The sequence below is a fragment of the Arachis hypogaea genome, chromosome 17 (genome assembly GCF_003086295.3).
Source record: "Arachis hypogaea cultivar Tifrunner chromosome 17, arahy.Tifrunner.gnm2.J5K5, whole genome shotgun sequence".
Lineage (NCBI taxonomy): Eukaryota > Viridiplantae > Streptophyta > Magnoliopsida > Fabales > Fabaceae > Arachis > Arachis hypogaea.
Window position 1 is genome coordinate 7,035,113 of NC_092052.1, and position 70,624 is coordinate 7,105,736.

A 70,624-nucleotide genomic window follows, 5' to 3' on the forward strand; every position below is an offset into this window, starting at 1 on the left:
TTGAAAAATTATAATAGACTTAAATATGATGATAAATTTTGATATTTATTAATATTTGATATCATGTTAAATTTTTTTTAATTTTGACAAATATAAATTAATTTTAAAAGATATATCTTTAAATGTTTTAATATCATCTTTAACTTTTAAAAATTATGAATATAAATATATAATTTTTTTAAATTTATCAAACATAAAACAAAATATTTAGGGCAAATAACCCATATAAATTATGGTATGGAAAAATTTACATGATTCCACCAAAAAAAGAATAATTGACCATTTGTACCTATGAGAGTTCAGAACGCTGACATTTGTACCCATCGTAGATGGAAACTGACTTTGTAACCATGAGAGATTGGCTCCGTGTGACAAAAATAGTCTGGCTTGGGTTGGCACTTGCTTCGGGTTTGTAGCGTCCTACGTGGCTCTCCAAACCTCCCAAAGCCCAATCCACGTGGAATTAAACAATTTTTTTTAGTAAGGGATAGGAGATTGAAGAGAATTTCATGGGACTTTGCTGATGTCCTAGCAGAGATCGTCGTTTTGTTTCCAAGTCGGAGAAGACTTCTGGAACACTCCCAAGCCATCACCCTGAAGCTACGGCTTTCAACGCTGTCATTCCCAAGTCGGAAAAGGCATTCGGAGCAGAACAGAGCCATCAGAACGAGAACGTGGAAGAGGAACTTGCAAGGAATAGGTAGCAGAGCTCCAACCCAGGAATTTCGTCGTCGACGTTGTAGAGGTCACTCCCTTTGGTCGGCAGAGAGTTGAGGTATGTCGTTGCCAATGTTGATTAATTTCAAATGTCATTGAGACTAGTTAGACAGATTACATTATCATATCAAATCGTGCTTGAGAATTGCTAAATTAGTTGATTAGTTGATTTAGGGTTTGTGTTAGGTGCTTAATTAATTGATTTATGGTTTGTGTTAGATGTAGTAACATGTATTGTTTTCTTAGAATGTGTTGGTTTATTTCACTTTTAGGAATGACCACCATCCATATAACACTGTGTATTAATCATAGAGGACGGTTTGAGAGAGGGCCGTGTGGGAAGCTTAGTTACGTTGGTGGTGAAGTCACAGAGATAGAGAGGGTTAATGTTGATACCTTAAATGATTTTTTTGTATCTGATTTGTTGAAGGACATAGGATATACGTCTGTTACTATTTTTTTTTTGGCTAGAACCTGGGAAGGAGCTTGATGATGGGTTGAGGGACCTCAGGGTTGACATGGATATAGTTAGGATGTATGAGGCAGCTGTGAAGAACAGTAAGAGAATAAATGTATATACAGAGCATCCGGTGGATGAGCCCGTGTTAGTTGAGGAGAACAATATGACTCCATCAAAGATGAGAGTAAAGCGTTGTGCTAAAAGGGTTCCAACTCCAAAAAAGAGTCTAAAAAGAAGATTGATAGTAGTGGAAGATGAGGATGATGCTGAAATTGTACGTAATGTGCAAGTTGGGATGGAGGACCAAAAAAGGAGTGAGGCCCAGAGCAGGGAAGAGGCCTGTGAAGCACATAAACAGGCTGGTTTTGAGGCCCAAAAAGAGGACAATATCAATATGGCCCAGGAGACAGCAGACCCACAACTTTCAGTTTCTGATGAGGTAGGACAGGTTTTTCAGCCTCCCCCAACACCTGTCATACCAGATAAACCACTATCAGCTCAGTCCCAACCTTCCCAGCCACCTATTCAACAACATCAGCAACCAACACACACTACTTGTTCAGACTCAGTCCCTTCTTCTGAACCCAATGTCTCTATACCTCTTGAGTCAGAACAACTAACCCAATACACCCCACATCCATATGGGAATCCACTCTCACAATCAATCCATCAGACAGTCCCACCCTCTGAGACCAATAGGACTCCTCAGAATGATCAGAGCAATCCTTCAGATGAGGTTCAGGGAAGGCCAAAGGTGAACAGGAGGAGATCAACTAAGAGGCCCCCCTACAGGCCAGTCTTTCATCCCAAATCCCGATCCGGACAAGCCTCCAACCTTCTACGTCCCTGTTGATGAGGATGATTTCTTTGATAAAAATCCTGGACATCATTGCTATGAATTAGAGGAATTGCATAACATAGCAAGTGACGAGGATACTGACCAGACGCCAGTTTTTCCTCAGAGCATGCTGATGCCCCAGTGAGCCAGGTGCGGTTGGAGGTTGGGATGGAGTTTGAAACTCTAAGCCACTTCAGGAAGGCTGTCCGAAAGTTTAATATCAATATTGGAAGGAGCATATTCTTTGCTCGTTGTGATTCTACAAGATCGAAGGCCATATGCTATGATGAGGACTGTCCTTGGCAAATATACTGTGCCAAGAGAACATTTCCAGCAAGTTATCAGGTAAAGACATTCGTGAATGAACATACCTGCAACAGGGACAATCACTGTAAGTCAGCAGATGAAAAATGGGCCATAAATGAGTTAGAGGAGAGGATACGAGTGTAGCCAAACCTGACAGTGAGGGAGGCTGACCAATACTTCAGATCCGAGTATGATGTACTAATCAATGAAAGGAAAATTTATAGATCTATGAAGAAAGCAAAGGAGATGATTGAGGGTTCTGAGATTGCACAGTATGCACGACTTCGTGATTATGCTAACGAGATATTGAAGACTAATTCAGGATCGACAGTAAGGATCCACACGAATCCCATGCCTGATTCGAATCCTATTTTTTTGAGGATCTATGTTTGCTTTGATGCGTGCAAGAAGGGGTTTGTGGGTGGATGTAGACCTTTTATAGGGTTGGATGGGACATTCATAAGAGGATATTATGGGGGCAGTTACTGACAGCAATAGGACAGGACGCAAATAATCATATCTATCCTATTGCCTACGCAGTTGTAGAATCAGAGAACAAAGAGAGTTGGAAGTGGTTTTTGGAGATACTCCAGGAGGATGTGGGAGATTTTCAAGCTAATGGGTTTAACTTCATGTCAGATATGCAGAAGGTACTTGTGCATATTTAGTTGTTAAGTCTATTAGGGCAAGTTTATGCCTTTTTTCTCTCATTTAAGCATGTTATATTGATGTATGTCTGATTCATGTGTTTAGGGACTTTGAGGTTAGGTCTTAATTTGGTTAAGATTTTGGGTTGTCTTGAGATATCATGTATGGACTTGTTTAGGTCTATTTTTAGAATTTCATTGAAAGCTCATAACCTAATCATTACTGGCTTAATATTGAATTCTGTTTCTGGTTGCAAGTAGTTCCCAGTCTACAGTATGAATTCTGTTTTGGAATGATATTGAATTCTGTTTTGGAATGAGAATGATACTTTATTGTTGGGAATCTGGTTTAGCTATAGTTAAGTATGTTTTGGAATGAAGCTGATCCTTTATTATTGGAAACTGGTTTAGCTAAATACGCAATTCTGTTTTGCAATGGGACTGAAATTGGAACGTTGGAATCTGGTTTAGCTAAATATTGAATTCTGTTTTTGGATTGTTGGATTTTTGATAGCTGTTTACTTACATGCATGTCTACAGGGGCTAATACCGGCCGTACAAGAAATTTACCCGAATGCCAACCACAGATTCTGTACAATGCATATATGGCAAAATTTTCGCAAGAAATGGAATGACTTGCAGCTGAAAATGTGCATGTGGTATTGTGCCAAGGCTACCACAACACAAGATTTCAATGCTGCCATGGAGAGACTAAAAAGGATCAACGCTGGGACTTGGGAGTACCTGGATAAGATAAGCCCTAAACAATGGAGCAGAGCTCATTTTAGTGAATACCCTAAGTTAGACAACTACACCAACAACAACTGCGAAGTGTTTAATGCCAAGGTGAAGAAGATGAGGAGTAAGCCGATAATTACGATGTTGGAGGAAGTGAGGTGCTACGTAATGAGGATTATGGCTAGAAACAAAAAGGTTTTAGTTGGGTACAGCGGAAGGTTAGCTCCAACCCAACAGAGTAGATTAGAAAGGGAGAAGCGAGAGAACAATAAATGGAGGCCTCTGCCTACTGAAGATGACGCAGGAAATGTGACAAGAAAGGAATGGTGTCTTTTTTTTTCCAATATTACATTCATATAGAATGTATTTTGAGTAGGCTAAAAGTAAGTCAAATAAACTCATGAACCAAATTGAACTTGATTAGTTAGCAGGTTAATAAGCTGAGCTTATGAGCCACGCAAATTTAAATTTGAATTTGAATTCAAGTATTAAATAAAGAGTAAAGTATCGTTTTTGTCCTGACGTTTGGGGTAAATCCTATTTGTGTCCCTAACGTTTAAATCGTCTTATTTGTATCCCTAACGTTTGTAAAAGTGATTCAATGTTATCCTTCCGTCAATTACACATCATGAACGCTTTAGTTTTAGTTTTAAAAACCTCTTCTTGAAGTTAGAATATAAATGTTTGGGATAGAATCGATGATCTACTCCAAAAAATAGCTCATCAAATGTTAAAACTAATTCCTATAACATTTACATAATTTACTTTTCTAATAACATAATTGAATCTAAACCCAAATAGTAGGTATAATATTAAAATCGACCACATCCAAGTGAGACCTAATTGAGAATGAATACATCCAAGTGAGAATAATTGAAAAATATAATATGATTTGTTAGTATAATTGATAGTAGGATAACATTGAATCACTTTTATAAACGTTAAGGATACAAATAGGACAATTTAAACGTTAGAGACACAAACAGGACTTACCCCAAACGTTGAGGACAAAAATGATACTTTACTCTTAAATAAATTAAGCTTGAACTCAGACAATATTAATTTATTAGCTCGTGAACGAATTATATATATAATTTATTATAATTATTTGTATTAATATATATTTTATACACATATATACATATATAATTTTTATATATTATTAATTTATTATGACAAACGATATAAATTATAATCGATAGAAATATAAGTTTTTATTTGAATATAATTATAAAATGTGTTCATGTTACTTAAGTTTGTTCCTAAGTTTTTAGGGAGTTAAGTTTAAACTTTGGGTTAATACTCAAATTCGTTTCTGAAAGATTACTCATTCTTTAAATTAGTCTTTAAATAATTTTTTTTAGTTATATTAGTCTCTGAAAGATAAAATATAAGTTAAATTAGTCATTCCGTCAGTTGGATGATGACTGTAAACCCCGGTTAAATTAGTAAATAATTAGTCAATAAATTAGTTTTTAATAAGGAGGATTAGAAATGTGAATATTATATTAAATTAGGATAGAGCTCGTCGAAACGAGAATTTTGACACCAATTTCAAAAAAATCGGTCAAAAATTAGACCGAACGGGCCGAACCGGTTGAACCGGGCCCAAACCGGGCCCATGGGCCCAACCGGCCCAGCATTTAATGAATCCAAGTCTCTCTTCTTCCCCATTCAGCAGAGGCAGCGTGAAACACATTTAGGGGAAGAGAGAAACGAAGAACGTTTCCAACCCTCACGGTAAATTTAATTTGCCGTAACTCCTCCGTCCGAGCTCCGATCGCCGCACCGTTTGTGGCCACGCGTCCATCGCGTCGAGCTCTACATTTCTACCGGAACAATTTGATAGGTAAATCATTCTTTTATTCTCAGCCTCTTCTTCCCCAATTTTTGGGAAATTAAGTGGAGGTATTAAATTTCTTTACTCTTTGATGTTTTAGGATCCAATTAGCTTGAGAAAAACGTTCACTCTTACTTATGTGAAGCTTGGGTAAGGTGAGAAAATCATAATTCCATTTTAATTTCATTTAATTTGAGCTTTGAGTATTAAATTGGGTATATATGTGTTATAAATGTGTATTAGGTTGTAAATAAATAATTGGAGCTTGAAATTGTGAATACTGGAGCTTGGAGGAAGCGGATTAGTTGAGGTTTTGAGGGCTGTGTTCTTTTAGAAAAATTGTCTTGGAATAATTCTTGGGAATCGGCTAAGGTATGGTTTAGGTTTCTTGCATTTAATATATAATGTTCTGTGAAAACTTAGGCTAGATGACCATAGGATAAGTTGGAATGCAGGTGTATATTTAATGTTTAGTAATGGGTTGATGAATATGCTTGGTTTGGTTTGGTGATTTGTTTGTAAGATGATATTGGTTGCTAGTTGGATCTTTGAAAGGATATGTGATTGAATTGTTGATTAAATGGCTATATTTTAGTTTGGTTGAATGATGATTGATGAAAAGATATGGAGCTTGTTGAGGATTATTGTTAGCAATTTGGATTGGTGGTAATAGGTTTGAAAATAATTGGAATGGAAATTTTGAATGAAAAATGAGGTATTTTGTGTTAAAATCCTAGGATTTGTGAACTATGATTTTTAGTTGAATTTTGGTTGTTGGATTTGAATATTGTATGAGTATAATTATTGATCTGAGGTAGATTTATTGTGGTGATTGTTATGATGATGAGGAAGGGTATGTTGAATTGAAAAGAATACAGGTTTGGACCCGAAAAGGGTGGCAAAGTCCGAGTTTTAGAAGAGATGCTGCCGAAATTTTATAAAAATTAGAGATTTTGTTTAGATGATTATTTAAAAAGATTTAGATTCAAAGGTTATATGGTTTGATTTTGAGTTATTAAGAAAATGAGCATGTTTTAAGTTTGATTCATTTAGAAAAGAATGAATTATGTTTTGAATTGAAACTATTGATGGACGGAATGGGAGGTGTGATAATGAAAGATAAGGATTGAATATGATTGATGTATGATGATGAATGAGATGTGATTGAGAATGATGTGGATGTTGATGAATTATAATTGAATTATTTATATGGCTTGAATAATTTAATGATCTGAGATACGAGGTTCCCTGGATTAAGTGCCGTGGCTTGCCACCACGTGTACCAGGTTGAAAACTCGATACTCTGTTGACCCTACGACGTAAGTGTGACCGGGCACTATATAAATTCCCGGGAATGTTACCCCCATTGAGTAATATTGATTATTTGAGATAAAGCTATGCATAGACTCTTGGGATGCACGTCGGGGGACAGTCTAAGGACAATTCAGACTTGTCGGGTTGGCTGGATAACCGACAGATGAGCCTCATCAGCCATAGGAGAGGCATGCATCATCTACATATTACTTGAATTACTTGCTTGTGCTTTAATTGGGTGTGCCTATATGTACTTGCCATGTTAAATGTGTATTTGTTACCTGCAGTATTTGTAACCTTCTTGTGTTTACCTTTATCTGTCTATTTGTCTGTGAAAATGCATGATGGAGTTGGAGGTATGGAGGAATGGCAGTATGAGACCTAGATTTAAGATTAAGTTAAGTTAGGTTTAAATATTCTTAGAAACCACATTTTATGGCTTCTGTTTAATACTTTAAACTCTATAATCTGAGTGTCGACGTTCTAGGATTGCCTCTGGCATTCCCAGGACCTTATATATTATGTGTGTGGCACCTTTACCATACTGAGAACCTCCGGTTCTCATTCCATACTATGTCGTTGTTTTTCAGATGCAGGTCGAGAGGCATCTCGTTAGGCGTCTGGACTCTTGAAGCGGAGTGGTTACTGGGTTATTTTGTTATGCTATGATGTATATATATGTACTTAGCTTTCTCTCCACATAACTTATTCTTTTTTATCCTCCTAGAGGTGTATGGAGAGGTAGGATTTATTTTATGTACATTTGGGTTTTGGATATGTATATATATGTATATATGTGTGTATATTCTCCGGCCAGTCTTGACTTCGCAGGCTGAGTCAGGAGCTCGTTATTGTATCTTTGACTCTCTGTTCCTGTTTTGGGTTACTTTACACTTGACAGCGGTAGCTTTCTTAGCACGCAAGTTAACTCGTTTTTCGAGCGTTGCGCTTTTATTTCACGATTTCTATTTCCTCTATTCTTCAAGGCTCCTAGCATATTATAATTCTTCTGCTATTATATATATACATTTTATTTTAGAGATCGTAATACCACACCACCTCTGTTTTACGACTTAAGCGTAAAGCTCTGAGTGGTAGGGTGTTACATTATGGTATCAGAGCAGTTCGTTCCTATAGAGCCTGAAAGATGGACTGATTGTGCTTCTGTACATTCTCTGTATATGTGTCTATATGCTATTAGGATATCTGACTGATATATATAGCATAAACGTTTGTGAGCATGCATTTGGAACTTAAAGCATTAGACCTGTGATATTAAGACTGATCAACTTAATATCACTTGTTTAGTGTGTATAAGGACCAGATGTCGACTCGCAGACGCGGTCGCGAGCGAGGTAGAGGTAGGATAGGCATCGTTACTCCTAGCCCGGTAGGGAATGATCCAGTAGACTTTATGGCTACTCTGGGAAATATGGCTGTAGCTATGCAGGCAATAGCCGAGGCACTGGATAATAAGATAAATCAGGGTAATTACGGGAATAATAATGATGAGGATGTTCCTATGACACTTGCTTTATTTCTGAAAGTTCACCCTCCGACTTTCAGGAGAACCTCAAATCCCACTAACGCAGATAATTGGATTCAAGCTATGGAACGGTTGTTGCAGGCCCAACAGGTTCCTGAGGAGCAATGGGTTGGATTTGGAACTTATCAACTGCAAGGTGAGGCTCAGTATTGGTGACAGGGGACACGATGTATCCTGCAGGCAGGTGACGCTGTGATAGTCGGGAGATTGGTTATTTAAGAACCATGTTTTGCTTGATTGTTCTGAGAAGTCAGTACAGTTTATGCTGGAAGGGTCAAAAGCACCTGTTGTGGTGAATAATTACTATTTAGACTCTATGATAGTAAACTGTTCTGGAACTGAATGTCAGGGTATTATGTTATTAACTACGGGAGTATTATATGATGATCAGAGTTTAGAGTAGATTCCGGTTGTATGCGAATTTACAGATGTGTTTTCGGATAATATTAATGAATTTCCACCTAATCGGGATGTTGAATTTGCAATTGAGTTGGTGCCTGGAGCCGGTCCGATTTCGATTACTTCTTACAGGATGTCACCTTTAGAAATGGCTGAACTGAAAGCTCAGTTGGAAGATCTGTTGGGTAAGCATTTTATTCGATCAAGTGTTTATCCGTGGGGAGCATCAGTGTTGCTGGTAAAGAAGAAGGATGGGAGTATGCGGTTATGTGTCGATTATCGGCAATTGAATGAGATCACTGTGAAGAATAAATATCTGTTGCTTAGAATCGATGATCTAATAGATCAGCTACAGGGTGCCGGTGTGTTTTCTAAGATTGATCTGCGATCTAGGTATCATCAAATAAGGATTAGAGACGAGGATATTCTGAAAACTGCTTTCAGAACGCGTTATGGTCATTATGAGTATATAGTGATGTCTTTTGGGTTAACTAATGCCCCGGCAGTATTTATGGATTATATGAACAGGATTTTCCGACCGTATCTGGACAAGTTTGTTATTGTCTTCATTGGTGATATTCTTGTTTATTCTAAGTTTGAGGAGGAACATGCTAATCACTTATGAACTGTGCTGCAAATTATGAGAGATAGGAAGTTATATGCTAAGTTATTTAAATGCGAGTTTTGGAAGAGTGAGGTAAAGTTTCTCGGTCACGTGGTGAGTAAGCAGGGAATAGCCATGGATCCTGCTAAGGTAGAAGCAGTGATGAAATGGGAGTGATTAACTTCAGTAATAGAGATTAGAAGTTTTCTAAGTTTGGCGGGATAGTATCGGAAATTCATTAAGGAACTTTCATAGCTCGCCTTACCTTTAACTAAGTTGACTAGGAAGGATACGCTTTTTATTTGGACCCAGAGTGTGAAGAGAGTTTTTGAGCATTAAAGCACAGATTGACTACTGCACTCGTGTTAGTATTGTCTGAACCAAGTGAGCCGTTTGAAGTGTACTGTGATGCATCGCTGAAGGGCTTGGGGTGCGTTCTGATGCAGCACCAGAATGTTGTAGCACACGCCTCACGGCAATTAAAGCCGTATGAGATGAACTATTCGACACACGATTTAAAACTTGCTGCTATTGTGTTTGCTTTAAAGATCTGGAGGCACTACCTCTATGGTGTTAAGTTTCATGTTTTCTCAGACCATAAGAGTTTGAAGTATCTTTTTGAGCAGGAAGAGTTGAATATGTGTCAGAGGAGGTGGATGGAGCTTCTGAAAGATTATGATTTTGAATTGAATTATCATCTAGGAAAAGCGAACGTTGTGGCGGAGGCTTTGAGTCAGAACTCTTTATATGCAGCTTGGATGATGCTACGGGAAGAAGAATTACTAAGGGTATTTCAAGGTTTGAATTTGGGAATCAGAGAAGAATCTGGAATTTTGTGTTTGAGTCAGTTGCAGATTTCAAGTGATTTTAAATTATAACTTCTGAAGGCTCATCGAGACAGTGAAGCGTTACGTAAGGTATTACCAGCAGTTGAACAGGAAAAACAGTGGAGAGTGTCAGAAGGACAGGATGGTTTGTGGAGGTTTAAGAACCAGATTATTGTGCCAGATATTAGGGACCTGCGACAGAGTATTTTGAAGGAAGCTCATAAGAGTGGATTCTCAATTCATCCAGGGAGTACTAAAATGTATCAGGATCTGAAAGCGATGTTCTGGTGGCCAGGTATGAAGAATGATGTGGCATTGCACGTATCTAAATGTTTAACATGTCAGAAGGTTAAGATTGAGCATCAGAGACCATCAGGGACCCTTCAGCCTTTAGAGATTCTACAATAGAAATGAGAGAGTATCGCAATGGATTTTGTGATAGGTTTGCCTAAAACCCGATCTGGTTGTGATGCTATTTGGGTGGTTGTGGATCGATTGACGAAATCAGCTCACCTTCTTCCTATCTGAATAAGTTGCACAATGGAGGAATTGGCTCAAATGTATATCAAAGAGATTGTCAGGTTACATGGCGTGCCTTCTACCATTATATCTGACAGGGATCCTCGTTTTACATCAAGGTTCTGGGGAGCTTTTCAGCATGCATTTGGGACTCAGTTAAGCTTGAGTACTGTGTATCACCCTCAGACAGAGGGTCAGTCAGATAGAACTATTCAGACCTTGGAGGATATGCTAAGGGCTTGTATTTTGGACCAGCCAGCGAGCTAGGATCGGTATATGCCATTGATAGAATTTTATTATAATAATAGCTATCATGCGAGCATCAGAATGGCTCCATATGAGGCTCTGTATGGCAAGAAATGTCAATCTCCATTATGTTGGTATGAAATTAGAGAAAGGAGTTTATTAGGGCCTGAGATGATAGCTGAAAACGACTGAACAGATAAAGAAAATTCGTAGTCGAATGCTTATAGCCCAAAGCCGCCAAAAGAGCTATGCTGTTCAGAGGCGAAAGCCTTTGGAGTTCAAAGAAGGAGAACATGTCTTTCTGAAAGTTACACCAACCATTGGAGTGGGAAGAGCTTTTAAGACTAAGAAACTAAATCCCCGTTATATTGGACCGTTTGAGATCTTGAAGAGAATTGGACTAGTGGCTTATAGAATTGCCTTACCGCCGTATTTTTCGAATTTGCACGATGTGTTTCATGTGTCACAGCTTCAGAAGTATACTCCTGACGCAAGTCATGTTCTAGAATCGGAACCAGCCCAAGTAAGAGAAGATCTAACACTTCGAGTAATTCCAGTGAGAATTGATGATACTAATATTAAACGATTATGCGGGAAGGAAGTATCATTGGTAAAAATAATTTGGAGTCGAGCTGGTATCGAGGAACATACCTGGGAACTCGAATCAGATATGCGAAAGGACTACCCACATCTCTTTTCAGGTAATTGAATTTGAATTTTGAGGGCAAAATTCTTTATTAGGTGGGTAGAATGTAAACCCCGGTTAAATTAGTAAATAATTAGTCAATAAATTAGTTTTTAATAAGGAGGATTAGAAATGTGAATATTATATTAAATTAGGATAGAGCTCGTCGAAACGAGAATTTTGACACCAATTTTAAAAAAATCGGTCAAAAATTAGACCGAACGGGCCGAACCGGTTGAACCGGGCCCAAACCGGGCCCGTGGGCCCAACCGGCCCAGCATTTAATGAATCCAAGTCTCTCTTCTTCCCCATTCAGCAGAGGCAGCGTGAAACACATTTAGGGGAAGAGAGAAACGAAGAACGTTTCCAACCCTCACGGTAAATTTAATTTGCCGTAACTCCTCCGTCCGAGCTCCGATCGCCGCACTGTTTGTGGCCACGCGTCCATCGCGTCGAGCTCTACATTTCTACCGGAACAATTTCATAGGTAAATCATTCTTTTATTCTCAGCCTCTTCTTCCCCAATTTTTGGGAAATTAAGTGGAGGTATTAAATTTCTTTACTCTTTGATGTTTTAGGATCCAATTAGCTTGAGAAAAACGTTCACTCTTACTTATGTGAAGCTTGGGTAAGGTGAGAAAATCATAATTCCATTTTAATTTCATTTAATTTGAGCTTTGAGTATTAAATTGGGTATATATGTGTTATAAATGTGTATTAGGTTGTAAATAAATAATTGGAGCTTGAAATTGTGAATACTGGAGCTTGGAGGAAGCGGATTAGTTGAGGTTTTGAGGGCTGTGTTCTTTTAGAAAAATTGTCTTGGAATAATTCTTGGGAATCGGCTAAGGTATGGTTTAGGTTTCTTGCATTTAATATATAATGTTCTGTGAAAACTTAGGCTAGATGACCATAGGATAAGTTGGAATGCAGGTGTATATTTAATGTTTAGTAATGGGTTGATGAATATGCTTGGTTTGGTTTGGTGATTTGTTTGTAAGATGATATTGGTTGCTAGTTGGATCTTTGAAAGGATATGTGATTAAATTGTTGATTAAATGGCTATATTTTAGTTTGGTTGAATGATGATTGATGAAAAGATATGGAGCTTGTTGAGGATTATTGTTAGCAATTTGGATTGGTGGTAATAGGTTTGAAAATAATTGGAATGGAAATTTTGAATGAAAAATGAGGTATTTTGTGTTAAAATCCTAGGATTTGTGAACTATGATTTTTAGTTGAATTTTGGTTGTTGGATTTGAATATTGTATGAGTATAATTATTGATCTGAGGTAGATTTATTGTGGTGATTGTTATGATGATGAGGAAGGGTATGTTGAATTGAAAAGAATACAGGTTTGGACCCGAAAAGGGTGGCAAAGTCCGAGTTTTAGAAGAGATGCTGCCGAAATTTTATAAAAATTAGAGATTTTGTTTAGATGATTATTTAAAAAGATTTAGATTCAAAGGTTATATGGTTTGATTTTGAGTTATTAAGAAAATGAGCATGTTTTAAGTTTGATTCATTTAGAAAAGAATGAATTATGTTTTGAATTGAAACTATTGATGGACGGAATGGGAGGTGTGATAATGAAAGATAAGGATTGAATATGATTGATGTATGATGATGAATGAGATGCGATTGAGAATGATGTGGATGTTGATGAATTATAATTGAATTATTTATATGGCTTGAATAATTTAATGATCTGAGATACGAGGTTCCCTGGATTAAGTGCCGTGGCTTGCCACCACGTGTACCAGGTTGAAAACTCGATACTCTGTTGACCCTACGACGTAAGTGTGACCGGGCACTATATAAATTCCCGGGAATGTTACCCCCATTGAGTAATATTGATTATTTGAGATAAAGCTATGCATAGACTCTTGGGATGCACGTCGGGGGACAGTCTAAGGACAATTCAGACTTGTCGGGTTGGCTGGATAACCGACAGATGAGCCTCATCAGCCATAGGAGAGGCATGCATCATCTACATATTACTTGAATTACTTGCTTGTGCTTTAATTGGGTGTGCCTATATGTACTTGCCATGTTAAATGTGTATTTGTTACCTGCAGTATTTGTAACCTTCTTGTGCTTGCCTTTATCTGTCTATTTGTCTGTGAAAATGCATGATGGAGTTGGAGGTATGGAGGAATGGCAGTATGAGACCTAGATTTAAGATTAAGTTAAGTTAGGTTTAAATATTCTTAGAAACCACATTTTATGGCTTCTGTTTAATACTTTAAACTCTATAATCTGAGTGTCGACGTTCTAGGATTGCCTCTGGCATTCCCAGGACCTTATATATTATGTGTGTGGCACCTTTACCATACTGAGAACCTCCGGTTCTCATTCCATACTATGTCGTTGTTTTTCAGATGCAGGTCGAGAGGCATCTCGTTAGGCGTCTGGACTCTTGAAGCGGAGTGGTTACTGGGTTATTTTGTTATGCTATGATGTATATATATGTACTTAGCTTTCTCTCCACATAACTTATTCTTTTTTATCCTCCTAGAGGTGTATGGAGAGGTATGATTTATTTTATGTACATTTGGGTTTTGGATATGTATATATATGTATATATGTGTGTATATTCTCCGGCCAGTCTTGACTTCGCAGGCTGAGTCAGGAGCTCGTTATTGTATCTTTGACTCTCTGTTCCTGTTTTGGGTTACTTTACACTTGACAGCGGTAGCTTTCTTAGCACGCAAGTTAACTCGTTTTTCGAGCGTTGCGCTTTTATTTCACGATTTCTATTTCCTCTATTCTTCAAGGCTCCTAGCATATTATAATTCTTCTGCTATTATATATATACATTTTATTTTAGAGATCGTAATACCACACCACCTCTGTTTTACGACTTAAGCGTAAAGCTCTGAGTGGTAGGGTGTTACAATGACGTGTCACGTTAAGTGCTACGTGTCACATTAAGTGCCACGTGTCACAAGATGATTGGTTGATGTGTCAGGTTAGTGACACGTGGTACGCCACATGGCAGGCCAATGACACGTGTCACTTGACATGTATGAAAGTTTTTTATAATCAAAATAGTCCTGAAAGTCCAGACGTAAGTCATTTTCATCTCTAAAATTTTAAAAATTAATCAAACTAGTCTTTATATAATTTTTTTTATTTTTTTCTTCATAATATTAAATTTGAAAAATATTTTTTTATACTACTAATTTTAATAGAAATATAATTGACAAACAAAAAATAAGTAATTGTATCTTTTCTTCTTAAAAATTTTTTCAATAAAATTATTTCTCTCCTTTAATTCTTCTCAAAATCTCTCTTATTCTTTTCTATTCTAAAACCTTTTTATCACATTATTACATTTTGATGGAATATATATATATATATACTCAAAATTAAAATATATGTATTTGTTAACTTAAACAAAGTTATATGTTCAAAATCAAAATTTATGTATGTTAACCTAAACAAAGTTATACCACTATTTTTTTCTACTACATTTTTTTTCATTACGGTATTATTTACATATAGGATGTAATGGTAGTGATATGTAGAGTCAAAATTCAAGAAGATCCACAAATTTTGCTTCCATTCCAAACTTTACAAAATATTAAAAATTTGTGACTTAATTATTATTATTATTATTATTATTATTATGCTAAACGAATTGCTTCTTAAGCGTAATACGTGCAAAGATCATAATAATTTTTTGTGTGTTTCATATGTTTGAGATAGATTATATAATTTTGCTTTTAATTTCCCAAATCAATGAGATAAAATGAAATAAGAAATATTATACCTATGCATAACACAAGCTATTCCGCACTAGTACATTATATAAATAGCTAGATATGTTTCATATTAAAATAAAATTTCTTGTGTTTTAAATGAAATATTTAAAAAATTAAATTAGAATATTAAGATTCAAAAAGTGATTCCACAAATTAGTTTTTCAATTATTGAGTTTTACTATATAAATTAAATAATAATAAAAATTATAATTTTAAAAAAATTTAAAAGATTTAAAATTTAAAATAATTACTATATTATTTAGTAAAATTTAAAATATTAAAATTTTAAATATATAATCAACAATAATTTGATAAACTCATTTAAATAAAAAAAATTCACATAAAAAAATTACAATTTAAAAATGTAATATTTTAAAATACAAATGATAAAATTAATTATTTTTATTATTTTATGTAAAGAGAATTTTGTTTATTAAGGTTTAAAAAATAATATTAAAATTAGTAGTATCAAAAAATATGTTAAATGTAATATTATAAAAAAAATTATATAAGGACTAGTTTGATTAATTTTTAAAATTTTAGGGATGAAAATGACTTACGTCTGGACTTTCAAGGATTATTTTGATTATAAAATTTTTTTACATGTCAAGTGACACGTGGCACGTCACTGACCTGCCACGTGACGTGCCACGTGTCACTAACCTGACACGTCAACCAATTATCTTGTTAAACGTGGTACTTAACGTGACACGTCATCATCCAACTGACGGAAGAACTAATTTGACTTACATTTTATCTTTTAGGGTCTAATATGACTAAAAAAATCATTTGAGGACTAGTGATCTTTCGGGAACGAATTTGAGTATTAACCCTTTAAACTTTATAAATAGGCTCAATTATTAATAAGTTGAATTCAGTTTTCGTGAGTCGAACTTGAATTTGGCTTCACTCGACTCAACTCGTAATACTAATTAAAAAAAAATAGTAAAGTTATTTTTAATTTTCAAACCATTTATTAATTTTTTAGGATGCCAAATTGTATTCACTTAATCACTTCCTATTTTATTTGTTTTTGGTTCAATTATAGAAACTTATTTAGAAAATGCTAAAACTATAAAGAGGTTAGTTAGAAGTTAATAATTAATTTAGCCAAAAGTATTAAACTAAATTAAATTTTTTTCACAAAATAATTTTTACATGCAGAAAAAGCGAATAGCTTTCGACAACGCAGGTTCTCTCAGATCTCTCTCTCTTTCGCATATCAAAAACGAAGTGTAACTGCAGATTGAGATTTGATTCCAAAACCATGGAGCTCAATCCATCACTCTCACCCAACATAATAACCTTCAGGTTCCATTCCCACATTCTCCCTCGTTTTTCTCACCATTTCTCTGTCACTGTTCTATTTGGATCACACCTTAATCGATTCAATTTTCGAGTTTCAATTTGATTCTGTTTATCGTCATCTGTTGCTGTTCTGTATGATCGCATGTTTTTTTAAACGAAGAAGTTTTCTTTTTGTTTTTGTTTTGGGATTTTGTGGTGCATGCACACATGTCTTGTAGCCCAAGCTTTAAACGTTATGTTAGGATCATGCCATGATCAAGAATCACGATTACGTGAGTGTCATGTTATCGTAGACAAAGGCGTTGAAATCAAATTAATAGACATTTGGACGAGAAAATTGTTAGAAAACTAGGTTTCATTGGGTATATATAGATATATATACCAATGTATAGTCAGCTGAAGTGGCAGATGCTTAGCTTCTTCACTTAATCGATTGTATTGGGTTCAAGTCATGGAAATTGAGTAATTGATACTGGGGAGGACTTTGTTGTGTCTGAGATCTCGTTTTCTCGAATAGGACTATCTACTTATTGTTCCACCAAAAGAAAAGAATCAAGTATAAGCAGGGATGATCACAGGAAGAGACGAAAGGGGGAGTTGGGACCAAAAGATAAGCAATATAAGTTCAGATTTAATGATATGAAAAACCAAGAAGTGAGGAATCAAACCATAGTCCCATGGTGAGGTAGGAAAGTGTGTAATGCTTGTTAGAATTTTGTATTCTAAAAAATGTCGTCCAATATGTTACACCGGAAATTAGTCTGAGTGTGTTGTTAATTACCGCGTAACTGTCTTGTGACCAACTGCATTGGCGGTTATTGAGACAGTTTGTTCTCTGATGGTGAGAACATATATAAAGTCATCTTTTGGTTCCCAATTCTGATCATCAAAAACACTCTGGTTCCATCTCGGTTGGTGGTTCAAGAATTGAAAAATTCCAAATTGAATCAAGGATTCTCAATTAAACAAGGCTATGGCTGGAGGTATGTTGATTACTGTGATTAAGAATTTTCTAACAATGCTGTATGAGTTTGTGATGTAACTTTCAAAGGTTGTCTCAGCTCCTGTAATTTCATTGTCTGCTGCTATAATTTCTGTCATGAACTTCAGTTACATTATTCCAATTCTGTTGCAATCCTGTATGAATAATTGGTGGGCCCTTCCTCTCTTTTGAAATGAGTCTCATGCTAGTGACATGATGTTTCATGAGATGATTTTCTTTTGTTGAGAGGGTATTTGGATTATTGGTGAACGTGAGCTTTGTATTTTTTTAATTATTTTTTTTGTGATAGAAATGGTGGAATTGTTGTTGATTAATGGGGGTACTGGGAAAATGCGGCGTGCTGAGGTGACAGTTGAGGAACTGCTGGTGGACAGAGCAGTCAAGGAAGAATGCACATATGAGAATCTTCCCAAAAGGCTGCAAGCAACTGTGTCTTCCAAAGATGAATGGCACAAAAGGTTAGGAAGAGGAAATATACCTTTGTTCCTGCATGTGTCTTCTGTAGTGGACTAGTAGTATAGTATTGCTTAAATTTTTTTTTTTTAGGGGCTATAATTTATATTTTAACGATTTAGTTATCTCAGCTGAAATGGCAATTGTTTGACAAATCTTTACTGGTGAATGCTGATTCTCAATGAGTCATTACGAAATTGAGCAAAACTGAGCTAGGGCCTAAGTACTCATAATTTAAAGCCTCATAAATTTGAGATAGCATTTTGCTGTGTTGCACTCATATTCTTGTGTTCAAAGGGGATGGAGAACTCTTTTTAACGCTTTCATAAGTCTTTTCTCAATTCCTAATATAAATTAGTTGTTTTCCTAAAGTTATTGTGCCTTAACTTAATAATCAAATCACAATATACTCAAAGAAAAAGCAACTTTTGAGTTTGATAGATAATTCTTGTTTGCGAGTTTTTCAATTAGATTTTCATGATTGTGATACTTCACTCTAATTTTAGGGCTCATCCGTCAACTATCATTATTGTTTTTCTTGTATATATATAATCATAATGTTGCCTTCTCTTGTGCTTGCCATGGAAATTTCATTCAGGGTAGTTCAGCACTGCATAAAGAAGAGACTTCAATGGAGTAGTTGTTATGCCCGGAAAGTCAGTAAAGAAAATGAATATTATGACGAAATGATACCGTACTTGCGAAAGCATCTTGCTGTATGTGGTCTTCTAATGTCTGTTACTCCAATTTGAATTGTATATCAATTGTTAAATATATGCATATGTTCTTTTATGCATTTGGAGAAATCAATTTTGATGATTATGTATTTTAGGAAGAAAATTTAAGTTTAATTCCTCAAAAATTTAAAATACTATATTGCAATTAACACAGATCTTTCTTATGCTTTAATTTAAGGGTCTGGGTTTTGATCAATAATTTAATCATATTATGTTGTCTTTTTATTTAAAAACATTTCATTTTTGGGCTAATACATTTGTTTCTAATATGCCACTTGCAGCTATTTCCATATCACTTGTCAGAGTACGTGTGTCGTGTAATGAGAGTATCAGCTTTCAGATATTACTGTGATATGCTTTTTGAAGTAATGAAAAATGGTACTTGTTACTTGCTTGTTTCAATCGCATATGAATATTCTCCATGATGTTCATGCTTAATTTTTGCTGTATATAGTATGAAATCAAGACATTTTTTCTTCTTGATTTTTTCTTTCAAGTAGGGAAGAAAAATGCTATCACCACTATTACTAGATACTTTTGTGGCATTTGCTTTTGCCACTAGACCTTTTGGTTTTACATTGTTACCATAGACAATAAGATGTGGAAAATATAACTTCTTGTTTGATATTGTTTCTAGTTGTTATAATATATTACATCATTTATAGGAACTTAATCAATTTATAACTTATTATTGAGTTCATAATATTATATGTACTTTTATTGTCTTCCTCTTCACTTGTTTGATATTCTGCTTGAAGATAGATATGTGAAATTGTAAAGGTTTGTTTGAATAAAAGCTGGCTTCCAAATGTTTTGTTTTTTCTTTTTATGTAGAGCAACCTTATGACAGCATCCCAAATTTTAGTGCCGCGGATGCTTTAAGACTTACAGGAATTGGGAGAAATGAATTTATTGATATAATGAACAAGTGCAGATCTAAGGTACTTCAAAGATTCGCCTATATGTTAGATTTGGTGGCATTATATGCTTCATAGAAAAACTATCCTTTAGCTTTTATTTCCCTGCATATTATATCATGTATGTAACATCCCTTTTACAGAATAGGATATATGTGTAATGAGGGAGGTAGTCGAAAGAGAATTGCAAATTATAATGGAAAATAATTTTAAATCCTTGAAGAATAAAGGCAATTTCTTTGATATCAGCAGTTTTATGCCTTTGCCTAGACTCATAGCAATTGTGATGAACAATCTTGTCTATATGTATTTATTTTTGGATGACTTTCAATTTTCCCTCATAAATTTGAATTTTGTTAGTCCATGGACTTTATGCCCCTTGTCCGAATAATGATTTGGATTTGATAAAATTCTCAACTATATTTTGACATGCCGTTATGCTTAAAGGCAGGCTGGCAACGTTTATCAGTACTGTCTCACCCATCGTTTTATCTTTTGGAGTATCCAGAAAATCATGTGGAAAATAAACAAGTCAATAGCAAGAGAACATTTGCCTACTCAACCTGTGGATTTTCCAATTGAACCATGGTGGGGAGTTTGCCTTGTCAACTTTACATTAGATGAATTTAAGGTGGGGACTACTTGTCAACCTTTTGAAACAAAGGAACTTATAATAGCGTTCATATAGGTTGCGTTTGTTTACAGAGACAGGACACTGAAACAGGGACACAGAGACACAAAATTGTGTTTGGCAGAGGAGACATGGACAGAGACAATGTGTCCAGAGACACTGAATTAGTGTATTTTGTGTCCATCCTAACAGGAAGGACACGGAGACACTAACAAGGGATACAACTTATTTTTTATTTTTTCTTTCATTATTTTTGTTAATTTTTTATAATTATATTTTTTATTATTATATTTTTCATCTCAAATTTTTTGAATGAAAAAAAATGAGAATAAATTGGATTTTCATAATTTGTTCTAATTTTTCACCAAACAGAATACAAGAACACAAAATTTTGTGTTTCTGTCCATCAGTGTCTTGTCCTGTCCTGTTCTCAGTGTCTTGTCCTGTCCTGTTCTCGGAAACAAACGCAAAGTGTTATTTTGACAATGAGAGAAACTATCATGTTCCTTTTTTCTTTTACTTTAATAGAAACTCTCCGAAGATGAAATGGCCACAATAGACAAAGTCTGCAAGGAAGAGGCAAATTCATTTGTCATGTTTGATGCTGCTGTTGTAAGGGCTCTTAGCAAACGAGGACTGGTCTACTTTGACATTCCTGTCTATCCTGATGACCGACTCAAAGGTATGTTCGATGTGCATTTTGATTGGAATTTTAAAGAAAACTTTTGTTTTTTCAGAAAAAAGGTGTAGGTTGATGCAAATGAGGTTTACTTATTTTTGTAACTTAATCTTTCAATGATTTCACCTTTTATTTTGTTAATGTTCAAGCATGTTGATAATGGTGTACTTCTAAATATATACCAGTTCCTTTTTGAAGGAATTACATTTTTCTACCCATAATTTAGCATAAGATTGTACCGGGATCATGCTTAGGCTTTGTTGCTTGGACACATGACTAGTAATATTTAAAAATATTAGGCTCGAAGAATATATATACTGGGTTTGAATATGCATTGTTTTATAATTAATTGGGTAGTAGAAACATAATACACAAATTGTAAGGAAGATCCTAAGTGCATGTATGACTTTAAAAACACTATTTTCAATGTATATGTTTCTCTAAATGACTTCAGTAATATTTATATTTATGGTGGTTTAGTTTCCAGGCTTGAAGGTTTTGTCTCTAACAGGGAGCAGTCTTTTGAAGATCCTATTGAAGAGTAAAGCAGTTATTTTATGAATTTCTTTAAAATTTTGTTTAAGTTTTTTGTTTGCATATAATTCGAATCTAATGCTAAACCTTTTCTCTCAGTTTGGTGTATGCAGTTTTTGTTGTTTCAAATGAAAATGCAACTGTTAGTGAGTTGGCAACAACGCTACAGGCTGATTTGTCACATCTGCAGGCAGCTGCTGCTTTTATGTGTAGATTGGGATGGGCAACAAAAGCAATGGATCCTCAACCTGTTGTTCTAGATACAAGTATACCTGGTTCTCCTAAGAGTGTAAGTGGTGACGAAGATGCCTTTAGTGCTTGTTTGGGTTCAGAGAATCAGCTTGTTGATGGTGAATCCATTCAAGGGGATACTCCACGTTCAAAGAACCATGGCCATCGTTCTTCTTATACTCGTGTTGCTTTCATGGTTGATGCCAATATTACTTCATATCTTATGATGGGTTCTGTTTCACCAGGTTTATACCTTCACTCTCCCATCCCGAAGCATAAAATTTGTTTGCTATAATTTATTTTTTCTGAATTTGTTTTTCAAGTATGGACTCGAAGTTAGCTGCTGTTATAGAAAATTTTGTTATAACCCAAACTAAGGTTCCTCATGATTTTTTTTAAGTGATTGAGTGGATGACTAAGCTACCAATATTTGTTATATCTCATGTATAAATTTCCTAGTCCTACAATTGAACTTTGTCCTTTAGTCTCAATAATTTCCAGTACAATTGAAAAACAATGCTCCTTTAAGTTTCCAAGTACCAACATTTGTAAATGTTTGTTTTGCTAGAGAATTGAACAGTTTGGCAGCAATCTGGTTTTGTGTATAATTGATTTCCAGGGTATGATAAGCAATGAAGTCGACCTTTCAAAAATAGAGTTGATCACCAGTTTTACAAGGTTATCGAAAGAATTCAGTAAAAACTCGTGGTGCTGTTTTCTTATTTGATAATGTGTTGTTTAATGAGAGAGAAAAGCAATCATGTAACCACTTTTGGGAGAGGAAAATTTGATTATCAACTACAGCATTATGTTGTTACTTCATAATCTCCCCCCATTTTCGGCTTTTGCTTCTTAAGGAAAATGATGATCCTCTTGCTGCTTATGGTGCCAACTTACATCATCTATTTTTCTTTTCTCTTGCTATTCGTTACTAAGTTCATCCATTAATGGAAAGCACACTTTCTGTCGAACTTTTCAGGTCTGAAATCTCATGCAGTAACACTATATGAAGCGGGGAAGTTGGGTCATGCCAGCATTGATGATCTTTGCAAGGATCTTAGTACTATAGAGGGTGTAACATTTGAGGGAGAACTACAGGAATTCGCAGATCATGCATCTAGTCTGCGTTGTGTATTAGAATGTCTACAATCAGGGGGAGTACTAACTACCGTAGCTAAAGAGGAGGAAGAAATTGATAAGACGAGTGTGGTTACTTCAAGCAATGATGAAGCTAAAGAGGAGGAAGGAATTGGTAAGACGAGTGTGGTTACTTCAAGCAATGATGAAGCTAAAGAGGAGGAAGGAAATGGTAAGACGAGTGTGGTTACTTCAGGCAATGATAAAGCTAAAGAGGAGGAAGGAATGGTTACTTCAAGCAATTATAAAGCTAAAGAGGAGGAAGGAATTGGTAAGACAAATGCAGTTACTTCAAGCAATGATGAAGCTGAAGAGGAGGAAGGAATTGGTAAGACGAGGGAAGTTACTTCCAGCAATGATGAAGCTGAAGAAGAGGAAGGAATTGGTAAGACAAGGGAAGTTACTTCAAGCAATGATGAAGCGGAAGAAGAGGAAGGAATTGGTAATATGAATATGGTTACTTCAAGCAATGATGAAGCTAAAGAGGTTGAAGGAATTGGTAACATGAGTATGGTTACTTCAAGTAATGATGAGTCAAGTTCTGTGATCACAGCAGTATCTTCTGCAGGAAAGTCAGAAAACTCTCGTATTTCAGAGGCTGATATAAACAATGATAATTTATTAGATTCAGAAGAGCATGAGGGGACTTCTATTTCCTCTGAACCTGTTCCTAGTAGTATGAAGGATGAAACCCATTATAGTCCATCGGAAGATGACAGTAGTCACATTCATAAAGCTAGTAAGTCAGACACACATATCCCGGTTCTTGAGAATCCATTAATACTTGGAATAGAAAAGCTAAAAAAGAGAAAGAAATATCGTGTAGATATCCTCCGCTCTGAAAGTTTGGCTTCTCTTGCACCAGCAACTCTTAATCGTCTATTTATTCATGATTATGATATAGTTGTGTCCATAGTGCCTCTTCCCAGTTCATCAATTCTTCCTAAACCCACAGGTCCAATTCATTTTGGTCCTCCTGCCTATTCTTCTATGACTCCATGGATGAAATTGGTATTATACTCAACTATAGCCCGTGGTCCTTTATCAGTTGTTCTGATGAAAGGACAGTGTCTGAGCCTACTTCCTGCTCCATTGGCTGGTTGTGAGAAAGCCCTTATATGGTCTTGGGATGGTTCAGCAATAGGAGGGTTAGGAAAGAAAGTTGAAGGGAATTTAGTAAAGGGTAGTATACTCCTACATTGTTTAAATTCGCTTCTTAGATATTCGGCTGTGTTGGTGCTTCCTCTCAGTAGGGCTGATCTTAGTAAATCCGGAAATGTAATTACTTTGGATATTCCTTTGCCCTTAAAGAACTCAGATGGGACTGTTGCCTCCATAGGAAAAGAGTTAGGACTGTCTGAAGAAGAAAATTCTAAGTTGAAACCTCTCTTAACTGAGTTGGCAAAAACGGCAGAACTGTCGTCAGTTGGTTACATTCGCCTGTTGAGATTATTTAGTGGACGAGAATCAAATAAACTCTCTTCTGGCACATATGATTGGGTTCCATTAAGTGTGGAATTTGGGATCCCGCTATTTAGTCCAAAATTGTGCAGTAACATATGCAAAAGGATAGCTTCATCGGGATTGCTTCAGTGTGACTCATTTAGTGAACACCATGATGCAATGGTAAGCTTAAGGAAAAAGTTACGCGACGTTTGTGCCGACTATCAATCAACCGGTTCAGCCGCAAAGCTTCTTTACCATAAAGAGCAACCCAGGGACTTCTCTGGACCAATAACAAACTATGCTAGCGGAAGATGGAATTCATTTAGGGATGCTGCTTCTCCCATTTCAGGGACATCAACTCCACAACAAAGGGTTAAACTTGCTAATCGACAACGCTTCCAAACTGGAGTATTGTGCTTCGATGGAAGTAACATCAGGTTTGCTACTGAACATTTTGTTAATGCATAACTTACTTCTTAGATAGAACCATAGTTAATTTCATAATTTTGATTTCATAATCAACTCACATGTGTTGAATGGTGCATGCAGATCATATGCATTAGCTCCTGCTTATGAAACTTCCACAAGAACTATTGCAGAAATGCAGCATACAGATACAACTAATACTGAACTAGAAGAAAATGATAGCAAAGAAGCAACCCTCCCCGGCGTTAATATTATTTTTGACGGTTCCGAGTTGCATCCATTTGAGATAGGTGCTTGCCTCCAAGCTCGCCAACCGGTTTCCTTAATAATAGAGGCTGCAACTGCTTCAGCATCTGCAACAATCAAATAGTTATGAAGTCATTCCTATACATTACTCCTCTTTGATACACATGAATGACAATGCTGTGTGCCATGTGCCAATGTTAATGCTACTTCCTGTTTCATGGTTGATGATTGTGCACAAAGTTGGCCTCAAGTTTGAAGGTAAGGTTCATTATGTTTTGGTAGACACTTCAATGGACTTGGTTTCTGTACTCCTTATGACTTAGTAGTGCCTGTTGTATTTGCTACAGATTTCTTCTAAATCAGAATATTCAAATCAGTTGGAGAGATGGAGCTCTGGAGACTAATTATTTAATGGTCTTTAAACAATGTAAATACATATATGACATGAATTTTCTTACTCATGTCAGATAGTGCACTATATTGTAGGGATTCTTAATTAAAATAATAAAAAAATAGTACTCTACCCAATTGTCCTCAACAAAATTTTCATTATACTTTGTTCAGTTATTAAATTTTTTTGATATGGTGGTAGATTGTTGACTTTTTGTGAATTTGTTATACAGGTAAAAAGATTTACGAGGAGTAAATATGCCGAATTTGTACATAAATCATAATAGGATATTTTCACTAAGTTTAACGCCTTAAAAAGGATTATGAATAAACGAATATCCTTAAATTTGCATATAAATTGTTACAAGCTATTGGATTTTATGATTTATTCATATACTGTATCAGTTTACAAAGATTGATGAACAAACAGAGACTCCTAAATAATCACAAATAATAAGAAGTTGTATGTATTAATGTAAAATCCTTTATCTATATCTATAACCAAATAGTCAAATACACATACACAACATGTTAACTTCAGAATTATACCCCAATATATTCATCATAAATTAAAACTCATAATAAATTATCACAAACTCAATTTATAATCCACTGAACATAAAAGTAACTATTTTTTAATTACTATTTATAACATCCAAAAAGTTCTATCCAATCAACAAATTCAAAATTCTATCTAAATCATTTGCTTAAAGAAGTGGTTAGGTAATATGTTAAATATTAATATGACATGCACGCAAGATCTTTGTTTAATGTGGTAATAAATTAATGATATTTGTCTTACAAATATTTTAAAATTTAGAATTTAAGATTTAATAATTAGCTGAGACCAATATATTCAATATGTGAGTGTATTAGTACATTGGAAACTCAGGTGCAGTTGATTTCATGTAAAGTTGATAGTTGAGAATCGTTAGATAGTTTGACTGATTTGACTAATTTTTTATCTAATGACTCTCAACTATCAATTTTACGTGAATTCGACTGCACATGAGTTTCCACTAACAATACTAATATGACACGGCTTAGCTTATACTTATAGGCTATAGCATTATTGCATTAACACGTTAATTTGTGATGTATTATCTAACCTGCAATTTCCTCACTTAACATCCAAACTGGTGATGACTAAAATGAAATGGATGCGGGACCCACATTGTTTCATACGCAAATCACACTTCATCTAAAAGAGAGTAGTAGACTAGTAGTAGCAGCTGGTCCTGGTTGCGTGGCTCATCAACTCAACAAACCGAAACAGAAACAGAAACAGAAACTGCGATCCCAATCTTGCAATGGAAACGACGAATCCCGATAATCCCGACGCCACCGCCGCCCTAGTCGACTCCTTCTGCGAGGTCACCTCCGCCACCAAGCAAGAAGCGCTTTTCTTCCTCGAATCCCACAACTACGACCTCGACGCCGCCCTCACCACTTTCCTCGACAACGATGCCAACAACAACAACAACGCCGCTGCCGCTGCTCCTGCCACTGCAACTGTCGCCGCTAACATTTCTCCTCCAAACGACGCCGTTGCGAATCCCAACGCCCTTTCCGAATCTCCTTCTCCTGCTTCCGAGTCTCACTCCCCTGACTTCTCGCCTTCTCCCTCTCGCTCCCGCTCTGCTTCTCCTACTCCCTCACGCGCTCCCTACGAGCTCCGATCGAGACGGGCCAGCGGTAAGGAACCCGCCGCTAAGTCCTCAGGAAGCCAACGTGGCGGAATCCGCACGCTCCGTGATCTCAAACGCTCTTCTACCGATCAAGGGGACGAAGACGACGACGATGATGATTCTGATGAGGGTCAGTACTTCTACGCTGGCGGTCAGAAGAGGTAATTAGCAATCCATGATTCTCTTGTTTCTAGGGTTTTGTATATTCGTTGCTTTGGTCTCACGTAGTCAATGGAAATCCGCAATATTTTTTTATTTAGGATTTAGGATTTAGGATTCAATCAAGAATTGGATTTGTTTGCATCTGCTATAGCTGGCTTAGTTAGTTAGCACACTGTGCCAAGAATTTTGCTCTTTGTGTGTATATCTAAGTTCAACACCTTTGATTACTTTGTGCAACGTGAGTTACGAGGTGCTGTTGTATTAGTCGGGTTCTCTTTCATTGTGAGTATGTCGCTGAAATTTGCAACCTCCATTGATGCACCATTTTGCCTATGTGGCAAGTCAAAGATTAGCAACTGTTGGTGCATTTTGTTGGAGAGTGCTAGTCTTTGGGGGGCATGATGTTATTTCTTTCTTTTGGGGGGCAATTTTGTTGAAAACCGAAACTTTGGGTGGCCAAAATGCTGGTTTACTCAAAATATTAATTGTAGGCATTAATGCATTACTGTATGTGTTTATTCTTATTTGATCAATTTGACATATATTTGACACTGAATTTGAACTAATTTTGCTGTTTTGAAATCTCTTTTTTGACTTAGTTCTTTTTGCTTGTCTTCTAATTTTGTTATGTGTTTAATTAGATCTTGAATGTCTCTTTTCGGGTTGGATGATTATCTCCTTTGCCTTCATTCTGTGAACTTTCTCTGATATTACTTATTAACAATTCTTTTTGGCCTTGACCAATTGCATGCACAGTTAATGGTATTTGTTATTATTTAAGAGGAGATTGCTGTTTTTGGCACCCATATCACTAAAAAGAATTTTAAAAACAATCATGTATGTGGAGCTGAAAGTGAGTGACATATTGTTTTCATGGTTATAGTAGCATGCTTGTCCAAGATCCTACCAAAGGTACCGATGTGGATGATATTTTTGATCAAGCGAGACAGTCAGCTGTTGATCCACCTTCTGAAAATACATCAAGGTCAAGGAGTTTTACTGGCACAGGAAGATTGCTTACTGGAGAGACTGTGCCATCTGCTCCTCTACCATCAGAGCCTATTACACATGCAGTCACTTTCTGGAGGAATGGGTTCTCTGTCGGTGATGGTCCTTTACGGAGTTTTGATGATCCACAGAACGCAGCATTTCTGGAGGTAATCTAACTGCCATGGTGTTTGATTCAAAAAGTTCTAGATAAGCCATATATTCGCATACTTCATACTTTAATTCATTGAAAGTTATTATTCTCACACCTGCAACATGTGAAAATTGTTGATCACTCTTTCCATTTGAATTGTTATATTCTTATCATCATTTATTCCTCGAACAGAGCATAAAGAGATCCGAGTGTCCCAAGGAGCTTGAACCAGCAGACCGAAGAACTGCTGTCCATGTCAGCCTCACAAGGAAGGATGAAAACTACCCTGTATGCTCTTCTTATCTCAGCTCATGTAGATTTGTTATCTATAGTTATCTGTATATCTATTTGTTATTTACATTTCCTTTTTCTTTTTTGCAAATTATCTACAGGAACCAGCAAAGCCACGTCATCTCCCTTTCCGTGGTGTTGGAAGAACTTTAGGTAGCAGCTCCTCCAGTGGTGAAGCAGCTGGTGAATCTCGCGTAGCAGCTCCAGTGCCAACAATGGGTTTAGTCATAGATGAGTCACAGCCAGTAACATCAATCCAGTTAAGGTTAGCTGATGGTACACGCATGGTTTCTCGTTTCAATCACCACCACACTATCAGAGATGTCCGAGCATTCATTGATGCATCAAGACCCGGTGGAGCAATAAGTTACCAACTGCAGACAATGGGTTTCCCTCCCAAACAACTCACTGAAATGGACCAGACTATAGAGCAAGCTGGTATAGCCAATTCAGTTATCATCCAAAGATTGTAGGTTGTTTTTTCACATTCTATATTCAGGTCAACTTGAGATTACCTGCATTTATGGTTAAACATTGATTGATCAACTTACTTTGGTGAATTTCATATGACGTGCTTGGTTAGTATATTCTCCTTCCAAAATGGAGTACTTTCTTGAAGAGAGATTGAATATTATGAAACTTGATGCCAATAGAATTCTTAGGTCATAATTCTTTGTTACCATCTCGGTATTAAATTCGTGAAACTTTGACGCCGTGTTTTTTTTTTTTTTTTGGTCTTGCTTTGACGCCGTGTTTCGTCTTTATTTTTTTTGGTATACAACGGGCCCTGAGGCCCAAGGATCCATGTTTCATCTTAAATGGAGTTAAATAAAGGTTTTGTTCATAGTTTAATAGCTTTTTTCTTTCATGTTTCATTTGAAGTTGTTTTCCAACCTGAATTCCTTGCAATTAGTGTTACTGCATTTGGTACCCAAAAATAAAATTCATACGAGAAAGGATCCTAAGGTCCAACTCAAGTATAAAGAAAACCCAAGTTTAAACGGGCCCCCTTTAATTGAATCCAACAAAGTAGGCCCAATCTTATAAAACGTGAGCACCAAAAGGGAAAAAAGAAAAAAGAAAACAGAAAACATACATTACCAAGTCGAATCAGCCACACTATCAGGTAAAGATGTTTTTCCATTTAATATTAACGCTAAACAGTAAACTTCTTAGTACTATTTATTGTTGTGCGTTTGGGACATCGGGGTACATTCTTACTATTTGCTTTAAATGTTAATTATTATGCAGCAAAATTCTTGTTAAAATTGAACGGCAATATTTGGAAGATTTTAAATAATTCGTTGTAAGTTTATTTTTTTTTAAAGTATATAATTTATGTATATATTTTTGCTCTAGTATTAATAATTGTTTACCTGGATAAAAATTAACGTTGGCACTTTTTTATATAAAATAAAATATTTTTTTACTAAAGATAGAGAGATTCGAATTTGTGATTTTTTAGGTGAGTATGGAGAGATTATACCGTTTGAATTATAATTCATTGGTATATAAAAAGTTGGAAATGTATTTAAAAAAAAAATACCGGTTTGAGTTCTTTATGATATTATAATTTATGAGGACTCTTTGGATAAACAACTATTAAGCACATTTGTTAAAATTTATTGAATATGAAAATATGTTCTAATTAGTAAAAATTGAATATAAAAAGTGTCTATATATATATATATATGTAACAAATTTTAATTAATAATATATAATTAAAATTATACATTTTGAATGGATAGGAGGATTTAACTCATTCAATAGTGCATGTATCATTTTCTTTTTTAAAAAAAAAAAAACACAACACAACATGTCAAATTGTCAATCATCATGTAGGGCAAGGTTGCATCTTACAAATTGCAATAGTAATAAAACTGTAATGAAGAGACATTAGGTGTGTCCCACAAAGAAGGCAACAAATTATATAATATGGGTTTCTTTTGCTCTCTTTTTCCCTCTCTTCCAAAAAAGCTTTTTCCCCTCTCTCCATATTACTATTTGATTAGATTGACATGACTCCTCTGATGACCTATGTGTGTCTTTGCATGAATTCCAATTCTACAAAACGGTGTCGTCTTCTCTACCTTTTCAAATCCTTCCTACCACTAGCTAGTGTAGATAATTATGTTCAATACATTCATTTTATTAGCCTTAAAAATATTTTTTAAAACATTTATAAAATTTAGTTTCATTATAAACAATAAATTTTTATATAGAAAATTTTTCTAGTCAAACAGAATATTCTTTTCAGTGAAAATAAAAAGCACGAATTAATAATAGTAGAATTAATGAATTTTTTTATTTCTAACGATATTTTATCTATATTTCAGTATTATATCATTTTTCTTCTGAACCATTTTTCATGCATTTAGAAAATAAAAAGTGAAAAATGAAAGATTTCTCATTATCATATATGAAAGGCACAAGTCAGTTGTGAAAAAGCAAGAAGCCAATGTGTTTGAAGAGTGATAAACCAATGCAAAGATCCGAATATATATCATCACAAAAGGGAATATCACATGCATATGGCAATACAATACACTGATGGGTGATGATGATGATGATGATGGAGAGGTTTGGATGGACGGTTGATGTTTGATTCTTTTCAATCACAAACATAGCCAACACATATGCCACTATACTTACTCAAAGCCAAATCAAAGAAGAAAGGTAAATTGAATATTTGATTACCAAAAGGAACATACATGCTTTCATTTTTCACTTTAATTTGCTTTATCACATGCCACTCAGTTTTACGATGTTCCCCATCAAACTCGTTGCAAATTAGTGTCCATTTGTGCTTGTTTAGTGGTAAACATTAGCAATAGTAGAGTTTTTAATTAAAAAAAAACACAATGTTTTGTCTAATAAAGTTAAGCATAGAAAAATATCATTATTATTATGAATTTAATTTTGATGCACTATTAGTATAAAATAATTTTACATGTATAGTTAATTACGTAACGTCACATCAACAAAAATAATTATCTTTCATATTAATCATCTAAATAGTCATTTCAAAGAACGAATGTATATGATTTAACGATTATATATTTTACAGTACATTAAAATTAAATTCTTATTATTATTTGCTAATGTATGTTTCAACAAAAATTACTAGCTAGACCGCGTTCTATATTTTTGTTGGCTAATCTTTCTCTCAAGTATCTAATTACATAACTTACAAGATCTAAGATTAAGGTACATTAGAAAGCAAACTAACCCTAATCCCTAAAAAAATTAATGTTGAAACCCTAAAAGAAGATATATAAACCAAGCTTAGCTTGTTTGGTTTATAATTTGTAAAACACATAGTTTGGTTTAATTAGAGTAACTTTTGCTTTCTTACACATAAGTTTTAAACTGTATGTAACACAACGTAATTTTATCAAATTATACATATTAAAACAAACTAAAATTTAATTCAAAACATTATATATAATATGCATACACAATAAGAATGTGTGCTAGAAAAACTATATATGGAAAAATTGGTTCAAATTTAGGCCACATTTTGAGAATATGCATCAAATCTATTAAGACAAGCCCTACCCTAGTTCTTACAGCACATTCCGGGCATCACAATTTGATCTGTCTACTATTTTTCAATAGAAAATGGTTTTTTTTTTTTTATTATTAGATAACTTTCATAAATTTATGATGTCGTCACCATTGTATTTTAGAATAAACTGTAAATTCCATTTAATAAAATGAGAGCCAAAGGCTAAAATTTTTATATATAAATACTTTTAACGTGAAATATAAAAATATTTTATTATTTTAGTGTTCTATATAGTTATGGTGATAGCATAAAACGTTTTGTAATAAAAAAAATTTTAAATTATAAAAAAGTAAAATGTTACTAATATTTTGTAATAAAAAATATTATTTTAATTGAAAAACACAAAACGTCATTGACGTTTTGTAAATAAGCATAGTAATGTTTAACAAACAATTTAGTTCATGATAAAGGATTTCACTTCTAATAAAATAATATTAAAAAGAAAAAGTTCGAGAGCCAAATTCTATCTAATAATAATAAATTTTAATACAATAATTACATAAAAAAAACTTAGCATTATTCTACATTCCTCTTATCGTAGTTATGTTTAATTTAATCTTTTAGATTAGAGAAATATCATATTTATTCTCTAACAACTAATATCTTGTTGACGGTCATATATAGTGGATTTTACATAAAGAGGTATAGTTGTGTTGAAAAGTAGAGATACAATGGATTAAGATTTTTAATTATATTTTTATTTTTAAGTTTTTATGAAAAAATAAAAATAAAAGATATTTCTTTATTTTTTATTATTTGTTGCAAAAAATTTAAAATAAAAGTATAAATAAATAGATCCTATTAGGGTTTTAATTTCAAAATAATAATTTAATTACTACATTTTATAATCATAAATCAAATTAATCTCTTATACAAATTATATTTTAACGTTGTTAATAAAATAAGATGTCAACATATGAATAATTAAGTGTTATATATGTATTACAAAATTACAAATGAGCAAAATATTTTTTTCGATATGTGATATATAGGGCAAAAAAACAGAAATAAACCAAGGAAGAAAATAATTTACGTGAATAAGCCAAAACGAAAACTACTTCATGAATCCACCAATGCACGTTTATATGTAGTTCGAATCAGTTTGGTTCGAACTCCATTTTTACATAATTCGAACCAACTTGGTTCGAATTACACACAAACACACGCACACACTAATTCGAACCAGCTTGGTTCGAATTACACACAGTAATTTATGGTATAATTCGAATTATGCTGTTAAAAAATTAATAATTTATTAAAAAAATTTATTAAAAAAATTATTAAAAAAATTAATAATTTAAAAATTAAAAAAATATATATTTTATTTCATACGTTAAAAAAAAGCTAACAAAATATTTAATTATGGGACTTCTTTAAAATATTAATGAGCTATCAATTCGAATTTCATACGATACTTTTCTGTCTATTTTTAATAGCTCATGAATATTTTTTAATAAATTTTTTTAATAATTTTTTTTAAATTATACTACAAAAAAATTTTATCCTATGCAAAACAATTTAAAAAAAATGGCTTAAAAAAGGTTAGGATTACTATAAAAATTTGTAATGTTCTAATAACTGAGGTAAATACATGCATGTACTCAAATTTTAAATAAAATATTCTACATAGTCAATAATAATTTAGAAATAAAAGAAAATATTTTATTCCATACAAAATAATTAAAAAATATATTTTATTCTATACAAAATAATTTTAAAAAATGGCTTAAAAGATGTTATGAGTACTATAAAAGTTTGTAATATTCTAATGATTTAGGTAAATACATGATAAAAATATTTTTTCTTTAATTTCTAAATTATTAGTGACTATGTAGAGTATTTCTTTAATGTCCTAAGTCATTAGGACATTACAAATTTTTATAGTACTTCTAACATTTTTTAAGCCATTTTTTAAATTATTTTGCATAGAATAAAATATTTTTTTGTGGTATAATTTAAATAAATTTATTAAAAAATATTCATGAGCTATCAAGAATGGGCAGAAGAGTATTGTATAGAATTCGAATTGCTCACCATATAATTTGAATCAGAGTGATTCGAACATCCCCATGCGTAATTTGAATCATGTAATATGTCACCATATAATTTAAATAATTTTATTAAAAAATTATCATGAATATTTTTAAATTTGTAAAAATTTGTATAAAAATTTGTAATGTCCTAATGACTTAGGACATTAAAGAAATACTCCACATAGTCACTAATAATTTAGAAATTAAAGAAAAAATATTTTTATCATGTATTTACCTAAATCACTAGAATATTACAAACTTTTATAGTACTCATAACATCTTTTAAGCCATTTTTTAAAATTATTTTGTATAGAATAAAATATATTTTTTAATTATTTTGTATGGAATAAAATATTTTCTTTCGTTTCTAAATTATTATTGACTATGTAGAGTATTTTATTTAAAATTTGAGTACATGCATGTATTTACCTAAGTTATTAGAATATTACAAATTTTCATAGTACTTTTAACATTTATAAGCCATTTTTTTTAAATTGTTTTGCATAGGATAAAATATTTTTTGTAGTATAATTTAAAAAATTTTATTAAAAAAATTTATTAAAAAATATTCATGAGCTATTAAAAATGGACAGAAAAGTATTGTATGGAATTTGAATTGATAGCTCATTAATATTTTAAAGAAGTCTCGTAATTAAATATTTTGTTAGCTTTTTTTAACATATGAAATAAAATATATATTTTTTAATTTTTAAATTATTAATTTTTTAATAAATTTTTTAATAAAATTTTTTAATAAATTATTAATGTTTTAACAACATTATTCGAATTATACCATAAATTACTGTGTGTAATTCGAACCAAGCTAGTTCGAATTAGTGTGTGCGTGTGTTTGTGTGTAATTCAAACCAAGCTGGTTCGAATTAGTGTGTGCGTGTGTTTGTGTATAATTCGAACTAAACTGGTTCGAACTACATATAAACATGCATTGGTGGATTCATGAAGGAGTTTTGGTTTTGGCTTAAATTTTTGTATTGTATTTACTGTAAAATATATATAATTAAATTATGTATCATTGTTATGTTTGATTTATAATAAATATGAAGATTGAAAAGTATATTTAGAATTAAAATTAAATAAAAATATTTAAAAAAATATTATTATAATTTCAATTTTTGTATCTAAAAATTTTAATTTTTTGTATTTTTACTTTCTAAAAATACTAAAAAGATTGAACTTTTGTGTCTCAAAATTTAAATTTAAATTTTAATCTTTAATCATTAAACACAACACATAATTTTAGTCCTCCAATAATCTTAATTTTAATCCCAAAAAATAAGCACAACCTAACTGACAATGTTAGTATTTCATGTGATACTTAATATAGGTCAAATTTAATTTGTGAGAGAGCCTATAAATTGATTCATGGTTTTTAAAACTATGGATTAAGTTTATCAAGTAGAATGCTCGAAAATCAAATTAATGAATGGACATAGGAAATTTGTTCATATTATGAGATGATTAACATGCACAGTGTGACATAGCAAGAGCAATACATGTGTAGAGTAGTTGTCTGCAAGAAATGAGTTATATGAAAAATGCTATTTGTCAAACTATCAACAGTAGTAGTACACATACATGAACAGTGCTATTCCAAAGACCAATGCAAGGCAAGGAACCTGAGACTAAGATAGTGTGAGATTGTGACTTTTATAACTGCGTTTGAAATAAAGACCAGCAGATAGAGATTAGAAAACAAAAATTAAAAAAATAGATTAAATTATATTTAATATAAAAATATATAAAATTAAATTATATTTTAATATTATATTATATTTATAATATTAAAAGAATTAGAATTTTATATTTTAAAATTAAAATTTTAATTCCGATCTCAATTCACAGAATATAATACTGATACCACTTTTTTTCGTATCTATAGCGTTTGTTTTGAAGTATTGAGACAGAAATTGAGAAATCGAAATTCAGTATTATGTTTGTTAATTCAGAGATTGGTACTAAAATTTTTATTTCTATTTTCAAAATTTTAGTATTTCAGTACTTCCAAAATGTAAGGACACAGGGAACTAAAATTTGTAGAGATAGAGACCGAAACTTTAATAACATTTTATACCTAAAATACTCTCATTTTAATTAATTAATTCCAATTTTATCCTTTGTGCAAATTAAATTATAATTTAATTCTTCTTTCAATTTCTATCTCTTATTTTGCACCAAACAGAATATTAAGATTTATTTAAATCTCTGTCTTTTAGTCTCCGTCTTTCTATCTCTGTCTCTCCACCAAAATGTTAGCCTTGTGTTTGTTTATAGAGACGAGACACTGAGACAGAGAAAAAAACTATGTTTGATAGATGAAACATAAATAGAAATATTATGTCTCTAGACACTAAATTAATATATTTTGTATCTATCTCGACAAAAAAGACACATAGATATTATAAGAGACACAATTTATTTTTCACTTTTTCTTTTATTATTCTTGCTAATTTTTTATAATTATATTTTTTTTCAAATTTTTTAAAAAAATGAGAATAAATTAAATTTTTATAATTTGTTCTAATTTATAATCAAATAAAATACAGGAACACAAAATTTTGTATTTTTATTTTTTATGTCTTATTTTTAGTATCTTATCTTATTCGTGTTGGATTTAAATTTTCTAAAGTTTGAATTTTACTTTAGAGAATAAAGTGTAATCTCTTACTATTTATTTTATAAGTGGGACCAAGAATAAATATGAGATAAAAATTATTCAAAGATAAAAAATTACACTTTATCCTCTAAAACACAAATTTAAAATTTAGAGGATCTAAACTCTATCGTGTTATCTGAAACAAACACCATCTAAACAAAGACTAGCTTGTAGCACACACAAGACAAGACATAAGACATAGATGAATGAGTATGTGTATGAGTATGTATGTAGATGTATGGTGATTTCATTGGGAAGGAAAACTGAGTGTGTTGTTGCAGAGACACACGTTATCCCTGTGTTGTAGCCCCCCTCTCTGTCCGCACCCTCCTCTCTTCACAAAACACAAACTCTCAGTCATATAAACAACCCACTGTTCACCCCTCTCTGTTCCTATCCATTTTCCAATGAACCCCTCCTCCCCTTCTCTCTCCAGTACTCTTTCTTCTTTTTTTATTGACAGAGCCAACAGAACTAGTCCTTAAAAAACACGGGTGGTGTCCATAATTTAGGGTATGTTGGATTTTTGTAGGAATAAACTGAAATAATTAATTTGTTTCAACCTTCATTTGCGGGAGTCCTTTCTGATCTCATCTTATCTGATCTCTGATCTCCCACAATTATATGCAGCAAAAAGCCACCTACTATTATTTTATTATTATTATTATTTGTTTTATTATAATGAAAATGGTTTGCTTATTATTATTATTTATTGTTAACTGATGATGCAAGATTTGTTTGATTGAGAGTAGGGTTTCTTAGCTTCTTCTGCTTCTGCTACTACTTCTTCAATGGACATGATGATGAATATTGACGAATCCAACAACAACAACAACAACAACATGATGAGTAGTGATAGTAATAAGTTTCTTTCGTCTATTATGGCTACTGTCATCAACAAGAACACCAACAATTCTTCTTCTTCTTCACCTTCTACCTTCAACATGCCTCATCATCATAACTATACCAGCCACCACCAGCAACAACAACAAACCGCCACAAACACCAACAGCAACGCCGCCGGAAGTAGTAGTCTACAAGTTAGGGATAAGATCATGGCACATCCTCTCTTCCCTCGTCTCTTATCTTCTTACCTTAATTGCTTGAAGGTCATCATCATCATCATCATCATCAATATATCAATACTATTCTTATAACAAACTACATATGTTCTTTTTTTCTCATAATGTTATTATTATTAATTTAATTTGATGGTATGAAAGGTTGGAGCACCTCCAGAAGTGGTGGGTAGGTTAGAGGAGTTATGTGGAAAGTGTTCATCATCATCATCATCAAGAAGATCAGATAGTAATTCATGCATAGGTGAAGATCCAGGGCTTGATCAGTTCATGGAGGCATATTGTGAGATGCTCATTAAATATGAGCAAGAGATTTCTAAACCCTTCAAAGAAGCCATGCTCTTCTTCTCAACAATTGATTCCCAGCTTAAGGCCCTTTCTCTTTCACCACATTTTGGTATATCCATAAACATTCATTAATTCAATTACCCTTTTAATTAAACAATATCTAAAGTTTCTTTACATAACATAACATCCATAATTATATATTTATTTTATTTAAAATAATAATTAATAAGTCTTAATAATTAATAAGTCTTAAATAAGCCAAGAAGCAATAGCTTAAATGGTATAGTCTCTCCATACTCAATTAAGAGGATGTGGATTCGAGTCTCTATATTTTCGGTAAAAAAAAAAAAAAAAAAAGTCTTAAATAAGACAATTTTGGAATGTTTGGACTGGTTTTTTATTTTTTATTGTCTTTGATAATATATATGATCATCATGTGTGACCTATTGAAAAGAAAGAGACAGAAAAGAAAACCCTAGAAATTAACCCTCCTTTGATAGTTATGCCCATTTAGCCATGGGAATTGAATCTTCAGAAGAAGTGTCCTTCATAGTTTATAATTAAATTAGTTGGTATTAAATGTTAAATATTAAAAATTGTTGGCAAATAGAAAAAGTAATAATTATATATATACACATATAAACCACTTGGGGAAAAAAAATTAATACTAAGGAAAATAGGAAATGATTGTTTCATATATATCTAAAGAATGTTTACGAAAATAAATGATAGATTGTGATGATATATATAATATTTTCATTTAAAAATGTTCATTTGAATATCTCTTGAATGAGTTGGATACCAGTCAAATGATCATTCTCATCATAAATAGTGTCATTAGAGTTTTACATGAACTTGATTAAAAGTTCGAATCAATTATTTAATGGGTCCAATGTGTTTGAAAAATTGTATTTTCCCCCTTTTTAGTTATTATTCAAATGATGAAAAATTTATTCTTAATGCTTCCCAATTAAGTGATCAATTCATCATAATTTTCGTTTGGTCATGGTTTGCCCCATTGTTATTAGTGCTTATTTCTTCTTTTTAATTGTTTCTTCACTTCATTTAAATATGTAAATGATTTTGTCTTGGTCAAATTAAAGTCCTTTAAGGAGTAGTTGATAGAAAAAGGAAACTTCTTGTCTTGTTTTCTCTTGTCATGTGTTTCTTTTATCAAATTGTTCCCTATGCAGTAGTTTAATTTGTTAGTTTCTCAAATTAATTGAATCTGTCACTACTGTTTTTTATGTGTGGTTATTTTTCATTCTTTTCATCTCTTTCTGTATGCACTTTAATTTATCAATGGTCTTGAATAGTTTTTATTTATTTATTTATTTATTTATGTAACAATAGCTTCTTTTTTGAAATTGACTAAGTGTGATTAGATCATTGATTAGATGCATTAATCAGGCTTTTAGCAAAAGGTTATTGTCTTTTGTAAGTGTTGACATTCTTAATGAAGACTTGCAAGTCACTTTTGCCATGTTATGTAAGTCTAACTTAACTTAATAAAGAAAATGCTAATCAAATCTCTTTTGACATTTTTTTTTTTTATTTTTTCCCCACTTGGTGACCACTCTTGGCATATGATTAATGATTGTCATATAATCTTTAGGTAATCTTAGATGTTTTTGGATAATTCAAGGAAAATTCCTACTTAATTACATAACTAATACAATGCACCGTCTTTCAGATATACTAGAGCATGCTTAATTTTAAAGAACATTCTTAACCCCTCATTTTTTTTATAATATTTAGTCATTATATTAAAAAAAATACTTGAATAAAGTAATGAGTGTATCTGGAGTACATATTAAATGTGTATCAAAATTTTACATTTATATATTAAAAAAGTTTTACACTATCATTTAATTAAATTCATTTATTCAGATAATTTTTTAAATAATAAATTTGCAAATTAGTTATTTTTGATAATGTGACAATTTACTATTAAATATTTATGTAAAATTATTTTACACATGATTTGTGAATGAAAATTAAATTATATATATATAGTCTTCCTTGGCTAATGATATAATATTTTGTGATATATGTCATGCTATATATATAGACACATATAGTCAATAATGATAGGGACTAGCAAGTGCATGCAATTTTAATTAATTACTTGGTGTGACATATTCTACCTGCAACATTTATTGAAGGTTTTTAATATTATTCCATATTGTTGTGGTAATTTTATTTGAAAGGTACTAATCATCAAAGTGAATCATCATCATCTTTACTACAAAATGAGGTTGATGTGCTTGATGAGAACAACAACAATAATAGGAACATGGATACAAGTCAAGCTGAAGAAGACAGGGAACTAAAGATCCAGCTTCTGAAGAAGTACAGTGGATATCTTGGTGGACTCAAGAAGGAGTTTCTCAAGAAGAAAAAGAATGGAAAGTTGCCAAAAGAAGCTCGCCAGCAGCTTCTTGATTGGTGGAACAGACATTACAAATGGCCTTATCCTTCGGTATGTGTATATATGTCACAACTTTCTTAATAACTTTTTTTTTTTGGTGACTTCTTTCTTAATAACTTGAATAAACCATTTTACATCTTTACATCTCTCTACATATATAGTTTATGGATAGGTTTAATTACTTTGTCGGCCCTATAGTTTTACTAATTAGGACTCTATATTTTTTTTTTCTTTTTGATTGAGTCCTTATACGATATCAAAATTTGTAATCAAGTCCCTGAAATGACAAAACGTTAGAATTAACGGAATATTCTGTTAAATAAAATGAATATGCCTAACATTTAACCGAATATTATGTATAGTTTAATAGAATATTCTGTTAATTTCAACGTTTTTGTCACGGTAGATACTTAGTTACAAAATCTGATATGGTATAGAACCCAATTAAAAAGAAAAAAAAAGTATACGGATCTAATTAATTAAAAATTAGGTAAAACTATAGGGATCGACGGAGTAATTAAACCTTATGGATATTGAGAATAGAGATGTAGATACAAAATATTTGGTGATGGTGTATACAATGCGATTTGATGTCTTTTTAAGTAGTTATTTTAGCTTATGTATAATACACTATTGATTGTCTGTCTAAAACTAACTTTTTTATACTCGTATAGCTAGTATGAAAATTTAATTCTTTCTTTGTGAGAAATTTTTACTAAAAAATTTGTTACATTTATTTGTCACTAAAAATTTTTTGGTATAGTATACTAAATGATATGTGCCACATTTTTTACTTGATGTTCCTTTGCAAGAAGATATAACATTATTTGAGATCATATTACATACTCTCTTTTATTCCAAATAATTATTTAGATAAATTGCTACATTAATAAACGTAATAATGTGCTTAGATTCAGATACAATACTTTTAAATGGTTTACACTGTCAATGTATCAAAATTAAATTCGAGAGTAATATAATTAAGCGTGATGTTGATACAGGAATCCCAGAAACAGGCACTAGCAGAATCAACAGGGCTAGATTTGAAGCAGATAAACAATTGGTTCATCAATCAGAGGAAACGCCATTGGAAGCCTTCTGAGGACATGCAATTTGCTGTTATGGATGCAACTAACCACTACATGGAAACTATCATGTGCAAGCCATTTCCCATGGATACCATGCCTATTCTATTTTAAGTTTTTAACTATGCAAATGCATATGCTATATATGTATAATATATAGTATTTATAGCTTGTATGAACTTTTAACTGTTGAGCTGAAACCCTTTTTAGATTTCAAGTTACCTTAGGTCTTGAAGCTGCTTTAATTATGAAGCTAAGCATGCAAGTTTCCCTATTATATATATGTATCCTTCAATCTCTTGAAGTGTTAGTTATATAGCCTCTTGAATTTTTTGTGGAACATTAAGGAGACTTTTAATTTGTATGATGATCTATTTATTTAATTAGTCAATTGCAGAAGTAGAAATTGTTTTAACATTTATCTTGCTAGGTCAAAGGATCCATAGTCTTGCATGATTATTTATCATGCATAATTAGAATTTAGTAAAGTGAAAACAATAGGCTATATTTATATCCCAATATAAAGAGAGATTTTTGAAATAAATCATTATCAAAACATATGGAAGCTAAGCTTGCATTGCCTCTCGTGCTGAACAATTTAGGGTTTTGATGGAAATGTTATGGTGTATGTTTTGTTTACATACCTTAACAGTGTAAGTGTATTATCATGTTTTTTAAACCTTCCTCAGATAAATTATATTATTGATTAGGTGATTATTATAGTGTTTAAAAGTGTTTGTCTAATTTATTAAAAAGAATTAAAAATTAATATTTAATTTTAAAAGTATAAAAGTAAATAATTATTAAATATTCAAAATTTATTATAAAAAGTAAGTTAGACAGAAGTTAAGCATCAAATTATAGGTACTATAAAATTCACCTATTGATTATGCGCAATTCATACCATAATAAGTTAAAAGCAGTGTTAAAAGTTAACCTATCTAGAATCCAAGCTTTCTCCACAAATTACACCATCATCATTTGAAGCAATTCTCTTTCAAAATCCAGCGTAATTTGCTATGGGCCCATCATCACTAGTTATAGTATGGTCCATATATATATATACCTTAACTAAAATTTATCCTTTTATATGTTCAAAAGTAGTGGGCTTTTTGAATAAAAAAGAGTAGTGGGCTTTTAGGCCCCATTTTAATTACCAAAAAAAATGTTCAAGAGTAGTTATGTATTAATTCTTTTTTAAAAGAGCACGTTTGTTTTTATTCCAAATAATCACAGTTAGTATGAATAAATTTTCATCTTATTTTTCGTAAGAAAAACGAATTTGTAGAAGTATTTTTTAAACCAAAGAAAAAAAAACCCTATACTATTATTAGTTATTGGGCCAAAAGATACCCTTTTTTTGTCCAGCCCAATCTGATTCGTCACTACGATCTATTATAAAAACCGAAAAAGAAAGTTGTTCGTTTCTTTCCAAAATTGTACGTTATGACTATTGTACCCTTGTGTCTTCGGAAATTTACAATCTTGTCCCAACCTTTGAAAAGCAGGGTTCATCTTCTTCTAGACGAGTTATGCAGCTGCCACTTCCAGCTTTGCACCTTAGTGCTGCTACTTCCATCTCCATCGCCATCTCCACTCAACTTTCAGGTCAGTTTCTCTCTCTTTCCCCCATGCTAGGTTCGATGTAGTTTTGTATGCGGATGGTAGGGTTTCTTTATGAATGCAAATTTTGGGTCTTTTTTCAATTAGTTGTATCAAAACTTGGAAGATTATAGGTTACAGTAATGAAATCTCAGTAAAATTCGTCCTCAGTGGATCAAAACTCATCACATTCTCAAGTTCTCAGTGTGCTATTAGCTGCAGAATTATTATATGTGCCTCCTTTCCGAGCCTCTTCCTCCTCTCTTCTGTCTTCTGTGTTCTATTATTGCTGGGATCTGTATATATGTTAGTTTGTTAATTAGAGCACATTTTGGCAAACTATATTAGGGAAATTAACTATTTTTTTTTTTAATTTGATATCATATTTGCAAACCTGCTGGATCTAAAGGAATTAAATAAAAAAGGGGACTCATAGCATTGTAGTTTTCCTGGTCAATTATATTGATCTTGATCCTTGATTACCCAATTAGTTATTTGTTATGGTTTTCATGCTATATGCACTAAGGTTTTTTGAATGATTTTGATAAATTCTAGTCTTTTATGCACATTTTTGTTACTTATTTGTGTGAATTTGTAACCAATTAAGCTGCCATTTTATCTAGTTAAAGAGATATAATTACAATCGAATTCAAAATAATCATTTTTTTTCTTCCCTTATATCAATTGAATGCCTTCAAGTTTTGTTTGAATGTAACTTAACTACCTTTATGCTTGTAATGTCAAATTTGGAGATCATGTTAGAAGAAACGGTTACATGCACTTGATTCATACTTATTGCAGTTCTGACGTCAACTTGAAGTCATGAACGCATTCAAGGCATACAAGGCATGCGTCCCGATTGCTTGGAGCCCCAATATTTATATAACTCTGGTGAGAGGTATTCCTGGAACCAGGAGGCTCCATAGACGCACTTTGGAAGCACTACGCCTGCGCAAATGCAATCGAACTGTCATGCGATGGAACACACCTACTGTTAGGGGAATGCTCCAGCAGGTTCTAAGTTAATCTCTATAGGAGTCCATTCTCTTTTCAAAATGCACTTGTTACTCTGTATGCTAACATTGATAGGCTTCATAATCCATATAGGTCAAGAGGTTGGTTGTTATCGAGACAGAGGAAATGTACAAGGCACGCAAACAGAAGGAAGAAGCGCACCAGGCTCTGCGTCCTCCATTGATAATTAGTCATCAACCAGCTTCATCAGCTACTGGTTCTTTATAATAAGGCTTCTGTTTTTCTTTAGAGATATCATCATCTTGGTACTTAAACTATCAATGTGCAAGTTAAAAGCTTGGTTTTGGTTACCAAGTGATTCAATGGATCAATCCTTACTCTGAAGATCATGTTTTAATTATTTAGCTCTATAGGTGGAAATTCACATACAGTTGTCTTCATGTGAAGTTGCTGGTTAAAAACCATTAGATAATTTGACATGTTCGACTAAATTATTATATAACGGCTTTCAACTTTCAACTTCCCATGAAAAAAACTGCATATGAGTGTTCACCGCAATTTTGTAGTCTTTTTAACATTAGTCAAATTCATGCCTCGTATGTATGAAACATGGCTAGAAAGGGGTTCAATGGTTTTATTCATTTTCTATATGATTATCACTTTTGGAACATAACATAAAATGCAGCTTGAGCATTTGATATATATTTCACAATACATAAAAGTATATGAAAATTGATATAGTTCAAACGAATATTGTGCAAAAAATGTTCTGCAAATCACTCAAATTAACAAAACATGGTGTTCTTGCACACTATACATATGGGGCCAAATAAATTGACCAACTATTTTAAAGAATATATACATATATGCCCTAGGCTTCTTCCTTTCCATCAACACCAATGATCACATCATTTGCACTCACCAGTTCCTTTTCTCCACTGTCATTATTAGGCTTCATGTTGTTCTGAACTTTGTATTGATGCCTCATTGCCAAGACAACGAAGAGTATGAAATTCAATGCTCCTAGTATAGCCAGCATCCAATAGAAATAGTCCAATTTGCCCTTGTTCATGTTGCTCTTGAGCCATTTTTTATTAGTTACCTTGTCCACTATTGACACCAATAAGCTGCTAACAAAGAACCCCATTGAGAGGGTAGTTAGAAAAAAACCAGTGCTGAGAGATTTCATCCTCTCCGGTGCCTCCCTGATGAAAAACTCGAGTTGTCCTACATAGGCAAATGCTTCGCCGGCACCTACGAGAAAAAACTGAGGGACTAGCCAGAACGCGCTTATAATAGTGTTATTCTTAACAGCATTCTCCCTTCGTTCTCTCTCAATGTTTGCCGAAACCACCATGGCGCAGATGGAGAAAACGAGTCCAATTCCAACCCTCTGAAGACTTGTGAGCCCTTGGGTGTTGTGAGTGAGTTTCCGAGCCAATGGCACGGTGAGTTTCTCGTTCAGGGAAGTGAAAAGGAGAATGGTGATGAAGAGAAAAGCTGATAGTGATCCTGAAGGGACAACAAAAGAAGAAACTTTTCTGTCCATGAATGTAGCTTGCTCTATGGTGAAGGTGTTCATTTGGGAATAAATTGTCCAGAAGAGAATGCATGTTGACCAAATGGGGATGAGCTTAATTACCATCTTAACCTCCTCAACCTCAGTTACTGTTGAAACTAACCATACATCGTTCTTGTTTTCATCTTTTGAACAGTTCTCATCTAGGATAGCAGCTTTGTCAAGGAACCTATTAAACAGAGCCATGCAGTTAAAATCCATAATTTGATTCAAGGTTGTAATTTAGCTCATTGTCACAAGAGCTTTAAATCTTTCATTTTTGTTCAAAATACGTAGAAATATATAGTTTTTCTTTTCACCCAAAATCAACTATGCTTTAAGAGTGATTGATAATTTGTAAAGATTTAAGAAGGATTGAACAAAAAACAACAGAACAAAAAGTTAAACTCACCTACTTAGTTAAGAAACATCTTACATCTACATCAAATAGGAAAACAGTTAAAGTGGTAATGAATCTTAGCTTGACATAAGATTACAAGGTGTGAAAAAAAAGTGGTCACATATGCAGATGTGCAAATAAGCTCTGTCTACGTGTAATTCTTTTTCCAACTTAAATTCCTCTTTTTATTTATTTATTTATTTGATCTAATGACTTGCCAATCAAAAATTGAAAAATATGTCCTTTTCTACAAGGACAACACATAGAAGACAATGAAAACACAACACATTTAAATTTTTAAAAACAAAAGTTTTTAATAGTCCCGTGATTATGAAAGTAACCACTATGTCTATCACAACCACAGACATTATATCATACAAATCTTTTCTAATTGGTGTGCAATAATTGAACAACAATATAAGCAAAAACAACCTCATGTCAAAATTTTACACGATTTAATCATGTCTAATCTTAGACCACACATGATTAAGTCGCGTAAAAATCCGACGTTAACTTATTCAAAACGATTTAAAACAACTGTAATTGCATACCTATATTTCTCTGTATATGGTACATTAGCTTCATGGTAGCCATTGAGAAAGCTAGGATCTGATGGCATAGAAAGATTCCTCTTGTTCCAAGCCAAAATCAAAACCCTCCATATAACAGTTAAAGGGCTACCTTGAGGCCTCTTGAATCTATAGAATGGTGTTCCACAAAGCAAAATAGCAACAGCAAGAACCATTGTCCCTGCTGAGATTCCATATCCCCAACTTCTTCCTACATTATCTTGGATATACACAAGAACCACCACAGCAAATAAGGATCCAATGCTGATGAAGAAGTAGAACCTATTGAAGAAAAAGATCATCTTCTTTTCCTCCTTAGGATCTGTGGTATCAAACTGATCCGATCCAAACCCGGAGACATTGGATTTTATTCCTCCTCCACCTAATGCTATGGTGTAAAGTGCTACAAATAGAAGAGCCAATTGTTTTCCACTGGCTTGAATGCATTCATGGTGTTGTTTTCTTACTTCATTGCATTGAGGAGGCCTCATTGAAGGAATGGCTGTTGCCACAGTTAACAAACACACTCCCTGCAATAATTATACAAAGTGTGGAATTTTTAGTTAATAATACACTTGATATTATTATATATTGTTCTTGTAACCATAACACAAGAAATTGAACATGAAACTAAGTTACCAGAGCAGCTATGGTTGCAGATATAGCAACAGTAATGTATCTGCCAAGTTTTGCATCAGCTAAGAAGCCACCAAGGAGGCCAAGAAGGTTGAGAGTTCCCATAAAATTGGTCAATATTGTAGCAGATTTTGCTGATGGAAGATTCAAAGTTCCAACCAAGTATGTCACCAAGTTCATAGATATTCCCATAACACATATTCTTTCAGCTAGTTCAGTTCCTGCATAGTGAAAAAAAGTATGCAAATTTAGAATTCAAATTAGGACTCAAATTTCTTTGGATTGAAAAAAAAGAAGAAAAAAAAAAGGTACCTAAGATGAGCCCTGCTGCTAGCCATCCTCCGGTTTTCGACTTATCTGCCGGGTAGCCTCGAAAATCGAGTGCCGGAATGCCTTCAGAACCTTCTTTCTCACCATGGTTTGCAGCAAGAACCTATCATAAGAAGTAGAAAGATGCAAAAAGATAGAAATTAAACCATCATGAAGGTACTATACTGAATTACTGACATAAATTCTTGAGAATCAAGTTACTATATACCATGTCTTTATCTTTGTTAGAGAATCCTACAATGAAATTTCAGCTCCAACAAGATGATTGAAGAGAAGAAAAACTGTGAAAAATGTTTTTCTTTTGATAAGATGTTATATGCTGAAGGGTAACTCAATAATTTTTTGGCTCCACTTTTTGATGTGATATTGAGAAATGAATATGCATATACTTTGTGTCCTTATGTTTTGGAGTTACATATATAGGGCTATAAAAGCTGTGTTACTTTGGCCATACATGACTTATTGATAACAAGTAACAGGACTTGAAAAGTGATAGGATTTGCATTCTTAACTTGCCACCTTAAAGTAACGGTTATCATGAACAATGTGGAATCATATATACATATAGATTCCCTATAATAAAAGGCATCTTATTAGTAGCTTCATTAATTACCAATAATCAATATACCTGTTGTTCAGTCTTGTTCACTCTTATTTATCTTTGTTTTTGTACCTGATTTAATTTGGAAAATTCTAATTCACCAACTATCAACCGGGATAAAATCAGAATTTTTTTTAGTCAAAATTAAAAATTCAAATTTTAGTCAGAGAATAAATGAATAATTTAACCATCTTTAATTACTAATACAATTATTTAAGAGTATTTTTAATGCTAATTCTAATTTTAGTTTTATTTTGGATCCTACAAAAATATTTGTAGGATCATGTCATAAATAGTGATTTACAATTAAAAGTAAAACTTGCTCCTCTAATGTTTAATTTTAGTTTATTTAAAATTTTATATTATTTTTAATTATTTTATCAATATAATTATACGAGTGTCAAAATTTTATTAGTTCTTCATCAAAATGATACCGTATCTCTAAGGTGATACTAATTTTATTTTATAAATCAATTTCAATACATATTTCAATTATAAATCAATTTATTTTTTTAAAGTACCAAAAATGATACTTTAAAAATACTCTATTAGAGATGTTCTAAAGTTCTAGTATTTCTGTTTAAAAATCTTGTGTTACTAATTTCAATTTATTCTTCTTGATGTAGTAATCATAATGATCATGCGTTATGATTGATGAATAATTGAATGTAGGTGTATTAATCTGCAGCTAACACATGATATCAACTTTATCTAAGATAAAGTTATTTTAAAGTGAGAGAGTGAATGAGTGTTCATTCTTTGATCAACAAAGTATGCTTTTATTAACAAGAATGAAAAATCTTAGTCTAGAGATAAGTCCATTTTAGAAGTAAATATTAAATTGTTAAAGTTAAATATACATAATAAATAATATACAAATAATATATTTATAGTCATTTTTTTATTTTTATTAAAATATACCGAATAAATAAATTAAAGTAATTAGATTTCACATAGCTGTAAAAAAATAACATAATTTAAAAAAAAAAATCATATACAAGTAATATTTTTTAAGAAAATTGAATCAGATAACTAAAATGTTTCATTTCAATATATATTACAACTCTATTTTTGAGTTAATTATTAGAAGAATAAATTACATGTTATAATTAGTAAAACATAATAATTAGAAGATGAATTGTGAACTATTATGAGTTATGAAAACGATTATCTAGAGACAAATTATTAAACTTTATTATTTAGTAGTAATAGTAATTAATAAATAGATTTAGCTAATATGTATTTTACTAAAAGTACTTGATAAATTTACTATTAGTGAAATATTTTAAATATTTATTTAATAAATACAAAACAAATACATTAAAAACTTAAATTTTTTTATATTTTTAATAAAAAAAATTTAATTTATAAACTTATAAATAAACCCTTAATATGTTCAGGAAAAAGCCTTTAATTTGCGCCGCTAAAATTAAAAGAGGGTTTTAGTTTTTCAGACTCAGAGACTTGGTTATGCCTTTCATTAATATTCATACATCATATTGGCTTTCCTACAAAGCAAATTAAGAGCATTGTGGTTTAATACTTTAATTATTTTGTTGGTGGAAATAATTAACATAATAAATTTGTTAGTTAGTAGTAATAGTAATTAATAAATTTGAGGAAGAAGTCTTTAATTTGCGCCGCTAAAATTAAAAGAGGGTTTTGATTTTTCAAAACAAAAAATTTGGTAATACCGTCCATTATTATTGATCCATTCTATTGGCTTTCCTACTAAGCAAATTAAAAGCATCGTGGTTTAATTAATGATCTTGTTTGGTTCATAAATTGTGAACTCTTATCAAATTGAAGCGTTCTGGCAATTTGCGTTGACAAATTGTAACCATTAATCTTAGACTAAGAAAGAGAAAAAAAAAAACACACTCTATTGAGTTAAATACTCCTCATAAAAAGTTAATTACCTTAGCTAATTAGTTCTCGTTCCGAGCTCAAAATTCTTCACTAATAATCTTCTCCTAAAAATTATTTAAAAAAAAAATCAGTAGATAATTTTTAGTGGACAGGGAAAATCTTGATTGAAACTCGGTATTTTTCACATATTTTAATTTATGTCAGAAAAATCATAGTTCTGTCCTGTCTTTTTCCCATAAATCTTTTTCTTTTTCTTTTTCTCCTCTTCTTCTTTTATTTACTTATTTATTATCTATTTTTCTTTTTTGTGGTCAGAATTTCCCCCTATGTTCCGTAAACTATTTTTGTATCTCTTATAACCAGTTATTCTTTTGAATAAGTATAATAAAAAAGATTTAAATTATTCATGGCAAAGAAACACATTTATCATCATTGTAAGCTAGCTCTTTATTATTATTATTTTTTTAATTTACGTAAATTGTTGTGTGCTGCGTATATGCATAGGCTACTAGCTTAGCCAATAAGAGAATAACTGCAAGAGAATGTCTCTCAGATTCTTCAGCCACATTGCATTTCCAAATATATATATATATATATATATATATATATATATATATATACGCAATTCTACACTACTCCTCTTCGTCTTATTTTCTTCTTTATCATAAACAAAATAATAATAATAACAATAATTAAATTTAATAATATTGCTGCTACTAATATATAGAAAATAGATATAATCATATTATTTAAAATTATATGTAGTTTGAATTAGATATAGTTTGAAGAAAATAGAAAAAAAAAACTTTACGCACGTATATTATTTAGTGTCCCTTATCTTTGCCGTTTGTTAAAAAAAGGACAGAGGCTAAATTGTAAAATTTATTATTATTACTATTATATAATATGATAGACAGCATTGGAAGCTTACTAGTGTTATTTGGTCAAGTTAAAATTACTCCGAAAGTTAGGCATAGGGGATTTAATTTGATTTTGCCAACAAATTTGTAGGGCCATGCATGCATCATATGTAACGTCCAAAATCTCATTTGTAATAAATCACACATATCATGCATTGTGGGTCCTACTTTAACTGTTTGTTTGGATGCTATATAATAATAATTTAATGTGCACACAAACACAGAGCGAAATTTTTATTTTTAATATCGGAGTGGTAATGGTATTTTTTTAAAATGTGGATTGTTAGGGTTATACTTAAATGTGGAATCGTTTAACTAGAGAAGTAGAAATTAGACTGTTCGATTTATTATAGGTATATAAATCGGACTGTCCGATTTGTGTTTAAAAAATTAAAAAATTTGAAGTACAGAAATCGAACCCTCTAATTTATATATTTTCCACAATTTTAAAAAATACCAAAAATTACAATATTAAAATATATCACCACTTCTACTTTCATAACCAAAAAAAATTAGCCACACAGTGCATACTCCCCTTAAGAATTTCTCATCATATATTATATTACTATTTATCATCATTTTCAATAATTGTTCAAATGGCCCTAAATATTGAAAGCCCCACACCCACTTGTTAATTTCGTGACCAAATGGGACTTCAGAATTGGCGCTGTACTTGATGTTAGATTTTGTCGGATTTATTTCAGAGAATATAATATCAACGTAATTTAAATATAGATCAATAACAATACGTATTTGTAGAAGAAATTCATATATGATATGGTACTTGCGAAAAGTCTATACCTCCATTATATATTGGTACTCAAAAACACACCTATTTAATCTCTATATATGGAGATGGCATAAGATAGATTTGTTAGTTATTAAAAAAATTAGATAAGAGTATAGATAATTTTTTTTCTTAAAATATGTATATATAATGTTTAAATTTTAACTAAAAAAATTTAAATCATATTTTATATTATTATCTTATCTTATTATGTACACCAATTATAAAATTTAATAAGAACTAATTAATAATGCATTATGGTATTCAAAACTCGAAATGAAATCTCAGTCGCTTCATATATTTATGGTATTCAACTTATTTTAATAAAGACAAAAGTCAACAATCAATTCGTTACGAAAAATTCTAAATCTTGAGACAAAAGGATAATGATTCTATCTTTTCATCATTTTCCTGAATATTTTTACAACATGTATAAATGAACCACCCACACGTATACAATAATCATATATTGATGAATTATGGTAAATTTGAGAAGCAAAATAAATTAGGTGACGTGTTAAATTATTTCTAGTGTCCAAACAACTTTGTTTACATGATTGTTGAAAGTGCTTATGAGTAATGAGTATATTTCTGATTTTAACTACTTTTGCTGGTCCAAATTGAAATGATAGGCGTGTGAAGAGTAGTGGGGTCTGTGGCATATGTCATATGGCATAATGCTTAGAAAAATATTTATTGCATGCACTTTAGTGTTTTACCCTCCAAATACCAGATCTTTAGGCAACTTTCTTTTTGGTCAGACAAATCTTGAACAGCTATAGCAACTCTAGAACATACTTCATTCATATCCTACTTTTATGATGATGGCAACGAAATATTTTCAGGTTTGCTTTGTAGTAGTTATGATTCTTATCAATAAAATACAATTTGTTAATAAACAAGTGAGATGATGTTTGTGAATCTTTCATATACTTTTATGATTATGATTTCTATAGCCCCTCTCTCTTTTTTCCATTGTTAATGTGAAATTGTAAACGGATTCAAAATGTTGAATTTCACTATTGAAAGAATGGGAAAATCCCTCTAAAGTAGGAAGATTAATACAATGATAGAGTAAAGGATTAATTATTATTAATTTTATTATTTTTATAATGTGTGAATTATAATATTTTGATTGAAAGTGTTAGTGTTGTAAGTGAGAAAGGGTAGCTATTAGCTACACTTGATATAATAGATGTGTGGTGTGACCCTTCTTACTATATATAGCAGAAAAAACTCTTGTAAACATACTTTCTAATACAATTCCAAAAGCATGTTCTCTTCTAATTTTATTTCTCTTAATGAAAATCTAATATGATATCAAGAGTTTCAAGATCAAGTTTTTGATCATGGCCTTCCTTATTTCTACTTCATCCTTAACAAAACAACCTCTCATTCCCATAGCTGAAAAGCTTGATGACACCAATTTCAATACATGGTGCCATCAAGCATGGTTCATAATTCAGAGTCTTTCAATGGAGACTCATCTTAATTGGGCTAATGCTCCTAATAGATTTGAACATGTAACGAAGTCTCTGCTTGCAGCAGCATCAAAAGTTGATGCAACTACCAAATCGGATTCTGTAAAAGATACTGCAACAGATCTGCTACAAGAAACTGAAGCATTCAAGATCTGAAAGCAAGATGATCTCTCCCTTACCACATGGCTCATGGCTTCAATGACTACATCATACAAGAACAAGATTGTTCATTGTGCCCGCTTCTGTGATGCGTGGACCACCATCATCACCTACTTCTCCTCAACATCCAAGACAAGAATTCAAAACTTGAAATCCCACTTAAAATGTGTCAAGAGCACAGGTACAGTTTATGATTATCTCTCCAAAATTCAAAAGCTAGTTGACTCCCTTTCTGCTATTGGGTATCAATTGGATAATGATGATCCATCAGTAATAGCTTGGATATGATCATACGCTTGATCAATTGGATGATGATGATCATATCAATTGGATGATGATGATCATATCAAGCATATCAATTGGGCACTTTCTCTGTTAGCGAGGCAGAAATGATTCTTCAAGCGTACGATGATATGCTTGATAGATTCAAGACTCCATCCTCATCAATTTTCGTGGCAAATTTCACACAAGCTTTCTTCCCGTCATCAACTAGAGGAATGGGTGCAATACGAGGTCGTGGTGGTAGTAGATCCTAAAGGGGTGGTCGGAGCTCATGGCAACCTCCAAGAATAAACTTCCAAATTTGTGGCAGAGTAGGTCATGCAACATGGAGCTGCTACCATCGCTTTGATCAGCAGTTCCAATTAAACCCAGCACGTCCTACTCCTTCACCACAATTTTCTTTTTCCAATACATGCCCTTCATCACCATCTGTCTCATTCCATCAGCCACAAGCATATATGTTTACAACATCCTCCATTGGAGACTCATCCTGGTATGCTGACTCAGGAGCATCTCATCATGTCACTGCCAATCCCAACAATTTGTTCTCTCATTCTCCAAGCAATCTTGATCATGAGCAACTTTTTGTAGGTAATGGTGCAGGTATTTCTATTCATAAATCAGGTTCCTCTTTTCTCGTTAATAAAAATAACAATCTTGGTTTTAAATTGACAAATCTATTATATATTCCAACAATCACACAAAATTTACTCAGTGTTTCGAAATTTGTCCAAAAAAATAGTGTTTTCTTTGAATTTTGGCCTTATCATTGTACCATTCGTGATCAGGTAACTCGGGCCCCTCTTCTTCAGGGAATCACTAAGAATGGCATCTATACATTTGATGATCTTTATATGCCAAAATCAGTTCCTCTGTCTGAAACCCAATTGCATAATAACTCTCATACTGCTGCTACAAAATTTTCTTCTTCTATAAATTTTCATTGTAATTTAAACAATTATAAGCTTAGTTTTAGGAATCATAATGCTGCTTTAACAGCAACTTGTACAAGTGTTCATGATGTAGAAATTTGGCACAAACGATTGGGCCACACTTTAATGAATAATCTCTTTCGTGTTCTTAAACAATGTGATATTCCTTTACCTACAAAACCACCTCATTCTAAAATTTGTGAAATCTACTCTATTTCTAAGATTCATACTTTACCTTTTAGTGATTCTAATACTACATATAATTATCCTCTAGAGTTAATCTTTGCTGACATATGGGGACCATCCCCTATTGCATCTAGAAATGGTATGAAATATTACATTAGTTTTGTAAATGCGTGTACTAAATATACATATATTTACTTGTTGACTAATAAGTCCCAAGCTCTTAATGCCCTTCAGAACTTTAAAAATCAAATGGAGATGATGACTGGACATAAATTAAAATCTTTGCAAACAGATAATGGAAGAGAATTTGTATGTGCTGTCTTCACTACCTTTTTAACTGATAATGGTATTAGACATAGACTCTCATGTCCATATACACATCAACAGCAGGGTAGTGTAGAGAGAAGACATAGAAGTGTAGTTGAGATTGGTCTTTTATTATTGGCAACAGCATCTCTTCCCATGTAATTTTGGGAAGATGCTTTTGCTACTGCTGTTCATATAATGAATAGACTACCTACTGTTGTTCTTGATTTTATGTCACCATTTGAAAAATTGCATAATCGAAAACCAGATTATAGTGCGTTAAAGGTGTTTGGGTGCACTTGTTTTTCATTTCTTCGACCATACAATAAGCATAAACTTGAATATCACTTTGAGAAATGTTTATTTTTAGGCTATGACACTAAATTTCATGGATATAAATGTATGAGTAAGTCTGGAAAAGTTTATATATCTCGCCATGTGATCTTTGATGAGTTGAGTTTTTCTTATCATGATTTGTTTCAAAATTCTTTTGCTCACATAACTAACACTGAATCTGTTCCTAGCTATATTACTGATGCTTATTACAGCTTACCCTCCACATTAAAGTCACCAAATACTACCATGACAAGTAACTTGCTCGCAAATCAAACTCAAACTGGTGGAACAAATTTGCAATCACCTACACCTACTAGTTTGCAGGACATTAGTATTACCCCTAACCCAGTTTTAGAGACTAATGTCTCTATGCATAGTGAAGTCCCTAGTCAGGGACTTGATCCCCCTCCAAGTCAGGTTCCTCATCTAACCACCAATACACACAATATGGTAACAAGATCAAAGGCGGGTATACACAAGCTAAAGGCCTATATTACACATATTGATATTGATCTTAAACAACAAGTACCTAAAACTGCTGCTCAAGCTATCCAAACCTCTGACTAAAAGGAGGCTATGGATGCTGAGCTTAAAGCACTAAGGCAATGCAATACTTGGTGTCTTGTGACTCCCCCGCCGAATGCAACTATAGTAGGGAGCAAGTGGATTTTTGCCACTAAACGAAACACTAATAGTGAGGTTTTCATTATAAAGCTCGTCTGGTTGCCAAAGATTTTCATCAAACCGAAGGCATAGACTATGAGCAGATATATAGTCCTGTGATAAGACCTTCTTCTATTCGTGTTGTGCTTACTCTAGCCATCACACAAGGATGGGTTCTATGTCAGTTTGATTTTAATAATGCTTTCTTAAATGGAATTTTAATGGAACATGTTTTTATGACTCAACCACAAGGCTATGAGGACAGCAATACTAACCTGGTATGCAAGCTGAATAGGACCCTGTACGGCCTGAAACAGGCACCACGGACATGGTACTTAACTTTGAAAGAAACATTGACAAAGTTTGGGTTTGAAAGTACTCGATCTGATATTTTCCTGTTTATAAGAAAAAATCCTAAATCAGTCGTATACATGTTAGTATATATCGATGACATTGTTGTCACTGGAAATGATGCTAATGAAATTGATCTATTAATTAAGCAACTCAATACAAATTTCCCTCTTAAAGATCTTGGTAATTTAAATTTTTTTCTTGGCATAGAATTTTCTTATTTACAGGGAGGACGTGTACACCTATTTCAAAAGAAATATGCAATGAAAATTTTGAAAAAGGCCAACATGGAAACAGCAAATGCCTTACCTACTCCTATGGTTGGGAATTTGAAACTCTATACAAATGATTCTAAACCTTGCTCTGATCCGAAGCTTTATCGTTCTATAGTAGGGGCTCTCCAATATTTGACTATGACAAGGCCTGATCTTGTGTTTTATGTGAATAAAGTTTTCGCAATTTATGCACAACCCCACTCTTAATCACTGAAAAGCAGTGAAGAGGATCTTGCGGTATTTGAAAGGGACGGTAAGTGATGGATTATCTTTTCAAAGTGTACTAATTTTAGACTCTTGGATTTTGCTGATGCAGATTGGGCAAGTGATCTCGATGACCGGCGGTCTGTCACTGGCTACTGTGTATATCTAGGGACAAATCTAATTTCCTAGAAGTGCCATAAACAATCTAAAGTTAGTCATAGTAGCACAGAGACTGAGTATCGTGCGTTGGCTTCCGTGCAGTCTGAACTTGTGTCACTACAGCATCTTCTTAATGAACTGGGTGTGTCTCAAAAGATTGCTCCAACAATTTACTGTGACAACCAGAGTGCGTGTATGCTTGCAGCCAATCCAGTTCTCCATAGTCGTTGCAAACATTTGGAATTAGACTTGCATTCATTAAAAGAAATGGTGAATAAGAAAGAACTGTTTGTAGTTAACATTCCTGCACTTGACCAAATTGCAGATGTGTTAACAAAACCATTATCTTCTAGGTTGTTTGAATTTTTCAAAGGCAAACTTAGGATCAGTAGTTGACTCCCCCAAAGTTTGAGAGGGGGTGTTAGTGTTGTAAGTGAGAAAGGGTAGCTATTAGCTACACTTGATATAATAAGTGTGTGGTGTGACCCCTGTTACTATATATAGCAGAGAAAACTCTTGTAAACACACTTTCTAATATAATTCCAAAAGCATTTTTTCTTCTAATTTCATTTCTCTTACTAAAAATCTAATAGAAAGGTAATAAAAATTTTATTTTTTATTTTATTAATTATTTTTTTGGTGTCTACATATGAAAGGAGAAAAAAGAAAAAAACAAAAGAAAAAGAGAAAAAAAAAAGACAAATTAATTGGCTTAGTTTTATCTAAGGATACGAAATTATGCGAAAAAATTTGGTAACAAAAAGAATTAGGTAAAATTAGTCTGAATTTGTCTTATTTAAGATCCGTTTGGAAAGTTTTAAAAGTAATTTTTTTGAGTTTTTGACTTATGAAAAGTAGTAGTATAGTATTAATGTCTAATGTAATTTTCAAAACTAAATTGCAGCTTTTAGAAACTTATAGAGAAGTTAAAAAAAATGACTTCTCTTATAATACTACTATTTTTTATCACATTTCTATAAAATAAGCACTTTTAGAACTAAAAACCCAAATACAAAATAACTTATTTATAAGTTACTTTTAATATAATCATTTATTATTTAAGCTATTTTTCAAAAGGAACCTAATTAAGCTGCTTACCAAACTGAACCTTAATATTTATTAATTGTTGTAATAACTAATGAATGCTAAATAAAATAACTTTTGTCTAATTTTTTTTTATTTCCCTAATATTATTCATTTTAAAACTAAACTCAATCCACATAGTTTTCTGTCAAATAATGCTAGAAAGACAAAAAAAAAAAAAAAAAATTATCTTATTTAATATTTATTAATTATTATTAAAACTAATAAATACTAACTAAAACAAATTCTAACTATTTTTTGCTAATATTTTTTTGTTACCAAATACTTTTGTTTTCTGTATTTGAATTAATAGTTTAGTCATAAGATCAATTATATGATTAGTTGTTCTTTAAGTCAAAAGAATACAACTCTTTTAATTCCAACTCAGAGCCTCGTGAACCTTCCTTAACTGTTTCATCTTTGGAGAAGTTTGATATTGAAAGGATATATGGAACTTATTATATATAATTAATGATGAGATCTAACGTAGCTCTAAATGGATCTGTGAGCACAGAGGATCTATTGACGTGAGTTCTGCTAAGTTGGTAACTCTAACTTCCCATTCATTATCTCTATTTACCCTATTTCCAATTTGACTGAATAGTGGAAACATATAGATTTAAAAAAAAAAAAATCTTAAAACAAAGGTGAATTTAAATATTTAATGACTAATTTTACTAATTAATCTTAGAAACAATATACTAGTTGGAGGACTAAATTTGCACAGTGGTCCTAAAATTTACGATTTTTATTATTTTAGTCCCTCAAATTTAAAATTTATTATATTGATTTTCGAGATCCATCTCTAAGCACTATATTGATTCCTGAACCCTTTCTAGTATTGAGTCAATGAACGAAATGCTAAACTAGCTTTAATTTGTAACTTTAGACACATGATTAAACAGTATCTTTTGACTTTAACTCTTAAATAAGATAAAAACGAAATTGTTTTAAAGAATGAAAGAAGATATATTGATTTGCACATCATATAATTTTTTTTTATTTTTATCTTATTTAAGTGTCAAAAAAAAATAACGCTGTTTAACAATGTATCTAATATGACACGTCTTAACCAATTCAGCACTTAGTTTGCTTATTCAATACTAAAAGGAGTTCAGAAATTAATATAGTACTCACAACAGAATCTTAAGAATCAGTATAGATCATTTTAAATTTAAAAAATTAAAATAATAAAATTGTGAATTTAAAGGACCACTTTGAAGGTGAATTTAAAAGACCACTTTGAAGATTTAATCTGAAGGCTTAGAGGATCAAAGGAAGGTGAATAATAATAGTGTCTATGAACCCAAGCTGAATAATTGTGATACTGATATGTCATGTTGAGTTTTCTTTTTGTGAAAATCCAATGTCCATTTAGATCTTGTCCAATTTAGGCCATGACTTTTTGGAGTTTAGAACCCATTCATCATGTGTCGCTAAGCTATTAAAATAAGGCTTAGGCCCAAGGAAATTTGATATTACTATTTAGTAATCATTCTCAGCATCAACTTCAAGCAAGGGTTTTTCACTTTTTCTTCATCAATGAGAACCAAAAGACTGAATTTAATAAGTTAATAATCAAAGTCAGAAGACAAATTCCACTCTAATACTAATATAATGTGAAAGGTGTTGGGATAAACATGAAATGAATGCCCATTTATCAATTGGGCGGTTAATAATCTTTCCCATGCAAAGATTTATTTTCAAGGAAGAAATTTGAAGACCAACCTTTAATGAAGGTTGATTTTGTACTACTATAAATAAGGCATCATAGCCTTTACGTACAACACACAACAAGAAATAAAAATACTCTCTCTTTCTTTCTTACACAGAAGCAAGAAATCTATTCCCTCTTTATGCTACAATCAAATACTATTCTCCTTATATTTCTACTACAATTCTTTCTCCTATTTTATTTTATAAGTATTTTAAATTCTATTTTCTATTACTCTTTACATATAATATTAATAGCAATATTAACCATCTTTATTATATTGAAATTGCAACAATAAACAGATGCGATTCTCTCTCTCTTTATTTTTAATACTTCTTTCTATCTTTGTATATATATACACATTACAACATATAATATTATTATATATATATAAATTATTATTGGGCTAATTATTTTAATACTAGAGTCTTCTATTTGTACATCTCTATTATATATATCTTTTATTTCACAACACGTTATCAGCACGAGGCTCTGATCAAATCTTTAGGAAGACTCAGGTAACAAATTTTCATTATGTCGAAACTCTCTCATCTTGAATTCAATGCTCTCGATATATCTGGAAACAATTATTTATCATGGATACTAGATGCTGAAATCCATCTTGATTCAATGGATCTTGGAGATACCATTAAGGCTGAAAATAATGCATCCCAGAAGGATAAAGCTAAAGCCATGATTTTTCTCCGTCGTCATCTTGACGAAGGATTGAAAAATGAGTATCTTACATTAAAAGATCCTGCAGATCTTTGGAAAGACCTTGAAGAAAGGTATAATCATCAGAAAACGGTGATACTTCCTCAGGCCCGATATGAATGGACGCATTTGCGTTTACAAGATTTTAAATCTATAAATGAATATAATTCTGCAATGTTTCGAATCACCTCACGAATGAAATTGTGTGGGGAAAAAATAACTGATCATGATATGTTGGAGAAAACTTTCTCAACCTTCCATGCCTCGAATGTGCTCCTGCAGCAGCAGTATCGAGAGAAAGGGTTTAAGAAATATTCTGAGTTAATTTCTTGCCTTCTTGTTGCCGAACGCAACAATGAGTTGTTATTGAAAAATCATGAAGCGCGCCCAGCTGGCGCCGCCCCATTTCCTGAAGTAAATGCGGCAAATCATTACCCCAGAAGAGGTAAATGGCAAGCTTTTAATAACAAGAAAAATTATGGAAGGAAAAAGAATTATGTTCAAAAGAGAGGATCTCACCAGAAGTGGGACAAAGAAAAGAATATCGGGCAGAATAAATCAACTGAGGAGAAGTGTTTTCGCTGTGGTGGAAAGGGCCATTGGTCTCGTACCTGTCGTACCCCAAGGCACCTAGTCGATCTTTACCAGGCATCTTTGAAAAAGAACGACAAAGGGAAGGAAGCAAATTTTGTTTCAAATGATGCTGAGAACTCCACCACTCATTATGATGTATCTGATTTCTTTGAGGATCCTGAAGGAAATATTGGTCATTTGATCAATGATGGAATAGTTTAATCTATGGGATTGTGAAGTATATAGATAATGTAAAGAACTTATTGTTAAGTTTTATTTTCTATGTATTTAAGTTTCAAATGTGATGTACATAAATAATGAAATATTAATATTTATGAATTTTGAAATTATTAATTGTGTCAAATTTTAAAATAAAATTTCAGTATATGACATTATTTTATGTACAGTGTTTCTTAGAAAAATAATTCTGATCAAGTATTCAATTTAACTGTGCATACTACTCATTTAATTATTATTTGTTTTTGAAGAATGGCAAGGATATGTAATGAAGATGTATGCCTTGCGGATAGTGCAAGTTCACACACTATTCTCAAAAGTGATATATATTTTACCCATCTTGTGCCAAAAGAGGAATATGTTAACACTATTATTGGCTCAGGCAATGTGATAGAAGGCTCCGGAAGAGCTATAATTTTGTTTCCTGGAGGAACAAAATTTATAATAAATAATGCACTATTATCTACCAAGTCTCTGAGAAACTTGTTAAGTTTCAAAGATATTCGCCGAAATGGATATCATGTTGAGACGATGAATGAGGGAAATCATGAGTATTTATGTATAACAACTCATGATTCAAATAAGAAAGTTATATTAGAAAAATTACCCTCACTTTCATCTGGGTTGTATTATACCAAGATTAGTGCAATTGAATCACATGCCACTGTAAACCAGAAGTTTACTAACTCAAATGAGTTCATAACTTGGCACGACCGATTGGGTCATCCGGGAACAACCATGATGAGAAGAATTATTGAAAACTCTCATGGACATTCACTAAAGAACCAGAAGATTCTTAAATCTAGTGAATTTTGTTGTGCTGCATGTTCTCAAGGGAAATTAATTTTAAGGCCATCACCAGTAAAGATTGGATTTGAGTCCCCTGAATTCCTAGAAAGGATTCAAGGTGATATATGTGGACCTATTCATCCACCATGTGGATCCTTTAGATATTTTATGGTCCTGATAGACGCATCTTCGAGATGGTCACATGTGTGCTTATTATCTTCTCGCAACCTGGCGTTTGCGAGATTACTGGCTCAAATTATTCGATTAAAAGCACAATTTCCAGAAAATCCAATTAAAGCAATTCGTCTTGATAATGCTGGTGAATTTACTTCCCAAGCTTTTGATGCTTATTGTATGGCTAATGGAATAAGTGTTGAACATCCAGTAGCTTATGTTCACACACAAAATGGGTTAGCAGAATCACTTATTAAGCGCCTCCAATTAATTGCTAGACCCTTGCTTATGAGAACAAATCTCCCAACCTCGGTTTGGGGGCATGCTATTTTACATGCCGCAGCACTTATTCGTTTGAGGCCAACGAGTTATCATCAATTCTCTCCTATACAATTAGCTTTTGGCCAGCAGCCAAATGTTTCCCATTTAAGAATATTTGGGTGTGCGATATATGTTCCCATTGCACCACCTAATCGCACCAAAATGGGACCTCAAAGAAAATTGGGGATATATGTTGGATATGATTCTCCCTCTATAGTGAGGTATCTTGAGATACAAACTGGTGATGTGTTTAAAGCCCGGTTTGCGGATTGTCATTTTGATGAATCAAAATTTCCAACATTAGGGGGAGAGAATAAGCTTCCTGAAAAGGAACTTAATTGGAATGCATCATCATTGATGCATTTAGATCCTCGATCAGGGCAATGTGAACTGGAAGTTCAAAAGATTATACATTTGCAAAGAATAGCAAATGAATTGCCTGATGCATTTTCCGATACAAAGAGGATAACCAAGTCGTATATACCAGCGGAAAATGCCCCAATTCGAATTGATGTCCCAGTAGGACAAGTAGCCACTGAAGCAAATTCACGCCAGAAGCGTGGCAGGGCGGAAAATGCCCCAATTCGAATTGATGTCCCAGTTGGACAAACTGCCACTGAAGCAAATACACGCCAGAAGCGTGGCAGGCCTGTCGGTTCCAAAGACAAAAATCCTCGAAAGAGAAAAGAGGTAAATATGATTCCTGTTGAAAAAGACATAGTAGAGACACCCGCAGTTGTCCAAAATTCTGATATAACGCCAGAAGACGTTCAGGTACCTGAAAATTGTGAAAATGACGAGATCTCGATAAATTATGTCTTTACAGGAGAGAAATGGGACCGAAATAAGACAATTGTCAATGAAATATTTGCATATAATGTGGCATTAGATATCATGCATGAAAGTAAGGATCTTGAGCCAAGATCAGTTGAAGAATGTCGACAAAGAAATGATTGGCCAAAATGGGAAGCAGCCATGAAGGCTGAATTAGACTCACTTGCAAAACGTGAAGTCTTTGGACCTGTAGTCCGTACACCTGAAGATGTAAAACCTGTTGGATATAAGTGGGTATTTGTGAGAAAACGAAATGAGAAAAATGAAGTTGTGCGCTATAAAGCCCGACTTGTGGCACAAGGTTTTTCACAAAGGCCCGGTATAGATTATGAAGAAACGTATTCCCCTGTAGTGGATGCGATAACATTGCGTTATTTGGTCAGTTTATCTGCATATCATAAACTGCATATGCATTTAATGGATGTGGTAACAGCCTATTTATACGGCTCATTAGATCGTGATATCTATATGAAAGTCCCTGAAGGACTAAAGATATCTAAACCATCCAATGAATATTCGCAAGGGTTATACTCAGTCAAATTGCAAAGATCTTTATATGGTCTAAAGCAATCTGGACGAATGTGGTATAATCGTCTTACTGAGTATCTGGCCAAAAACGGATTCAAGAATGATGATATCTGCCCGTGTGTTTTCATAAAGAAATCTGCATCCGGATTCATTATAATTGCTGTGTACGTTGATGATTTAAATATCATTGGGACTCCTGAAGAGATTCCAACAATTATAAAAATTCTAAAAGAAGAGTTTGAGATGAAAGATCTTGGAAGAACTAAATTTTGTCTCGGCCTGCAGATCGAGCATATAAAAAGTGGGATCTTTATTCATCAAACAACATACACAGAAAAGATCTTGAAAAGATTTTATATGGATAAGTCACATCCATTAAGTACCCCAATGATTGTAAGATCTTTAGATGTGAAAAAGGATCAATTCCGTCCTAAAGAAGAAAATGAAGATATCCTTGGTCCTGAAGTACCATATCTTAGTGCCATTGGAGCACTAATGTATCTTGCTAATAATACGCGACCCGATATATCATTCGCGGTGAATTTACTAGCAAGGTATAGTTCCTCTCCAACCAGAAGACATTGGAGTGGAATCAAGCAAATTTTTCGATATCTTCATGGGACGGTTGATATGGGATTATTTTATCCCTATGGATCCAAGTCACAACTAGTTGGCTATGCAGATGCCGGATACCTGTCTGATCCACATAAAGGGAGGTCTCAAACAGGATACCTGTTCACATATGGTGGTACAGCTATCTCATGGAGGTCCACGAAACAAACGATTGCAGCAACCTCCTCTAATCATGCTGAAATACTGGCGATTCATGAAGCTAGTCGCGAGTGTTTTTGGCTGAGGAGTTTGATTCAATATATTATGTCATCATGTGGACTGATTGATCATAAGATAGCTCCAACTGTCCTGTTTGAAGATAATACAGCATGCATTGCTCAACTTAAGGGTGGATACATCAAAGGTGATAGAACAAAGCATATTTCTCCCAAATTCTTCTTCACTCATGACCTTCAAAATCAAGGGACAATTGATGTCCAACAGATCCGTTCAAGTGACAATCTGGCAGATTTATTCACAAAGTCACTCCCGAAATCCTCCTTTGAAAGATTGGTACATGAGATTGGAATGCGCCGATTTCGAGACATTAAATGATGTCGGCAAGAGGGGGAGACTGTACTCTTTTTCCCTTGGTCAGGTTTTTTCCCATTGGGTTTTTCTTGACAAGGTTTTTAATGAGGCAGTCCCCATCACTAAAGGATATTGTACTCTTTTTCCTTCACTAAGGTTTTTTCCCATTGGGTTTTCTTTAGTAAGGTTTTAACGAGGCATAATCCTTAATGGGCATTCAAGGGGGAGTGTTGGGATAAACATGAAATGAATGCCCATTTATCAATTGGGCGGTTAATAATCTTTCCCATGCAAAGATTTATTTTCAAGGAAGAAATTTGAAGACCAACCTTTAATGAAGGTTGATTTTGTACTACTATAAATAAGGCATCATAGCCTTTACGTACAACACACAACAAGAAATAAAAATACTCTCTCTTTTCTTTCTTACACAGAAGCAAGAAATCTATTCCCTCTTTATGCTACAATCAAATACTATTCTCCTTATATTTCTACTACAATTCTTTCTCCTATTTTATTTTATAAGTATTTTAAATTCTATTTTCTATTACTCTTTACATATAATATTAATAGCAATATTAACCATCTTTATTATATTGAAATTGCAACAATAAACAGATGCGATTCTCTCTCTCTTTATTTTTAATACTTCTTTCTGTCTTTGTATATATATACACATTACAACATATAATATTATTATATATATATAAATTATTATTGGACTAATTATTTTAATACTAGAGTCTTCTATTTGTACATCTCTATTATATATATCTTTTATTTCACAACAAAAGGGAAGCATTCAAATCCATAATACATAATACCAGCAATCATTTAATTTTTTTCCCTCTTCTACATTTTTATATATAATAATATTTGCCTAAGATCATATTCCCTAGTTTCATCAAATGTGATCTTGACACAAAACTTAGGTCAGACTTGGAGAGAACAATCATCAAAGTCAAAATAATTCTTACTTCAAAAGACTTACTGAATTATTAACACACATGAAACAATACCATTTATTTATTAAATTAAATCACTAATTTGTGTGGAAAAAAAAAATAGCATACATTCTCCATTCTCAGGATCAGTGCCAGTAGATTACAATTTTTAGGTTCTAAGAAGCTTTAAGAAAAAAACTATCAGCTATCAGTATCAGACATTTGGCTAACTGATTTAAACCGTTCAAGCTCATCAGAGGGATCCCAATTCAATGTAGATGATTGAATCTTAGACAAAGTCATGAAAACCTCAGAGATGTTTGGTCTTGAATTGATGTCACGGGCAACACACTTTTTGGCCAATTCAGCCATAGAATATGCCAAATCCAAAGGATAAACACCCTCCAAAGAAGGATCCATGAATTCTCTAAGATTCTCCCTAACATTATCTCCTTCAAGAACTTGCCCTATAGTTGATGACAACAACACTTGGCGATCCTCACCAAATCCAACAGCTTCTCTTCCTGAAAGAAGCTCCAAAATCACAACCCCAAATGCAAAAACATCCATCTTTGGTGTGATCACTCCATTCTCAATGTACTCAGCTGGCATATAACCTTGTGTCCCAACAACATGCCTTGTCAATTGGAACCCTCCATCCCCATCATCACCTTGATCCTCAACGGCTCTTGCAAGCCCAAAGTTTGAAACTTTAGCCCTAAAATTACCATCCAATAGAATATTACCACTCTTCAAATTCTTATGAACATGAGAAGGGTTTGTATAGTTGTGAAGATAGTTAAGTGCATCAGCAACATCATGAGCAACCTGAACCCTTTGCTTCCAACTCAAGCCCAAATCTTTCTTCTTGTTACCATGATTATGAAGCCAATCATCAAGATCACCATTCTCAGCAAACTCATAAACAAGATAAGTGTTACCTTTGTGGACACAAAAACCAGACAATCTTGTAACATTGGTGTGATTGATCATCTTGAGAATGTTGATCTCAGCAGAAACATCACCTTTGAGAACCTTAACAGCAGCATCATCACCTTTAAAAGAAGCTCTATAAACAGAAGATCCCTTGATTCTATTATCCTCACCGAAGAATCCGGTAGCTTTCTGCAACTCCTCAAATCTGTAAACCGTTAAAGACTCAATTGCATAGCGTACACCTGCAGAAGAAATAGACCATGATTGAGTAGTAGAGGTGCTAGTTGTAGTAGTAACAACATCCAAAGAACCCTTTTTGACTTCTTCAGTGCTGGTAGAGTCATAGAAAGGCTTCGCCTTTGCCGCCTCCTCCGCCGTTTCCGGCTGCCGTGTACGGCGGCGGAAGCATATGAAAAACAGAACAAAACCTAGAACAAGAAGCAGAACGACAACCCCAATTACAACACCAACAACCACCCATTTCTTTGAATTCCCGGAGCCACCGCTTGGCGGAGTAGTCTCCACCGGTGGCGGCGGTGACTCCGGCGGCTGAGCCACCCTCTGCAACTTCTTTGGCGGCTCTGTTTTGAGAGGAACAGAGATCGGAGTAAAGTAGTAGATAACCGAACTTTCAGAAAGCTCATTAGCATCCAAAACGCTCTGTACATCAACCCCGAAGATCTCAGCAATGGAAGAAATCGATTCCCCCATGGAAACCAAGTAAGTGAGCAAGTACTTGAAGCCAGCATCACGCTGTTTTTTGGTGGGACACGCGCACCTGAGAGGCACGTGGACACGCTCACCGGCTTGAAGGTTTCGTTCGGGGAAAGAAGGGTTCTGAGCAATGAGAGCTTGACACGTGGTGAGTGCCTCGAAGGTGTTGTTGGCGAGGCTGAAGTAGGTGTCGTCGGCGGAGATAGTGTAGGTGGTGTTGTGCTGGTAATAGGTTTTGTTGAAGCATGAGCACGTGACGGGGATGGTGATGAGGGTGTCGGTTGGGATGACTTCAGAGACGGTTGAGAGGTTGTTGGAGGTGGTTATGTTGGTGGGTGTGGAGTTGAGGAGGGTGGAGATTGTGGAGGCTGTGTTGTGTTTTGTGGCGGATATGAAAGTGAGGTAGGATTGGCAGGTTGCGATGGAGTTGCAGGTGTTGCCTAAGGTTGAGTTGGTTATGGTGTCGCATGTTAGTTGGTCGTTGTTCAGGTATATCTGTTGCCCTTCTGTTAAGGTACTACTGATAAGGAACAAGAACAAGAAGGAGAAGAGTATGGAGGTTGTGGCCATGGTGTGGTGGTGTTTTCTGTTGAACTGGTTTTTGATTTTATGTTTATGTATTTGTGGTGGCTGGGTGTGATATAATAATAACCAAAGAACGCGTCTTTGTTTGCAAGTTTCTGACTTTGACTCTCTATATTCATATCTGCTCTCAAACTTGGAAGGTTTGGAAGCAAGTCAAACACGTCTGGCATAGAGTTTATGGATAATTTACTTTAATCTACTAACCCTGCTTTTTCAGTTTCAGTTGTATTTTGGGGTAACTACCAAGGTTTCAAATGAGAAAAATGTTACCCTTTTGATTCAGAATTGACAGAGGTTCAGACTTTAGAGCACTTGTATTAAGTAAGTCAACCTCACTATTTGTTATTATATTTTATTATTCCAAAGTGCATCAACTTGACAACTTGCTTTTGTTTCCACCTGTGTGTGTGTGTCTGCTGCTATAAAGAATTGTTCAAGGTGGAAATGGAAGACTTTAATGGAAGACTCACCACCGCATTTGAAGGGACAAACAAAGCATAGCGTCTACATCACTCAACTTAATTTTCACTATGTTTTGTTGGAAAATGAGAGTAGAAACATATGAAAACTACATATACGCAATGTAACCTATCTTTATTTTTTGTCTTGTCTGCATAGACTTCAAATAACAAGACACAAGCTAAACGTTAAGAAACATTAATATAAACATAGTTTACATGTATTCTATATGAACTGAGTCAAAAAGCAATCAATGAATCAATGGATTTAATGTTTCTTATTACTTTCATTTTTAGTACCATGTAATTGCTTTATACTGAAAATAATAATAATAATAATGTATGAATTGTGTGTTAACCACATGAGTCTCCAAAAGTGAAAAAATACCATTAGAATAATGCTAATCGTAATATAAAATTCAGTGAAAGTAGCAGATAAAGAAGTCAAATAAACAAGGAAAATAACTAAAATTTCACTAACTTAAACTATAAGCTGTTTTCATTTAGGATTAATTCATTAATGGAAACAGCATAAGAATACTACCCTATACATCTTATTGATCTATAATCACTGATGTTAATTAATTATGCAGAGGTTAAGAAGTGTTACACATTCTCCCTTTTGTGGGCTGTGTATGCAACACTATGCGTGTCGATCAATCGGGCTTCCTTTTGCTGCAGATTCCTTGTCGGGCGATTTTGATAACAGCATAAAGAAGCAGTACCAATACAAGAAGCAATACTGCAACGAAAAAAAAAAGAAAAAGGAAAAACATCATGAACTCAAAATCTCCATGTTTGTAAAACCAGAAATGCATTATACAATGAATAAATGCAGATAATCCAAGTTGGATTTGCAGATAGTTAAAGCAAATAGAAGTTAAGACAACTCACAAGCTAAGGAGACAAAAACTAGAATAGCGAGGCGATATCTGACAATCCATGGAAGACTAGATTCAGGAGTGCAGTTACATCCAGCAGCTTTCTCTGTGGAACAAGTCTGTGAATTTGATGCCTGTAGTTCTCTTAATGAAGTGTTGACACCTGAAACAGGACGGCCATTCTTGTCCCTGATTTCCAACTTCAGAGTTACTGGTTGAGATTCCCAGTTTATTTCAATAGCTCCAAAGTTCGGCTGGCCTAACAGAAATCCACATTTGAAACTTTAAAACATGAAAATCTAGGCGAACAAGGTTATCGAACTCTCCAGTTATCCTATACGAGTTTTACTAGTCTAGGTCTTGAAATCAAGTTTCTGAGTTGA

General features: G+C 33.1%; 8 protein-coding genes and 2 long non-coding RNA genes across 12 annotated transcripts in view; 7 read left to right on the plus strand and 3 right to left on the minus strand.

Annotated features, from left to right (window-relative positions):
• Nucleotides 1–2,549: 2,549 nt before the first annotated feature.
• On the plus strand, nt 2,550–4,066 carry LOC140180467 (uncharacterized). The gene is made up of 3 exons (XM_072221648.1): nt 2,550–2,651; nt 2,753–2,971; nt 3,509–4,066. The coding sequence occupies exons 1-3, from the start codon at nt 2,550–2,552 to the stop codon at nt 4,064–4,066; spliced, it is 879 nt and encodes a 292-aa protein (XP_072077749.1).
• A 1,311-nt stretch (nt 4,067–5,377) lies between these two features.
• LOC140180854 (uncharacterized) lies at nt 5,378–7,734 on the plus strand. Its single transcript, XR_011874887.1, has 4 exons — nt 5,378–5,555; nt 5,647–5,701; nt 5,790–5,918; nt 7,451–7,734. It is a non-coding gene; the product is annotated as an uncharacterized lncRNA (long non-coding RNA).
• A 4,262-nt stretch (nt 7,735–11,996) lies between these two features.
• LOC140180855 (uncharacterized) lies at nt 11,997–14,352 on the plus strand. The gene is made up of 4 exons (XR_011874888.1): nt 11,997–12,173; nt 12,265–12,319; nt 12,408–12,536; nt 14,069–14,352. It is a non-coding gene; the product is annotated as an uncharacterized lncRNA (long non-coding RNA).
• A 2,272-nt stretch (nt 14,353–16,624) lies between these two features.
• On the plus strand, nt 16,625–25,745 carry LOC112766882 (uncharacterized). Of its 2 annotated transcripts, none has more exons than XM_025812784.3 (12): nt 16,625–16,765; nt 18,055–18,223; nt 18,817–18,934; nt 19,237–19,333; nt 19,790–19,896; nt 20,381–20,503; nt 21,032–21,185; nt 21,663–21,723; nt 21,816–22,192; nt 22,927–24,967; nt 25,080–25,460; nt 25,550–25,745. In XM_025812784.3, the coding sequence occupies exons 2-11, from the start codon at nt 18,057–18,059 to the stop codon at nt 25,324–25,326; spliced, it is 3,492 nt and encodes a 1,163-aa protein (XP_025668569.1). In that variant the 5' UTR covers nt 16,625–16,765; nt 18,055–18,056; the 3' UTR covers nt 25,327–25,460; nt 25,550–25,745. The 2 variants fall into 2 exon arrangements, with proteins under 2 accessions (XP_025668569.1, XP_025668568.1); XM_025812783.3 differs by lacking the exon at nt 16,625–16,765 and adding an exon at nt 16,786–17,745.
• Nucleotides 25,746–26,329: 584 nt separating this feature from the next.
• Nucleotides 26,330–29,553, plus strand: LOC112764809 (plant UBX domain-containing protein 4). Of its 2 annotated transcripts, none has more exons than XM_025810600.3 (4): nt 26,330–27,441; nt 28,326–28,599; nt 28,776–28,871; nt 28,976–29,553. In XM_025810600.3, the coding sequence occupies exons 1-4, from the start codon at nt 26,903–26,905 to the stop codon at nt 29,345–29,347; spliced, it is 1,281 nt and encodes a 426-aa protein (XP_025666385.1). In that variant the 5' UTR covers nt 26,330–26,902; the 3' UTR covers nt 29,348–29,553. The 2 variants fall into 2 exon arrangements, with proteins under 2 accessions (XP_025666385.1, XP_025666386.1); XM_025810601.3 differs by having other exon boundaries at nt 28,329–28,599.
• A 7,802-nt stretch (nt 29,554–37,355) lies between these two features.
• On the plus strand, nt 37,356–42,423 carry LOC112766993 (homeobox protein SHOOT MERISTEMLESS). Its single transcript, XM_025812879.3, has 5 exons — nt 37,356–37,662; nt 37,902–38,258; nt 38,373–38,625; nt 40,727–40,998; nt 41,949–42,423. The coding sequence occupies exons 2-5, from the start codon at nt 37,941–37,943 to the stop codon at nt 42,144–42,146; spliced, it is 1,041 nt and encodes a 346-aa protein (XP_025668664.1). The 5' UTR covers nt 37,356–37,662; nt 37,902–37,940; the 3' UTR covers nt 42,147–42,423.
• Nucleotides 42,424–43,504: 1,081 nt separating this feature from the next.
• LOC112764739 (uncharacterized) lies at nt 43,505–44,993 on the plus strand. The gene is made up of 3 exons (XM_025810501.3): nt 43,505–43,640; nt 44,436–44,648; nt 44,742–44,993. The coding sequence occupies exons 2-3, from the start codon at nt 44,457–44,459 to the stop codon at nt 44,874–44,876; spliced, it is 327 nt and encodes a 108-aa protein (XP_025666286.1). The 5' UTR covers nt 43,505–43,640; nt 44,436–44,456; the 3' UTR covers nt 44,877–44,993.
• Nucleotides 44,994–45,279: 286 nt separating this feature from the next.
• Nucleotides 45,280–48,743, minus strand: LOC112764738 (protein NRT1/ PTR FAMILY 6.4). The gene is made up of 5 exons (XM_025810500.3): nt 48,311–48,743; nt 48,085–48,205; nt 47,776–47,993; nt 47,119–47,666; nt 45,280–46,357 (listed from the first exon to the last, which is right to left on the minus strand). Exons 1-5 carry the CDS (start codon nt 48,311–48,313, stop codon nt 45,481–45,483), a joined length of 1,767 nt encoding a protein of 588 aa, XP_025666285.1. The 5' UTR covers nt 48,314–48,743; the 3' UTR covers nt 45,280–45,480.
• A 17,975-nt stretch (nt 48,744–66,718) lies between these two features.
• Nucleotides 66,719–68,887, minus strand: LOC112764232 (protein LYK5). The gene has a single exon (XM_025809783.3). It carries the CDS (start codon nt 68,885–68,887, stop codon nt 66,869–66,871), a length of 2,019 nt encoding a protein of 672 aa, XP_025665568.1. The 3' UTR covers nt 66,719–66,868.
• LOC112764233 (uncharacterized) overlaps nt 66,719–70,624 on the minus strand; it is a 7,050-nt gene continuing 3,144 nt past the window's right edge. The window contains exons 8-9 of the mRNA XM_025809784.3: nt 70,255–70,500; nt 66,719–70,102 (exon numbers count right to left, since the gene is read on the minus strand). Coding sequence (XP_025665569.1) covers nt 70,017–70,102; nt 70,255–70,500 — 332 coding nt within the window. The 3' untranslated portion in view covers nt 66,719–70,016. The remainder of the gene's footprint in view (nt 70,103–70,254; nt 70,501–70,624) is intronic.

Excerpts from the sequence above, each read along its gene's own strand:
- LOC140180467 (XM_072221648.1), top strand. The coding sequence starts at position 2,550 with ATGAAGAAAGCAAAGGAGATGATTGAGGGTTCTGAGATTGCACAGTAT. Across the intron at positions 2,652-2,752 it reads AGACTAATTCAGGATCGACA|ACCTTTTATAGGGTTGGATG; the intron begins GTAAGGATCCAC and ends GGGTGGATGTAG. Across the intron at positions 2,972-3,508 it reads TCATGTCAGATATGCAGAAG|GGGCTAATACCGGCCGTACA; the intron begins GTACTTGTGCAT and ends GCATGTCTACAG.
- LOC112766882 (XM_025812783.3), top strand. Across the intron at positions 18,224-18,816 it reads AAAGATGAATGGCACAAAAG|GGTAGTTCAGCACTGCATAA; the intron begins GTTAGGAAGAGG and ends AATTTCATTCAG. Across the intron at positions 24,968-25,079 it reads TTCGATGGAAGTAACATCAG|ATCATATGCATTAGCTCCTG; the intron begins GTTTGCTACTGA and ends TGGTGCATGCAG.
- LOC112764809 (XM_025810600.3), top strand. The coding sequence starts at position 26,903 with ATGGAAACGACGAATCCCGATAATCCCGACGCCACCGCCGCCCTAGTC. Across the intron at positions 28,600-28,775 it reads AGAACGCAGCATTTCTGGAG|AGCATAAAGAGATCCGAGTG; the intron begins GTAATCTAACTG and ends TTCCTCGAACAG. Across the intron at positions 28,872-28,975 it reads GGAAGGATGAAAACTACCCT|GAACCAGCAAAGCCACGTCA; the intron begins GTATGCTCTTCT and ends AATTATCTACAG.
- LOC112766993 (XM_025812879.3), top strand. The coding sequence starts at position 37,941 with ATGGACATGATGATGAATATTGACGAATCCAACAACAACAACAACAAC. Across the intron at positions 38,259-38,372 it reads CTTACCTTAATTGCTTGAAG|GTTGGAGCACCTCCAGAAGT; the intron begins GTCATCATCATC and ends ATGGTATGAAAG. Across the intron at positions 40,999-41,948 it reads ACAAATGGCCTTATCCTTCG|GAATCCCAGAAACAGGCACT; the intron begins GTATGTGTATAT and ends ATGTTGATACAG.
- LOC112764739 (XM_025810501.3), top strand. The coding sequence starts at position 44,457 with ATGAACGCATTCAAGGCATACAAGGCATGCGTCCCGATTGCTTGGAGC. Across the intron at positions 44,649-44,741 it reads TTAGGGGAATGCTCCAGCAG|GTCAAGAGGTTGGTTGTTAT; the intron begins GTTCTAAGTTAA and ends TAATCCATATAG.
- LOC112764738 (XM_025810500.3), bottom strand. Across the intron at positions 47,994-48,084 it reads AGCAGCAGGGCTCATCTTAG|GAACTGAACTAGCTGAAAGA; the intron begins GTACCTTTTTTT and ends TTCACTATGCAG. Across the intron at positions 46,358-47,118 it reads CCATATACAGAGAAATATAG|GTTCCTTGACAAAGCTGCTA; the intron begins GTATGCAATTAC and ends TCTGTTTAATAG.
- LOC112764232 (XM_025809783.3), bottom strand. The coding sequence starts at position 68,887 with ATGGCCACAACCTCCATACTCTTCTCCTTCTTGTTCTTGTTCCTTATC.